We start from the raw sequence: 72,089 nt of genomic DNA, 5'->3' as shown, positions 1-72,089 counted from the left end.
TTTTTTCCTGGCATATAGTAAACGTTTTTTTTTAAATATCCCAAATAGCCTTAATAGTATTAAAGGAGAGTCTTTTTTTTTTATTATTATTATTTTTTTTATAACTTTGGTAGATTGCATGTCTAGGGATTATGTGGACCCACTCTCTGTAGAATATATGTCCTGACTAGAAAAGGGGAGAAGAGAAAGAGTGGGTGAGTAATAGTGAAAGTGACGTGACATGTAGCCAAGTATGGTATTCCATACATACTCAGAATTTGTGCTCTGCATTTCACCCATCCAAGTGTACACACAGCAGTAGACGGGTTTCCATTACAGATCTGTGCAAAACTTTTGCGATATTTTCTAAATGTTGATAAAAAAAACTATTGCGAATGTTAGTATATCGCAGCCACTGAAGTAGTCGTTATTTTTAATCAAAGGAGACGTAGACGTGTTATCCAAGCATTTATGGCAAGGAAAGCCCCTTATGCTTGTGAGCGACCACTTATGAGGTGTTTCTGGGTGTTTCTCTCTTCCATCTGCTTCGAGGTCTTGATAAATTGTGGCCTTTCTTTGTTGTTTAGAATCCAGTATTCTTTTGTCTTTTATGAGTTTAATAAAGAACTCTGTCTCGTCTTCTGTCCAAATATGCCGCGCCATCTTTAAAGAATGATCAACGTTTACATATGCCAGGTGACCTGTAAATGCGAAAAAAAATGTTTCCATTGCAGTGTTGAGAAATACTCTCTTTTCGAATTGCCTAAAAAAACACCTTGTTAAAACTTTTTTGCGATATTTGGGAGTTTTTGTGAAGTTGTAATGGAAACGCAGCTAGTGAGTACTGAACACACACAAACCGTGAACACACACCCAGAGCAGTGGGTAGCCACTTGTTGCTGAGGCGCCCAGGGAGCGACTGGGGGTTAGGTGCCTTGCTCAAATTGTTGTGGGTAATAAGAGTGGAAGAGAACCCTCCACCTACATTTCCTGCCGGTACTGAGATTCGAACCCGCAACCTTCAGGTAAGTTAGACTCTCTAACCATTAAGCCACAACTGCCCTGAGTCAGTAAAGAATAAAGACCACAAGAAATACATGCATTCTTGTGGGGAGGCTGAATTCACTAAACAGTTTTGCCACTTTGGTGAGGTAGTTTAGGGCAAAAACCTTATTTACTAAGCACCCACAATCCTGGATAAAGTCTGTGTAAAACTACCTAATAATTATAACATAAGCACACAAGGCAACTTTCACTCATTGGTAGGGTTGGGTATCAAGAACGGGTTCCATTTTAGAACTGGTTCCAAATTTCAAAGAACCGGGGATTCGATACGATGCGCGCATTTCGATTATGTTTATTGATTCCTGACTTTTTTCAGTCATTCTCACACGGTGAACGGCAGTGAGCACTTTACAGTTGTATCTATCTGCTAGGACCTGCGACAAGGACCTTACAATCGGCACTGACTTTTGCTTCAACACGGCATTAATCTGAAGGAATGCACAGTGTTTAAGGGGCCGTTCACATGTCGCATCTAAAAACGCGTGGAAAGCATGGCCGCGCCACTTTCCTTTCCAAAGCGCTTTCGCTCCCGTGGCGTCTGTTGTTGCTATGCAATCATGAACTGCACTCTGTACGATGACGAGGAAGTATCAGCAAAGGATTAATTGATTTCTAGCCCTTGCATTAGCTTTACTACTAGATATATTTATGGAGATGAGAAATAAAACCCGGCTGAGCTTTTGATGTTACGGAAAGGCCGAAGCTGATCGGTTGCTTTTTGTCACATGACCTGCGGTGCGCTTGAGGCATTCTGAAAAGCAGCAAGTACTACACCATAGTACTACACCAGGCATATTTAAGTACTATCATTTTCACTCGTCATTGCAAATGTGTACTTTCTGTGCTTGTAGGTTCATTATAGATGTGGCTTTCTCACAAAACTTGTCGCAAAAATGTACTTTCTTCATCTCTTCTTATTGACGTAAGCCCTCTGTAAATCTATCTGCACACAGTCCCATCTGCTGCTTATGACTGTATCTCCTTTTCCTGTGCACAGTTCTGCAGTCTCATGTTCACCTTCTTGTTACTGTTTGAATTCAGACAGTTTAAAACAGCCTGAAGACATAATTGATGACATGATTAACCCCATCTGAGCTGAGCAAATGATGTCGCTTCTGTGAGTCTGAATAATTTCTGATTGTTAATCTGAATTCATATAGGCCCTACTTCTGCAGAATCAGTGTCTACTGAAAGGTTGACCTTTTGCCTCTGACTCTAGGCAACTGACCAAAGATGCATGGTTATTGTTTTCATATGATTATGAGGTAACTGATTATATTGCAAGGAATTCAATAGGAATAAATTGCATTCTCTGATAGCATTGTGGAAGATGGAGCAGACCACCACAATCTGGCAGACTTCATGGGACTGTACAGCATCAGTCTACCACTGTGGTTTAGACACCTGATTTAGCTCTTTTATAGAGAAAGTGTGCATGACTGGAAATATACCCGATTATAATGCTCTTCCATCATTTAATGAATTATTTCTACTATGTTCAATAGAAAATGTAAAAAACTTAAAACTGTTTACCACCTGCTTTTAGTGTTTTTAATAGTAATTGCTTCAGTCAAGTTGTGATGAGTTTTTTTAATCTGAGTTTTTGCTCTCTATAGCAAGCCCATTTGCAAAGAAAGGCGGTGTGTTTAAACTGAAAATAATTTATTTTAGAGTTATTTTATTTATATGTTCAAAAGTTTGGATAGGATTTTTTCATATTATTGTGAAATATTATTGGGTCATTCCTTGTCAAATCAACCAAATTTCAGAAAATTCCCTGGCATAAATTTTTGATTTTGTTAATATATTTTTTTCTGTAGAAAGACAAACATAAATAGTGATGAAAGCCTAAATATTAAATGTCACAGATGTATATTTACTGAGTAATCCACTATTTTGTAGAGGGGGGTCAAAATGACAATTTTCACCTGAGATTTGGAGTCAAATTGAACATAAATTTGAGATCCCCATATCTATGGGACTGAACTATATAAGGCCTTGAAAATGTAGATTTCAAAAGGAAAGTTTATTAAGAATGAGAATCTAGAAGGATATTAAGATATCTTGGATACTTTTAGAGTTACAGGCATGCAAACTTTGGAAAAGGACTATTTAAGGCACTCAGGTATGTTCTATGCAATTGAGCTGAAAGAAAAACATGAGATACATTTCTATTTTAACAATATTTATTCTTCAGATATTCCTCTTTAAAAGAAAAAAAAGCTGTATGCAAAGTGACCCACTTTTTTTTTTTTTGACCACTGAAAATGTGTACAATTGACCAATTTACCCATGGAGCCACATTAAGATCTCCATATCTCTGGGATTAAATCATCGAAGGCCTTTAAAATGCAGATACCAAAAGGAAAGTTTGTTAAAAACCAGAGTATAAAAGGATATTAAGATATCTTTAATACTTCTTGAGTTACAACCATGCAAACTTGAGGCAAAAAAACACAAGAAGTGCTTTTTGTTAAATATTAACAAAATCAAACATTTGAGCCGGGGACCTCTGGTTGAGTTGACATGGAATGACCCTATTACAATGTAAAATAACTTTCTATTTGATTATTTTATTCCTGTGTTGGCAATGTCACATGATCCTTCAGAAATCATTCTAATACGCTGATCTGATGCTCAAGAAACATAATTGATGTTGAAAACAGTTGTGTTGCTTAATATTTTTGTGGAAACCATGATACATTTTTTCCCTCAGTATTCTTTGAATAGAAAGTTCAAAAGAACAGCATTTATTTGAAATAAAAATCTTTTGTAACATTATGAATGTGTTCACTGTCACTTTTGATCAAATTAATGTGGCCTTGCTTGAATAAAAGTATTTATTTCTTTTAAAAAAGAGCCCTTTACACGAAAGTGACGCAACTGTTTGGATACTTTGTTTTTTATGAAGTTCTCAAGTCCATGGACTCAATAATAATAGGTTCCCAAAACCCTGCCTTTGTTAGTTTCCATATCAGTCAACTAAATATTCAAACCGATAACAAACAGAATGCAACATCAGTCAACAGCAGTTAGGAAAAGGATACAGCAGCACAAAGAAAACTGACTTTGATTGAGCTGCATGCTACTGACAGGAATGTTGTTTGTGACAATCACACACCATCAGGTTTATGACAAGCATCTAAAGAGTTAAATTCAATCCCCCAGAACAGAAGTAGGAGGTTCATTTAAATGCCGATACCACTGATGGGAAGGATTGTGAATCCTTGCTAACATGGCTGTTGGAGCACAGGACCAGGGTAGCATCAACCTTTGTTTCCTGCCTGGCCCATTTTCTTCCCATCACAGTCAGTCATGCTATTGTGCTCCTGTTGTCAGCTCATTAATATACACTCCTGTTCTCCTGCCAGCCTTCCCCTTTCTCCTCCCATCCCTCCCTCCCTCCTCCACTTCCATAAGTCAAGGTCAGACAATTTTACCTTTGGTTTTTCAAATGCGAAAACAGATTCATATCACCCCTCCCCCCAATTCCATTTCCCTGGCCATTGGCATTGAAGAGAGGGAGTGTGTGTGCGTGTCCTCTTATGTGCCCAGTGGAGAAGTTTAATAAATGTGGTGTCACTCTGCAGTGTGGCATGTGAGATTGCTTGGCCTGCAGTCTGTGACACGCGGGTAATGCTTTTGAATGGCAGACCTCTGTAATAAGGCTGCAGAGGGTCTGAGAACAAAACAGCATGGCATATGGAAACTTCTAATGACATACCCTGAAAAGCTTGTTTTCATTCAGATAGTAAGATATTGTTTCCACTGTATTCATTCATGATCAATTTTTTTTGTCTTTTTGCATGCTTACAATACATACCAATGTGTTTATGTGCCTTTGAGTGTGTTCTTTTGCTTGCATGTTGCCTACACAGTAGTGGCCGATTGATTTGAGTTTTTTAATGGCCAATGCAGATATGGTAATTTGCAGTTGTTACCTTAATGAACTCATCTAACCCTTAAATTTAGTTTTGTTGGTGTAACATAAAATATTTAGGAAAACTCATGAATTAAACAAATTAAATGTGTGCTTATTTCATTAAGAAAATTTTTTTTATTATTATTTATTAAATTTAAATTGGCAAATAATATGGCTGATAGTTAATACAGTTTTCAGTACCAATTAGATTGTTAGCATAATTTGTTACAAGTGAAAAGTTGAACTTTTTAAAATGAATTTGACTAGTCTATCTTTTTTGCTTTAATGACCGCACCACTCGAGCTGCATGAACTCCACAAGTTCGTACAAAACCTAATGATTATGTTTTCCAGCATGATTTGAGAACAATGCATAGAGCATCTTGAGCTTCATTGGAAGAGCATCTGACCGTCTGTTCAAAGAGTCACATGATTATTGTTACTAACTTACATATTTGATTAAGACATACAAATAGGAAATATAGCTGCAAGCAGCGACGACGGGCCCAATCCCTGGCACCACCACCCCCAATATGCATTTACAGCAGGTAAATATAAAAGGACTACTTAATTTTGTTCATTTTACATTACAACATTTATCGGTATTAAAATGTCTAAACTCTTACAACTTTCTGTTCATTTCAAGGTTTATATGAAAACATCCCTGATATCTGTAATCTCAGACTTTTGGGCCTTCTGTACGTTTACTGTATATGTCCTTCAGTCTTCACAGTACACTCCAGTTTGAGCACATTGCATTAAAGCCAGTTTGATTACATTTGAGATTAAATGGAGGTGGGAGTGTGAGCCTGATATTTGTCGGTGAGAGTGAGTTATGCTGTTGTTACCTGAGTGGGCTGGGAGCATGTCGCATGGTGCAGTGGCTCTACTTCACTATACTCTGTTCGTGTGACCTTGGGGTCATTGACCGGAGGGATGCATTCATCACTGTGATGCTGGTGATGGGGGAAGGGGGAAAAGGGGAGCTGTAGGCATGCAACTGTGGCATGCTCATTACTACCCTACACCTAGCGCACTGTTTCTCTCTGAGCATCTATGTAAGTGTGTTTATATATTGGAGAAGTTGTTTGATATTAGCCTGTGTTTCTGGTTCTAGTGTTTTTAGAGATTTATTTATTTATTTGCCACAATAATTACACAAGCTTCCTACCGTCACAGCCTTAGCACAAGGCGAAAGCATTATTAATAAAGCAGTCTTTGATGATAACACAGGGAGAATACAAAACAATGTAATACAACAGACAAGAACCGACTAGGGAATGAATTTAACAGGGAACTTAAATACAAGGTGTACACAATGACTGACAGGTGTAAATAATATATAATCATCAGACACAAACAAATAGATAATCATTAACCAATGAAACCAGAACTAAATGGAGTAGGCCAAACAGGAACTAACAGAACAGAATAACAAAGTAGAAGTCTATAATCGTGATACAGTGCTGCCAATTTAGCGATTTTGTCACTAGATTTAGTGACTTCCCTGCCCCTTTTGAGACTTTTTTCAAAAGCCTAGCGACAAATCTAGTAACTTCTTGGACAAACCTTATCTAGATTCCCTGACTCACCCACTGATCTATATTTATATTAATATAGATCAGTGGACTCGCCAGTATGACGTCATCTAGCGACATTTAGTGACCAGTTTTAGCTACTTTCAGCTGAAAGCAATTGGCCACACTGTCGTGACACCTAAGGCCCCACAACCACTAAAAATCCATTTAAAATATTGATAGATCACATTAGATCAGATAAAGTAGGGTTCAAAGTCCACATGGGATTCAAAGTCTGGAAATAAATACGTTTTTAAATGTTTTCAAAATTTTGAAAAAAAAAAATTTTAAAGAAATTATGTAAAATGAAAAAAATTCTACACATCTTTTAAGTCACTAGAAACTTATTATGAAAATGTATCATATGCGTAATAAAGGTAACGTTAAAAAAGAGCAGAGGTCCTAAAATTAAACCTGTGGGACTCCAATAAAAATTGGTATTTATTTCTCAAATAACGGAAAACGGTCTGTTCTGTATTTTCTAAAATTAAATGTAACCTAACATTAAATATTATGAACATATACAGTAAACTTGGAATAACATAAATAATGCAAACCTGGAAACAAATAAATATATAATTTTAACCTGGAAATTAACAGTTAAACACTATCACTATCAAGTTACTCCAATATTTCGTCACAAATCAAAATGTGTGACATTGATTATGTGACTTTTTGTATAGACGATCAGATGTTTTTGCTTCCTTTGAAGCACAAGATCCTTTTTTATATCATACTGAAATCTTGATAGAGAACATGATCATCAGCTTTTAACTTATGAAATCATTAAAGTAAAAGAGGAACAAACCAAATACATTTTTTGCTCTAGTATGCTATGTTATGCTAAATATTGTATAATTCGTACTATGTTGCATTTAATTACAAAAATGCAAAAAGCATTTTCACTAGTGCACTCCTTTGGACCCCACTGTATATCCCAGCATGCCTCTCTCTGCATCACATTACACATATACACACTATCCTCCATCTATCTCCATCAATAAAATGTAATGAATAAGAAATGGCAAAGAGGATGCCCCACACCCCTTTTACTACATCAGACAGAGTATTGATCAGGAAGATCTAAGGTCATGCTCTTTTTCTGTTTATGGTCTGACTTTTGAGCTCAAAGATATCATTCTCTCTTGTACATAAAAACAACTAAATAACGACAGAGATAATGGTGAAGATAGGATGAGGAATTATGCGATCAAAGTAACCAATTATTTCTAATGCTGAGCAAAAGCTTCATCAACATTTCAAGTGTGACTGTGCAAAATGTATTCAAAGATTTCCTTTTCATTTTGGTTCATTTTATGTTTGAAGAGCTACTGTGGTTAATCTTTGCTCTCGCTGTAGACTGTTTCCTTCCTGAAAGCCTGAAAGCTTGTGCTGATTTTAGTCAACATGCTCTTATGGCAGACTCCAGTCTCATGGAAACACATTATCTGAGCTACATGTATCTGAATGAAGTTTCCCTTGACACATGTATGTATCATAAACCAAGCACGACAGCTGTCACTACAGCTCATGTCAGTTCTTGGCTGAGGTCTTTTCTCTACCATGTGCTTTTGGTCAGAGCTCTTCATCATTTTATTGACAAATGTGACCAGAGGGTTTGATTCCGTCATTTATGGTCTAGGACCAAATTTGAGGTAGTTAAGATGAACAGATTCGTTTTGATTTCTGATGCAAGTTCTACTTGTAGAGAAACTAAATGCATCTTAGAATTTGACTTTAGAGCATGTATTGGAGAGCATGGCGTTGTTGTTTTATATTTGAAAGTAGCGCAAATACAATGTACAATGACCCGTCTGATAAATACCATTGCAACATATGAAACTGCTGAATGCTATGGACTAATCAGAATTAAGTATTCCAAATAGTCATGGGTAAGTCTTTGCAGGCTTAAGAGGAAGCTCTGATTGCCTCTGTGGGCTTCCTCACAAAACTATTATGGGAAGCACATTCTCAGGTTTCCAATGAAAGTGCAACACAGGCGGCTTGTAGTTAATTGCTCATTTGAATCTATAAAGGCAGCCAATTATGGTTATGTGTGCTGTAAATCTGATTAACCTTTCTACACTGCTCCCCTAATGCCATGGAGACCACAAAGGTCTAATGCTTGTTCAACAAGCGTGCGTGATTATAAGTAAAGCTAACCAGTGGTGATGTATCTAAAATAAACATCAACATATGAGCTGAAGAACTGAGATGGATTTTTTTTTTTAGCTAGACAGTTATGGACAGGCCCAAATGGATTTTATGGATGTTTTTGGAGGAAAATCTTTAATATTTTATAATTATAATAATATGTATTTTATCTATGTAAACAGGGTAAAATATGCTAAACAGAGCTGCAAATACTAAATTTTAATTGGACATTTAAATTAAGAAGAAAACGGGTGCAAAGGATGTGAACTTTCTGAATGATGGACATGATTGTCTTTACAAACTAGTGTTATTTATTAAATAAAACTATTTAAAAATTGTTAATTCAAATAAAGCTGAAATAAAATAAAATATAAATGTTAGATGAAAAACTTAAACTTATTAAAAGTGCTAAAATTACTGAAATTAAAACTGAAATAAAGCTAAATAAAAATATTAAACAAAAACAAAAAATAATAAAAATGACACAAAATTACTAAAAAGATGAAAACTGAAAACATAAAAATAAAAGCTATATCAATAAATATCAATAAATACTATCAAATATAAATAATACTAACACTGTTATTCTATATTGACCTGATTATGTATTAATTATGTATCTGATTATAGCTATATCAGAGAGTGCTCTAATTTCAACATTTCACTTGGACATTGTAATTTTTGATGCAGCATGGGAAGCCTGGTCCTGCTCCATCTCCTTGCCTTGTCCAGTACATGATCTCAAGGGAAATTAATAAAACTCAGAAATGCCCTGGCCATAATTGTGGCGGCCTGCACACGTCATTGGTCTGTAAATCAACACACATTCCCGACGCATGCACACACTAAATGTAATTATATTATTGTCTTAAGTTGCTCCCACAAGACAAGACTTGATGCTTCTCAGTACCTGGGTGAAGTCTGGGTTGCCTCCTTTGCAGCTCTGAGATGTTGCTCCTGTGCTGAAGAGGTGACACGGTGAATAATGAACCTGAATTATCACGACAAGCAAGATTAATTGCCATGAGCTGTGATTAGCCCTCCCTGCCAAGCTGATCTTTTATGCCTCTATACATACTTCATCATTAAACGCACTCAGTAATCACGTTTCTCCTCTGCCACCGCATTACATATCTCAGCCGTAATCCATATGCAGATGACATTAGGGCGGATTGTTATTTAATTGGCCCCTTGAAGGTCTGTCAGCATGTCTTTATCGGCGAGCCCTTGTCTTTTAACTACCTAAAGCGACCCAGCCATCCTCTCATATTCATCTGGCCAACAGAAGCGCTCTGGCTGTCATTGGATGGATGAATGCTAATGAGAGCTAGAGAGATGAGTCCTTAGTGAGATCGGGTTTTGGCTCATTGCTCAGCGAAATGTTTGGCCAGCTCTCTGATCATATTTGCCTTCCACAGTCCATGCTGTGATAAAGCTGTAAGCTGAAATGGGACAGAGGGGGATCAGTGTTGCAATGTGAAAATGTCTCCATGGGTGGAGACCATACTTACATGCCCAAATTCTTTTAAACCTATATTTCAGTGTCCCTAATTGTGGAATTAGGGACACATAGCTTCTATGAGGAAACTCCATTAAAAACAAGCTCAGCAGACAAATAACATTTCAGAGATGTAAAAACAACTGGGTTTCAGACAAAATGTGTTAAAACAGTCCATGTTCTCACCTATTTAATTTATAATTACTAATTACTTGCCAGCAAGATAATTAACGCTTTCAGTGCCCAGAAAGGTACTAAAAACATATTTAGTACAGTTCATGTGACTACAGTGGTTCAGCCCTAATATTATAAAGCGACAAGAATACATTTTGTGCGCCAAAAAACAAAACAAAATAATGACTGTTCAACAATATCTAGTGATGGGCGATTTCAAAACACTACTTCAAAGCTTTACAAATCTTTTGTTTCGAATCAGTGATTCGGAGCGCCAAAGTCACGTGATTTCAGTAAACGAGGCTTCGTTACGTCGTAAGTGTTTTGAAATTTCAATAGTTCACGTGACTTTGGCAGTTTTTATACGTGATCCGAACCACTGATTCGAAACAAAAGATTTGTAAAGCTTCGAAGCTTCATGAAGCAGTGTTTTGAAATCGGCCATCACTAGATATTGTTAAAGTCGTTATTTTGGGGTTTTTTTGGTGCACAAAAAGTATTTTCGTCGCTTCATAACATTAAGATTGAACCACTGTAGTCACATGAACTGTTTTAAATATGTCTTTAGTAGCTTTCTGGGCACTCTTGCTGGCAATAGAGGCCTGAGCCATCGTATTTTATCAAAAATATCTTAATTTGTGTTCTGAAGATGAACGAAGGTCTTACGGGTGTGGAACGACATGAGGGTGAGTAATTTCATTTTTGGGTGAACTAACCCTTTAACAGCTGATGAGCCATAGGATAACTCGTGTCAAGATGTGTCTTAGTCCAGAGGGTATTTTAGCACCCCCAAAAAACAGGAATGACTGAACAAAACTTTAAGTATATACCACATTCTCTGTCAGTGAGGGAAAAATAAATTGGGAATACACTGAATGCTTGCCTTTTAATTTGTTTGTAGTTTTCAGTTAACAAGTATTCATCATTAAGAGATGATTTTTCAAGTGGTGGTTTGTTGAAATTGCGCCCTCTGCCAGTGGAACGATGTCTAAAAAACATATTTGATGCGGTACGTTAAACCTCGTAACTAAAATGGATGCAAGAGCTCTCTAGAACAACCATGGTTTTATATATATATTTTAAGTATTGCTGAGAAAGCCCGATTAATGATTAATCAAATGAGAGAGACTCGAGAGATGGCTGGCGGTCCGTCAGTCTGTGTTGTTGGGGGAGGGAGGTAGTTCCTCGACCCTCGTTGTCATAGCAACAATAAAGGTAGAGCGATATTTTAACATAGGGGTTGGATTGTTTGTTAGTTGAAGTCACGTGGCGTGCCGCTGGGGAATGGGGGCACTTCCTGTTTTACTCTACAGAGACTTGAGCCGCTGTTGTCAGTTTCAACAAAATGGCTGCTGGAGCGCCACAAACGAAAACCCAGTGAACGCTTCACGTCAGTGCAGTATCATTTTAAATGGATGCATTGGAATTTCCCTACCTTCTGAGCATCGGGACATTTACTCGTGTGGACTCGTTTACATACGTATTAGCGAAATGAAGGCATGCTGAAATATTTCCCTTTACGCACTTTATATACACCCAAAAGCATACAGAAGCTCAAACTGCCAGTGTGCGCGCGTCTGTGTGGGTGCGCGCGTGTGTAGCTGCTCCTAAAAATCGTCGTAATGTTGAAGATTATCAACCTTAAGCTTTCTTGCTTACGTGGAAAATTGTCGTTTAATGTAATTTTCACTGTTTGCACTGGCATTTTTTGAGTTTTTTTTCCCCCCCCGCATCTGGATAAATTCCACTGCATATTGAGAGGTGAATTCCTCAACTGGAAAGTCAGCCTCGCCATTGCAGCTCACTGCAAGAGCGAGTGTCCCGACTGCGACTGAATAATATCTGATCTGTGTCAGTACGGGTATCGACAACATCCTCCTTCACCATGCAGCTCATGCATCACATTTGAACGGCAGACCGCAGTTGCTCCGTGTGCAAAATAAAGGTAAGATGAGACATTTTTAAATCGGGTATAATATTTAGGTGGGCGGGGTGTGATAATTTTTGGTATACAGTGATAATGCGTCATTTTTTGGGATTTCTGAGCTATTTTGTTTCTGACTGACAGTGACATTGAGAGGGACGCAGAATTAGTGAAATCACTAAAACCCAACGCTCGCCGACAAGGTTATTTAATAACATGTGCGGTCTTCTGTTTTGATGGTTAGAAATAGCTTGCGTGTGCAAATGTTTACTCCCCCGAACATCAACATTGGCCCATTTTCTAAACAGATGCGAGATAAGCCTCCTTTCCTGTCGGATTCCAGTCGTATTTAAGATTCATACGTCTGGTAATGTGACCAATTTTGTGATTTGCCCGCTGCGTTTGCGTTTACTTAAAACCAGAGTTTGGCGCTCGAATGGTGTGTTGTGTAAATACATGTGTCCAGTATTTGCTGGGAGTCCCGTCACGTCGTTTTGATGATAAAATGCTGTCTAGGAAGGCAACTCACTAGTTTTTTTTAAGATTATATTGTTATGGAGAATCATGTTACAGTCTTTCTGCAATGACGTTAACCCTGGGCGATGAACGAAAGAGAAAGAAGCGCGGTGGTGTTTATGTTTTCATGGAGTTTGGATTAGAAATATCGCGCGAAGAGCTGCTATTATTTCTGGTTGAAGCTGTTTGATTCACTCTCTGGTCATGACTGAAAGATTCAGATTCCTCGTGAAACGAAACAGTTTCAGTTTTTAACGAAATACTGTTGAAGCTTCTAGGTTTCTGTTTTTTTTCTGGGGAGAATACTAGAGGTTTTATTGGCAAAATCATGTTTGCCTTAGTTGAGAGTAACTATTTGTTTCCGTCAAAATGTCAGTTATTGTTACTACTTTGAAATCAGTAAATTCATTATAAATGTCATTCAAACATCGTAAGCTGCCAGAATCTTTCTGTCCCTTTTTTTTAACGACAGTACTACCAAATTACCATCGTTTTGTTGTAGTAGCGTTAACTGATATTTAGACTGACACTATGGTTACCATGGTAAAATTTCGTAAGCGCATTGAATACTGCTTTTGGTTGTGCAGGATAACGCTAACGTGCTTACCGTCTGAGGACAGCACCAATGTCAAACGTCCCCATGACTGTTCCTGTGGTGGTGCAGTTGCTAATTTGGCAGGGAGAGTTTCAGCTCCCCTCACAGGGTCAGGGTCCCCCTGTCAGAGCCAGACCTTTTGAAAAGGGCTGTGTGTTCTCCAGGAGTGAAAAGGGTCAGACAAAAAGAGGCCACTTAATGCTCAGATTACCATAAAGCTTAGGTCACATTGCCCCTCTCAGCTTGTTCTTATAAAGCCTTACCAGCATTACTGTGGCTTGGGATTTACACCATGTGGCTTCATGTTTGGTCATTTGTAGCTTTTGGTTATTGAAGTGGAATCATTGTTGCTGAGTCTGGTGTCTGATTCCCTTATGAAACTTAGTTCCTGTATAGAAACTGTGGCATTTTGAACAAGACCATAGTAACCACAGATAAAACCATGGATTGCTTGTCATTTCCATGGTTAGATCAATGATGGGGTTAACCGGTTTCTGTAAAAGCCAAAAATCATGATATGTTACAAAAACAGAATGAAAGTATAACTAATGCTAATTGTAATAAAAATAAAATTTAAAACAGTAGAGAGTTTTGTTGAAGTAAAATCATTGCCATTTTATTTTTCAAACAAATTACTGTGAAGCTAGCGCTACATGCAGGTGTTTATCTCTTTGCCTGCGAACAACTGTAATTTTCTGTTTTGTGTGTGTGCGCGTGTTTAATTTTCTGGTATACACATTTTACACCTGAAACTATGTTGCTATTTTCTACACTTGGTGATGTGGCACTTTGCGCTGTTGGCACATGTATCAGTTTAGCATCTGTATTCTAATATAAAATAGAGGCTCCTCACTGGTGTCAGACTCGTAACGCTTATAGCTGAGCAAATATGTCATTAATTCCCACGTTCCTTTCTGAGCCACTTTGAAACATTTTGTAATGTTTTTCTAGATTTTTGGTATTTACTGTCTTTTGCTAATGTTTTGCACAGTGCAGATTTTGGTGTCTTGTCAAGCTTTGACATCAATGCCTTGAATCAACCTGGCTCATCAATAGCACAGTCATTTTATTTGTTTGGACAGAAGACACTAACCAACAGCTGTCATTCCCAAAGTGAGATTTATGCTGATCTCTGAAGATTGTGACTGTCCCACTGACTTGTTCATCATAATAGATGATATTAATGTACTAGAGATACTTTTATGTTTTGCATGCTTTATTCTATGCTGTTTTCTCCATTCATGCAGGTCTGATGAAAGGAAGTTGAGTTTTTGAACCTTCAGGATGTGTTTTTGGCATTTGCTTTACATTCTTTTTTTGATTGGTTGAAAACTGCAGGCCAAAGGGATGCTCCGATGAGTCTTTCAAGGGCAAGTTTGCCTCTCTGAGACACACTTGTAGCAGTTATCTGAATTCATTAACCTTTTGAAAGGCACGTTTTATTCGTAGAATGCAACATTTCACCTGCTCGCTTGCCTGCAAAATGGCAGCCCTCAGTTACAGTAAAGGAGTATAGTCCTTCCTGTTCATCAAACCTGTCAGGATGTCTTAATATCATAAATTTTAATAACACATATGGCTGGGAGTCTGTCTATAATGGAGTCTATAACTCGTACACTGTTCTAGAGCAATTGTGAGGTGCTGAAAGTAACAGTTATTTGATAGTTCATCTGAAATTCACGTTTTATGTTGTTTAGAATATTTGTGGCTTATTCTGCCCACTTAGACAGGAAGAGGCTCTCTGACCGACTTGTAAAGCGAGCCACAGTTTGTGGTGTTTAGGGGTGGGTAAATCTGCAATGGATGAATACCACAATAATAGAAAGGCACAGATAAATCTTATTCAGAATAAGCCATGATGACAGTCTCCCTGAACTGTTGAAATGTGTTTAGACTTCTCTGTCTATGTTTTTGTTTCCTCAAAAGTAGTTAATATTGATTATTTCACAGGCAGCAAACAAAGCTAGATACCTAGTTTGCTTACTATAAAGTGCCTTAAACAAAACTCTAAATATCTTGTGCTTTTATATATATTTTTAAATTTTTTGTAAGAAGTCTCTTAGGCTCACCGAGGCATGTATTTGATATGTTAATGTATTTTAAAATGTAATTCATTCCTTTGTTGTCAAAGCTGAATTAGATCAGTCTTCAGTGTCACGTGATCCTTCAGAAATCATTCTAATATGCTGATTTGCGGCTCAAGAAACATTTCTTATTATTATGAGTGTTGATAACTGTGCTGCTATTGATATTTTTGTTCAAACCATAATACATTTTTTCAGGATTTTTTTGATGAATAGTACATTATTCATCAATTGTACATTATTACAAAAACAATTATATAAGTCTTTACTGTCACCTTTAATCAATATAATGCATTCTTGATAAATAATTAATCATTTCTTTTTTGAAAGGTTGCGTAGCAGTCTTCAGTCTGATTAAAGCTTATTATTTTTACAAGTATTGTGTGCAGCATGCATTAGATGGTCAGTGAATGTATTGTGGACAATTTGTGGGCATGTCTGGTCTCTTTAAGCCTTAAAGGGATAGTTCACCCATTGATACTGTGAACAAATTCGAAGCAACATTGGACCCCACTGACTTTCATTGAATAGATAAAAACACTGATACAATCTTCACATTATCTTTTTTGTGTTCCACAGAAGAAAGTAAGTCATACGTGTTTGGAATGACAAGAGAAATGATGACAATTTAAATTTTTGGGTGAACTATCCCTTTAAGGTTTCATAGGTCCAGCGTAAAGCTCTCTGGAAATTGAAAGAATGAAGAATGAAAGGCCATGGCTAAGTACAGGGTTTGTACTAATCTCACTAAAATTCATTTGACAACTTTTTTTCCCCCTTGATGCATCACTAATAACCTCAGAACTGATCACTCTCAATTTAGTCCCCCGTTACAAGAGTTTCCCCTTATGCTAAGTCCATTAGTGTGCTGAACTGTTAGATGTTTTGCATTTTATTGAGACAAATGTGCAATCGCTGAAAGACCTACGTGATTTGAGTATAATGACAGGGGTCTTTATAGAAGGCATTTGTGTGATCTATTAGGGCAATAAATTGTCAGCAGAGCTTGTGTGAAAGTGCTTTCATTAGTGACTTTGGAGGAAGATGAAAGTCACTGGACTGCTATGACTGCGAGTCAATCCACCAAAAAGCTATTTTTAGCGGCTGTTTGCCCGCCAGGAACTGAATGTATGAAAAATCACCTTTCACTGTTTTTCATTGGCATTCAGGCTGGTAGGAACTTTTCTTCTGCTGAATTAAAAAAGGTGTCTACACATGGTCTGGAATTCATAAAACAGGATTTCACACCGCACTTTTCACCACCATATAGTCGCCTGCGGAAATAAAATCAGACTCTAAAGGTTCTTTCACCCTGTCTTTTGTCTGTTATTTGTTGAGTGTGGCTGGGTGACTAAAGGAGATTTTCGTGTTATCCAGGGGTTTACTGGCATGTCAGGTCTGGTCTTCTCAAATGGCTCGGAAGTTATGGGTTTCTAATGCCTGATTGTGTCTGATGGAGAGGCTGCAGATTTCTTCTTCTGTAGGCTGCTGTTGCTAGCCAGCAGGTTCCTGAGGGCTCTCGACTCTCTTGTTTGTCTTGCAGCGCTGACATTTTTTGGCTCTGTGCCCAGAGAGCGTCTAGTCCCCCACCCCCTACCACCGCATCTCCACCGTCTCTTCAACTTGCTCATTTCCCCTCCTTCCTCCACCTACCACTATTTCCTACAGTACTTCATACTGACTGTGACTTGGACCGCATCACTTATATACAGAAGAGACCAACAATGAAGGCAGTTATTGTTGTGGGATGTGTGTTTATCTCGTTAATTTTTCCCATGATCTCACACACAGGTAATGCTAAAGCAAAGGTCATTAGACATTTAAGATATTTAGACTGATAATTGTTTTCATGTTTTAGCAGATAACCAATAAATAGCCAGTATCAAATTCTATGCTATTATATTTAAATAAATAATTAAAAATAAATCTCAAAAATCGATGATTCCAAATGCTACAAGTGAATTTATGCATCACACAATTACAATGTGCAGTACGGAAAATTACGTTTTTATAAAGCAACTAAATAATCTATTTATTTTTTGCATTCACACAGCGACAAGAAAATATATTTGTCATTGACACTCAGGATCTGTTGCACTTTGATCTTTAACATTAGATCTTTACATCTTTCCCTTTCTTTGAACAAAATGAATGCTTGAATCCTCCGCAATCGTCTTGTCAGTCACCCTGCCTTCCCTACTCTCATCACAAGTGAAATCTGACTTCGATGTAAGACACTTGCGGTTTTATAATTATAGTGTCCTTTGTCCAATTGATCTAAATGATTTTTATTTAGATAAAATAGCAAAATGGCAGTGAGGGCGGTGCCACAGTGGGCAAGTAATGTGATCTTGTACGACTGAATGTTGTGTAAAGCCGGTAACACCGACCACCACAGCAAGCCTAATCATGTGACACTGAAATTGAAGTAATGGCTTCTGAAAATTCAGCTTTGCCATCACAGGTAGTGTTGGGAATTGAAAATCAATTCCAATTCTGAAATCGGATTCTTGAGGTCAGGTATTGTATACTTTATCAAATTAAAATTTCGATTCCTCTTATCGATTCCTTTGTGTGTATTTTAATGACTTTAAACCATTCAAGCACAAGAAGATCTGTGCGCTGTTTTCTGTGCTGCACACACAGACAAAACGCGCACAGAAAGCCACCTCTCATAGTGAAAAGTGCGAGTTCTCTTCCACGCCTTTTTGCACTTGAACAGACAAATACACACACAAATGTCAAAATGCAGTCAGAACACAGTCGTTATGTCTTAAGTGAACGTAAACAGTTGACAGAAAACGCATAACAGTATATTGGATCAGTGCAGTTCTTAAAGTGACAGCAGCCTAATATTCCTGCTGGTGTCTCTATAATAACGTCAAACAGCAAAAGACAGAGAAATTTCAGTCGCTGTTCTTGACTGAATAACTTTTGTAACTATATTTGTAATGTATATTTTATTTATAAAGTGCAGTTATTTTACATTTGATGCTAATTTGTTTATTTGTTCTTTTTTACTTTTGTGTTTACTTGTCTTTAATAATGCTTGAAATTTATATTAGTTAGGCTAGTTTTTGCTATGGTATATTTTTAAACCATAGGCAAAAGCTCTTTGTGTAAGTGTTCTTTAGCTTGTTGATTTTTGTTCATGGTATTCAGCTACAATAAAATGTTTTGCAATAAGACTTAGAATAAATGTGAATGATATCTAAGGTTTTTTTTTTTTTTTACCTGGAATTGAAATTAGGAATCGATAAGAATCAGAATCGTTAAAATTCAAATGATACCCAACCCTAATCACAGGAATAAATTACATCATTCAAATAAAAATCTGTTATTTTAAATTGTAATAATATTTCACAATATTACTCTTACTGTATTTTGATCAAATAAATCCAGCCTTGGTGAACATAAGAGACTTCTTTCAAAAATATTTTAAAAAATCACGACGCTTGAACAGTGGTGTATCAGTCAGTATCTGGCAACCACCGGTGTGGTGCCAATATATCGTGCATCTCTAGTTTAAAATATTTATTTAGTGATTATTAGAGAAGACAAGCATTCATACGCTTCCATCAATCTTGGTTTGGTGCATCTGGTTTATGTCACATTTGTTTATCTCTGATTCATTCACTCAGGCAGAGTTTACTGAAAACAGGCGGTATAAAATGAACAAAGTTCAAAGTCTGTCTTTATTCCTAAAAGAAATGTTCCTCTGAATCCCAAGTACATCCTTTTTCCCTGTGAATTTCTTGTTGACATTCCTTTCTGACTATTGTTATCATAAGCACAAAGATTCAGACCAGCTCTTATACCACTGAACTTGGTTCACAGATGTTTTTGTTTGTTTGTTTGTTTGTTTGTTTGTTTTTTTTAACTAGAACTTGTTCATTTACTTTTTTCAAGTCTAGTTTGAATCAGTGATTTTTGATTTGTTTGTCTTCTTCAGTCAGGTTGGTCTGTATTATCTAATGAATATGCTGGTCAGAGAACTTTTTCTATTTTGCGCTGTTGGTGTTTTTCTCAGTACTAAAGGAGAGCGTGTCTTTTGTTTAAGTGTTTTAGCTTTTGTGGCTCAGTCTATTATTGATGGTAAACCAGACTTTGTTTTACTGTGAAAAGCCACACCAAGTTGATTACATGTGTGGGTTCCCTTCTTTTCATCAACAAACATAGAATATATTGTTTGTTCTGTCTTTTTTTTTAATCAGCTGCTGTATAAAGTAAATAAATATGCATACTTAGGTTCTTTTAGATTTTAGGTCATATTCCAATTAGTACTGCCCTTGGTTTTATGGGTATATGATGTGATGTATGAATAAGCCATTAGAAAAAAAAATATATATTTAAACATCTTTTTTGTCTTAAAATGATCTATTAGAGTTTAAAATACAACATATTATTTGTTTTAAAGACTGGGACCAAAGTAACTCAAAACTGATCTTTTTCACAGCCTTGGGACAAAACACGTCACACAAGAGGAGAACCATTTGATGGAAGAAAAGAAAAAGAAAAAGCAAGAGGAAAAGAAAAAGAAGGAAGCTGCTCAGAAAAAGGTGAGGGCTTCTTTCCTATGACCTACAAGCTTTCACGTAGAATCTTTTGCTTGCGTCCTCCTTATAAAAGCTGCTTAACGGACACCTTAGTCTGTCATAAGCTTCTGAGACATCTTTACCAATGTGAAGCACAGGTACCAAACAGAAGACCTGGCAACCTGTTTGATGTCTGCCTGTGAAACTGTTCAAACACAGTTGTTATGGTGCTCACTTCTTAGACATCATCATGAAGTTACAAAGTCAGTGTTCCCGTCTTGTGTATACTAATGTAACATTCACTGATGTTACACAGGTCACATTCTGGTGCTCTTTTGACTGATTTAGCACATCCAGCTTGATCTCTATTTAGCTAAATACTGAACATCTTATGTGTTCCAAGATTTATGGTCCACTAGTCATTTTTACAGTTTTTTTTTTTTTTGTTCCAGAAGTGACACATTCTTTGTTATAAAGCTTTTGTACACTAGACCTGTGAAAGTGTGCATCTCTCAGTCTACCTTTGTTCTTCCTTTACAGGCTGCTGAACAGAAAACCAAAGGTCAGTTATGATTCTCTTTGCAGTGCTGCACTAAAGCATGAAGTTAAAATGTGTTTCTTTTTTAAGGATCTTCTCCATACAGATATGTTCATACCACATATATCTCCTCAAACACCTCTAGAGTGGCAACTTATGAAGCATATGAACGTTCGAAATTTGAATGTTATTGAGCGGCTCAGAAGTATGATCAGGATTATATTTCTTAATATGTAAATCTGGCAATATTGTAAACTGGCAGCATCATACGATTTTAAAAAGCGTTTCTTCAACTATGGTCACTTTTGGCACTGTGGACTTTGAGTTCACACTCTCACTAGTTTGATTGGTCTACTAATTGTCTTCAACAGTGAACATATACATCAGGAGAATGCTGTTCTTTTTGTCATTGCCATCATACCTCAAATAATGTATTCTGTTTGATTGAATTCTGTGGTGGAAATGACATTTAAAATATTTTAAATGAAAATCGCAATTTAGAATGGCCGACTTTTTTGTCTTGCTAAGACTAATTTCATAGCTAACATTTGATTGGTCCTAAATACACATAATTAAATTATATATTTTTTTTATATTTTTGTTTTAAAACTTTTTATTGATTTTAGTGTTGTTTTAATGTACATGACAACTGAAGAGCTGTTGTAGTTTGTGTAAAGATTTGCATAATTTTCACACAGTAAATATTAGAATGTGTATTTTGCTCTATTTGTAGATTATCATAGTTGTAAAAATGCAATAAAATTATGAATTTTCATATTTTTAAATCTGTGACTGGGACAAGTATAAAACAATAGAATCTGTACAGTACATAAATGGTGTTTGCAAAGTAGCCACTTAAATGGAGAACAATTTTACAAAAAGAAACAAGCTGAAAAAAATTCAACTAGTGCTTGTAGTTGAAGAAACACCCATTCATTTAAAAGTATCTGTTCTCTGTTAGTCTGATTGTTAGTAGGTCCTGTTTAAATCAGTGTTAGCAGCAGATCTTAGAGTGACAGGAGAAGTGAGAGTGACAGCACTGGAAGGGAGACAAGGGGAGCAGGAGAGGAAGGTATGTGCTGACGTGTTTGGTTCTGGTCTCCTCACCCCATAGGTTACGCCGCCTTCATTGAGAGGGGTGAGGTATGAGGCAGTAAATTTTAGACGACAGAAAAGGCTTTTTGAGGGTTGTCATGGGGCAGATGGGAGAGGGGCTTATGTCATGTGAGGGATAGACAGTCATAAATCTCATTAGAGCATCTGCTAATGCTGTAACTCTCAAACATCAGACTTAACGCAGGAGGGAGTGCTGGTTTAGTGCACACAGGGAACTTCAATTGCAAAATATTCTGGAGAATTGAGTTGCAAAGCTCTTTCTTTCGCGCTTTCATCCCCTGAATCTCTATCACTGTGTGAGTCAATGTTCAGGATCTCTTGTTTCTTTAATCTGAGTGCACTAGGGGCATTCGTGGAGCTTTGCTAATTAGATCTAATCTGGTTTTGCTTTGTTTCACATCTTTCTTTATCCCCTCTTGAGCCATGGTACCTAAGGACACACATTATCTGCTGCTGATAAGGATATGTCTGTTCCTTCCGCCTGTTAGATCTTCTTGAATTTGGCTGACCTGTTTCTGGGTGGCTCGACATGTGTGTTAGATTTCTTCTGTGTAAAGTAAAATGGACCAAAGTGCTTGTTTTTGGAAAAGGGTTTGTCGAAGGTAGCATAACCCTCCTGGATCGAAGTTGACCTTTTAGTGCCTAAGTCTTAAATACTTTACCCAAGATACTGTCTGTGTGACAGATCTTTTATAGTTCGATAAATCTGTTTGATGTTTCTTGTAATTCGGGTTTTGTTTATGAAGTTGTATGTTTATTGTAAGGATGTTGCAAAAATGCACAATTTAGTGGGTTGTTTGAACAACTAGTTGGTCTTAAAGGGATAGTTCACCCCAAAATGAAAATTCTGTCATTTAGTTACTTATGGAGTTGTTCCAAAACTGTTTGGTTACCATCTAGGGCTGCATGATATTGGAAAAAACTGACATTGTGATTATATTGTTTTTCTGCGATATATATTGAGATATGAAAAAAATTCACCAGATGACTTGAATAGCTCTATTCGGAAAGAGTTTATCATTCTAGGATGATTTGTGGCTATTTTGTAGGTGAGTGAATACGCATAGAAAATAATGAACAAATTACAAGGATAGATAAATATTATAGAACAAAGATACAAATAAAATAAATAGTGCTTTATATTTTTCAGGTAAGAGTATTCAGTACAGTATTCAGGTACAGAAATTGAATAATCAAATGTAAAATAACACTGCATAGTCTTCCCTATATAAATTAAACAATTATTCTGTGGTAAAACTATAAAAAATTATTTTTCTCTGTCTTGTGTTGTTTGATTAACATTCAGTGGGAATATTAGGCTACTGTCACTTTAAGACCGAATGCGCGGATCCAAAATACTGTTACTGTAATACTGTATTTCTTCCTCAATTGTTTAGTTCACCTAAGCCATAAGCAACTGTATTTGAGGACAATGTTTTATGTGCATTTTGACAATTTCTTTGCAAATATGTGTCAGTTCAGGCACAAATAGATGCGGAAGAGAACGGCATTCGGTGTTCATGTGCATCTGTGTGTGCGCACGCACATAAAACAGTCGCACGTTTAGAATTGAGTTCTCTTTTGCATCTTCAAATAGTTTAAGTAGCTTGAATGTTTAAACTGAAAGAACCTAAAACACGTTCAAATGATAAACTTTTATTGTATGATGGTCAAACTTTTCAATTAATCCGAGAATCACGTGCGTTTTGAACCGTGTCTGGTCCGTACGAATTAACGATCCGTATACTTTGCATCGCACATCCTGCAATGTGACTATCGCGGATATCAGTGCTAAAACGATATATTGTGCAGCCCTATTACCAACATTCTTCAAAATATTTTCTATTATGTTCCACATAAGAAAGAATTACAGGTTTGAAACTACATGAGAGTGAGTAAATGTTTACAGAGTTTTCTTATTTTGGTGGGGTGTACTGTCCCTTTTAAGGTAGCCATTTATAACTAGGATGGTTTAGGGCATGTCCATCAAATGCCAGATGTGTTTTTAACAATGTTTAGATGCTAATTGCAGTTCTTCAGTGGGGTAACTGACAGGTATTCATCAAACAAAATTATTAAATTATGTAACCTTTAGTGCACAAAATCGCCAGTCATTATAAAAACAGAGACCTACGCATAAATAACAGCAAGTAATTTAAAGACTGACAATTAATGTCTTGAAATCTGAAGTTTGATGGCTCGACAGGACTTCTGTTAGTCTTTCAGCATGCTAAAATGTTCTCTTATAAGTTGTCCCCTTTAAAACCCTGCCACTATAAATATTAAAGCTAAATAAAAAGAAAAAAAGGAGTTGACCTGACTTATCACCTACTATTTGACCACTCTGACCACAAAAATTCACTGGATATTCTGTGATTGCTGAAAGGACATTTTAAATTCAGCATGATGTCGCCTAAAGATCTTTTGTATCATTAGAGAAAGGTGAAGGTGAGCTCTGAGGCATGAATCTCTAAAGAGACTCCTGGAGGAAGCAGCGCTGTGCTCTGGTACTGAGTGAGCAGTGACGACCGCAAGGCCATCTTTCTCTTTTCAAGAGAGGCCCAGGAGGGGCATATACACACACATACACACACACACACACACACACACACACACACACACACACACACACACACACACACACACACACACACACACACACACACACACACACAAAACCTGGACAGATTCACAGGGAAGCGCTTTTGCCAAACCGACAGTGTTTTTGTGGAATGAAGAGAGAGAGAGAGAGAAAAAGAACAGAAAAAAAAGTTGGAAAACGCTGTGGGTGTCTGTGTCAGTGGAGGAAGGGAGCAGTAGAACTGTGTGAAAGAAAGAGTGAGAACCTGCTTAAGTTTCCTGTCAGCTCAAGTCTTTTGGTTTTGGCCGCAGAGAAGCTCAAAGGCCTCAGAAGATTTTCAGGCAACTGAAAAAACAACCATCCCCCCTTTCACCTCTCCTTTTTTCCTCCAAATCTCTTTCTTTCCCTTTCACTTTCTAACTCATTCTCTTAAAGTTCATTTCCATATGCACACACATAGACACAAACCTCACTGACTAATCAGATTTGCTGCTGATTGTTAATGTGCTAAACCAGATTACTCAGTTGTTTCTGCTCTTGTTTCGGTACAGGCACTTTTTTCCACTTCAGCCACAGGTACTTTCTGTCTTGCTCACTTATTGTATACTTTTGGTCCAGTTGCCTTTAACATAGTGTCAACCCCAGAAAGAACGTCTATGACCCATTTAACTGTGTATGCATATTGTGTGTAAAATTGTTAGCAGTAATTGCAATCAGTAGTTCCAGTTAGACTGTGCCAATACAATCATATACTTTTCCCCATGATATTGCATGGATTATTTTGATCCTGGTATCAATATTTTTTGTTTAATTATCTGTGCATAAACTCTGAGCCTGCTTCAAAGGTCAGTTTCAGTTCAAATTCAATAATGATATTGAGATGCATTGCAATCATTACATGTGTATCGTATTGTGAGGTAGTTGGCCACATCCAGCTCTAGTACCAAATCATATACTGTAAAAAAAGATGGTCTCCACTTCCTTCCACTGTAGAAAAATTAAGCCAGAATATCACAAAAAGGGTTGTTGGCAATTATGTCATTTGGAGCCATCTGCTCAGTAGTGATCCTTAGGTGGAGCCGCTGTATCAAGGTCCCGCCTATACTCTTGCGCCGCAGACTCAATCGCAAGCACAGCTGTCAATCATGACGTTACACCCCCTTTTTTATAGCAACTACCTAAAATGACAGAAACCATCTTTGGAGAAAAAATTATTTGACGTATAATTGGATATTTTTTTTTTTTTAGTTTGGCTTTTGAGTCGTGTCTTATTCGATTACATGGAGAGGGCAGGGTCTATGACTTATACTGCAGCCAGCCACCAGGGGGCGATCTAAATTCATTTGCTTCACTTTTTAGGACCTGTGCAGCACACCAGTGTGATTTGAGTGGGTCCTGTTCAGTTTCTAAAGGAAGGACTAGTTGCTGTATTTTGTACTGTTTGGGTCAACAAATCTTGAAAGATACTAAACAGCATATTCTCAATCACAAGTGTATATTATACTTTTTCTGTAGAGTAATATATCCATAAAAAATATTTACTTTTGGTTGGACCATTAGAATCAAATTTTCTACGAATTGTACCTCAACTAGTAGAAACACCTAGGTCATGGGTCCTATTCGCAGGGAACTCATAAACTGTTAAAATATATGCTGTAGTTATTGAGAGCCAAATAAATATAATTTTGTCAATTATTCTTTTCAGCATTTCACTGAGACCGCTGCTGTATTTTATTGTAGTGTCATTGATTTCAGATTGTTTTGCTTCTAAACATGAGGAAAGCTTGATCAGAAACTGTATTTCAGACAGCCCTGCTCAACTTAAAGGATTAGTCCATTTGCAAATTAAAATTTCCTGATAATTTACTCACCCCCATTTCATCCAAGTTGTTCATGTCCTTCTTTCTTCAGTCAAAAAGAAATGAAGGATTTTGATGAAAACATTCCAGGATTTTTTCTCCTTATAGTGGTCTTTAATTGGCCCCAAACGGTTGAAGGTCAAAATTACAGTTTCAGTGCAGCTTCAAAGGGCTTTAAACGATACCAGACGAGGAATAAGGGTCTTATCTAGCGAAACGATCGGTCATTTTCTAAAAAAAATTAAAAATATAGTATATGCTTTATAAACACAGACCGCACTTCCGTATACTTCAAAAAGCTTACATTGTATGTCTTACGCCTTCCCTATTCTACTTACGGAACGAATGCAGCGCCAGTTCCATTTTTTCCGTAAGTTGAATAGGGAAGGCGTAGGACATACAGTGTAAGCTTTTTGAAGAATACGGAAGGCAGTCTGGCGGAGGCACTTGCAAGGCGATCATTTGTGTTTATAAAGCATATACATTTTAATTTTTTTTTTTTTTTTTTTTTTTTTTTTTTAGAAAATGACAGATCGTTTCTCTAGATAAGACCCTTATTCCTCGTCTGGTATCGTTTAAAGCCCTTTTAAGCTGCACTGAAACTGTAATTTTGACCTTCAACCATTTGGAGCCAACTGAAGTCCACTATAAGGAGACTAATCCTAGAATGTTTTCATTAAAAACCTTAATTTCTTTTCAACTGAAGAAAGAAGGACATGGACATCTTGGATGACATGGGGGTGAGTAAATTATCAGGAAATTTTAAATTGAAAGTGGACTAATCCTTTAAGGCCCTTTCACAGTAACTGTAACTATAAAGTTTTAATAACAATAATGACACAGAGGAACAATATTGTTAGAATCACTTTCAGAATGATTTTTTTCCCCTGCTGTTGAATTATAAAACATTAACAGCCAATCAGAAACCACCTGACTTTAAAGAGCGTGAGCATTTAAAGGGACAGATGATGTAACTGCAGCACACACTAATGAACAGGACATTATCGTCTGTTGGTGTGGATGTTTAGATAGTTATTGTTATTCAACCCTCTATGCACACATTGGCAATAGAATCGCCTTTGGCTAGTCAATTTTTAGTCACTTTTGATACAAAAAGCATTTGTAAAAATTCAGTAAATTGTGCTATACATTCTCACACACAATACATGTAACAGTGCTTACAAGAAAGACTCAAAGGCAAGAAAGCAGGCCAGCATCAGCATATCGATTTGGATTTGCATCACCATTTGTGGGATGTTATTAAAAACAGTTACCAATGTAAAAGTGCACCAATTGAACCACTGTGTGTTTGGATCTCTATGCAAATCAAATGCGCTTCTTTTGAGAGCCTGCTGCTCCTCAGAGAAACACTGAGTTGGCAGAGTTTCTAAATGAAATTCATACTGTGTCTGCCATTACAAAGAAGAGACTTTGACAGTGACAAAAGTTGGCACGGCACACATTTTACAGGACTTCAATGTGCTCAGCACATTTTTCATGATCTGAATGCACAAGACAACAAACATATTCACAAACTCTTCCTATAGGAAGCCAAACGTGAAGGATTCAAAGCAAAACACAGAAAACTACATGTCATGAAGATGAGGTTCAAATATACAAATTTGACAGCATTTAAAGGAGAATTTAAAGGAGATTATTAGTTTCAGATTGGATACCAGCACCCTGTCGAGGGGAAGAGGGACACTTGATTTGGTGCCTGTGTTACTGCCAAGAGACGTTTTAGTAACAACAAAGTAAATGTTCAGAGTTTAAAAAAAAAAAAAAAAACATCCAAAAAACTATGCTCCACTAGGCCATGAGTCATCCTTCTGCTCGCTGCCCTGCATGCACACAGTGGGTAGCGGCTGCCCTCTCAGATAGGCTGTCTGGGTAAGGACTCATGGAGCAGCAGCTTGTACTCTCAGTGCTCATACAGCGGATGCCAAGGTCTCAGGGGATCAAAATCCTCCTTACAAACAGAAGAACTCAAGGACGAACAGCCAGACTGAGTCATTAGCAGTAATTAACAATGGCCTAAATTGGCAAATATGGCATTGGAAGGCGCTGTAATGAGCAGGTCTTTAAAGTAGAGCAGGTGTTAACTGACAAACAACCTGTGTGAGCTATTCAGCCTGACGTAGGTAACAGACCCCTGAAGAACTGCCCCTAACTACCATACCAAAAACTACAGGATATATTTTTAACACCTGCTCTACTCAAAAGAAGCGCATTTGATTTGCATAGAGAACCAAACACACTGTGGTTCAATTGGTGCACTTTTACATTGGTAACTATTTTTATAACATCCCACAAATGGTGATGCAAATCCACTTCGATATGCTGATGCTGGCCTGCTTTCTTGCCTTTGAGTCTTTCTTGTAAGCACTGTTACATGTATTTGTGTGTGAGAATGTATAGCACAATTTCCTGAATTTTTACAATTGCTCTTTTTGTATCAAAAGTGACTAAAAATGTACTAGCCAATGGCGATTCTATTGCCAAGGTGTGCATAGAGGGTTGAATAACAATAACTATCTTAACATTCACACCAGTGGATGTGATTAGCATCTAAACAGCTAAAAACACATCTGGCATTTGATGGACATGCTCTAAACCAGGCTAGTTATAAATGGCTACCTTAAAAGGACAGTACCAAAGGTCGCAGACTTAACACTTACTACAAGGAGGGTAACAAAGAGCCTCTAAACAAATGGCCAATCTGACAAATTTACGTTTTGTTTCATTTTTTTCATCAAAATATAATTCTTCATGTTCACATCTTTTCTTGCAAATGTCAGGATGGAAGTTGTGGCTGGGTAAATGAATCCGGCACTGTCCAAAAAGTACTGAAGGTTTTACTGGATTTTAGACCAATGAGATTTCACTATGGGTGGGGCTACCCAGTGCAACAACACAGAAATGGAAAGCAAGCATTCGACAAAATGCTGTGTGGCTTGTCGCATACATGTCAACACAGAAGAAATTTTTTTTTCGCATATTGCTGTTGTTTTATGGTGTTGTGCCTGGTTAGGACACTGTTTGAGACATGCTGCTGCTGTTGAATTTCTCGCATTGTTGAAAAGGCTTTGGTGGTCGGAGCAAGTGTGTGTTTGAACCGCTGAAGAAGGTGGTGGTGGTGGTGGTGGTGGTGTGTGTGTGTGTGTGTGTGTGTGTGTGTGGAGAGACAGAAATGTTCTCTGACTGGGTCAGTATTTATAGCCTCCCTCAGGCAGTGCAGCCTACCGCCATCTTGTCTTTTTGCCTGCCGTGTGTGTGTATATTCACACTAGCTCAATCTCCTTTTACAAACTGCCCCTTTTAAAATGTGCTGTGCTTGAGTGTGTGTTTTGAAGTGTGGTCCATCACTTTCTGAGTAAAAGGACCACCATAGTAATAATAGTTGAATAAAGGGATGGTGGAAGAAGCACATAATGGCTTATAATAGAGCTGTCTGTCTTCATAACGGTCCTGCCTGAATGTCAAACAGTTTGGTAGAACGCGGAGCGAAAGAACGCAGGCAGATGCGTACTGGTAGCGCAAGTCAGGTGAGCCAAGCTCTGGAATCTGCTCCGCAGGCTGTACCTGCTCATCTTCACGCACGTTCCTTTGATCATAAAGCTCTTGCTCATAAGACCCGGCCTGGACTAATTCCAGCCTAGGGTGTCAGACATGGCAGGTTACTGTGTGGTTCCTCTGTGTTTAGCAGTTAGCGGTGCTTCATCCCAGATTAGAGGCTTGTGCAAATTGCTTTAGTTTAAGAAGTGGCCTCAGTCCAGAGATAGCAGATTCCCCAGTGAAATTTGTAGCCTCATTGTTATGACGCAATGTTGGGAAAGTTACTTTGAGACTAAGCTAACCATAATTTAAAGTATTTAAACTATAGTCTACCTCTTTATGAAGTAGCTAGCTGCACTACAAGCTTTTAACAGCTTTTTGTTTTTAGCTAACTACATTTAAGCTGTTTAAGAGGGCAATATTGTTTTATAACTATTGGAAGAAATCAGAAGATCAGAAATTATCTGCCACAAAAGCAATGAGAACTTAAATACAGCTAATAAATAAAAGAAACGGCAAAGTAGCCTATATACAAATTAAATAAAGATGCACTACCATTCAAAAATTTGGGGTTGGTAAGTTTTTTTTTTTATTTATTTATTTATTTTTTTAATTGATCAAAAAATACAGTAAAAACAGTACCTTTCAAATGACACATAACACATGATTATCTGAGCTGTATGATGCTTTTGACACATTGGAGTACATAGTTAAAAAAAAAAAAAAAAAACCTAAATTATGATTTTTTTTTTTTTTTTTTTCTTCAACAGTACTTGGGAGTTAATCAAATTGGCTACATTCATTGTAAAGTTCAGACTCTAAGCTTTCAAATGACACCTATTTTGTGATTTATCTAGGCAGGAGTTTTGGAAAAATATGATTATTAATTTTTGATTATGATTATTAATGGTTGGATGCATTAAAAAGCTGTTTCTAAGCTTTAAAATGATACCTATTTTGTTATTCCTGTCATTGTTTGCTTAGTAATTTGATTCTGAATTTTTTCACGGGGGTGGTGTCCTTCCGGCGGGACACTTCGGGCTTAAGGGGTTGACTGTCACTTTTGATCAGTTTAATGCATGCTTGCAGAATAAAAGTATTTGTTAAATCTTTTCCCACACCTTTGAGCAGTAGGGTATATTTTTAAACAGCAGTATTTAACTAAATATTAATATTCTCCTTCCATAAGTTCCTGTCCAGTGTGATGACTCAAATGAGTTAGTCAATTTTTTTGTGAACCAATTCATTAAAATTAACCATTTCACTAAAATGATTTGGACTTTCCAGCGTTTCTTTAGAGAGATAAAGGCTACTGTCGGAAAGTCCCTTTGAGTATTGATTCAGTTTGCTGATGTGTAATACAAAGTGATATTTGACATTGTTATGTTATACTGCCACTTTTTACTGGAACAACTACAACATTTTGAACATCTGCTATCAATCATGCTGGAAAACAAAGTTGAAAAAAATTAACTAAAAACTAAAAAAATTTAACCTTTTTATTGAAATGCATCATTTTGGAAATTAATTGTTATATTGCGTAATTAATTAAGAAACAGACAATATTAATGCATTTTGTACAGTGTCAGTGTTATGACGATCCGATCATGTTGTTGCTCTTTGTTAGTGTATGTGCCAGAGTGGGTGTTCATATGAAGTGCGGTTAATTGAGGGTGACTATTCCTCTCTGCTCTGTGCTCATCCCATGAGGCACGTCCCCATACGCTCCAGTTTTCATGTAGAGCAGCTCCCAGTCTCCTTCTCCTCCTCATGCACGTCTTTTCTTCTCTCCATGAGAAACCGCAGGCCTTAAATACAGCTACATATTTAAACGCTGCTAATTAAGATCTCCAGACTCTTCTCGTTCGTGCAAGGTTAAACATGGAAAACTATGAGATTAGCATGATAGGCGAGCATTATCATTTCCCTGCAATGTCTTTCACTGGTTAATGATCTTATGTGTGAAGCCTTTGAAACGTGTCCATTGGCAGGGTGGGGTCACGCGTCACTCTGGGTTGTGTAGATCGTATTAGAGCTAATCTCACTGCTGCAGGGTATTGAACTCACTGACCACAAGCTGGCTATTTTGTTTGACATCTAGAGTTTGATACTGTAAAAACAAAAGATTATTCGCTTGTGCTGATGCAGCGCTAGTCGAAGTTGACAAAGCACACAGATCTCAAGCCATTTTTGTGATGCTTGATGCTAAGATTCTGTTACATTTATACTGTGGTATATCTGAGGCCCTGTTTACACCTGGTATTAAGATGCGTTTTGGTCAAGTTGATCACAAGTGGTCGACCCTAAATACAGGTATAAACAGGGTCTAAAACGTTTTGCGATTGTCCACTTTCAACCACTTCCAGACAGGGTCGAAAACGCATTCGACTGGATTGCGCTCATGTGGTCAAATGTGTTCGAACAGCCACAAAAGACCGCCAACTGACCTAATGTGTAAACATTATGGAAAGCATGCTAGCCAGACGGGATTTAAACTTTGTCGGCTGGAGACCCAAGTTTGGTTTGAAGATGAAAAACGCAGCAAGCACAATGTTATCTCACCATTCCTGATTTCTAACACGCACTCATCGCATTCGCCATGGTCTCGCGGCTTTTCCGTTGTCTCTGGGCGCATTTTGTCCATTAGATCAAAAGACAAACCCATACATTTACCCACCCATAGACCCTCCCCTCAAAGAAATCAGGACAGAAGTGGTTGAAAGTGGACAAAAGAGACTGATTAAAGCACCAGAGGCCTCATTTATAAAGATTTGATCTTAGAGTGTGCGTATGCTTAAATCCACGCCAGCGCTCATATTTATAAAAACAGTCTTTGACGTGGAAAACTTTTCTTTGTCCGATTACTGCAGGTTTTTGGAAATCTAAGCTATTCTTGCAGCTGGCCATTCTAAATGAAAGGATTTGGACGATGACTGGTGATCTTTTATATGTAAATGACATTAATTAGGTGTCGTTTACAACACGGAGAACTGAAACCATTCAGCTCGCGCAAATTCAAGATTATTTTTGATTTATAGATTTCACATCTGAAAGAGAGGCGTACACTTGTTTTCCGTGTGTACGTTCATTCTATGAATCACACGTGCGCACCTCTAAAAAATGATCATAAGATCAAATTTAGGACGGTTTCTGTGCAACATTTTATAAACGAGGCGCCAGGTGTAAACGTGGATGTGTCTCCCTCGTCTACTTGTGGTCCGATCGACCAAAACGCATCTTAATACCAGGTGTACTGTAAACAGGGCCTGGCTCCAAATCTGCATTAATACTACACGCATCTTTAATTTGTTATAAATATTTTTTTTGTTTGTGTCTGTCAATTTCCAATTAAAAAGTATAAAGTAAAAGTATCAGTAAAATATATATATATATATATATATATATATATTTTTTTTTTTGTTAATATATTTGAAAATGCAGTTTATTCCTGTGATGGTAAAGCTGAATTTTCATCATCATTACTCGAGTCTTCAGTGTCACATGATCCTTCAGAAATCACTCTAAATTGCTGATTTGGTGCGCAAGAAATAAAAGACATAGTACGTCTTTAGACATAAATAATGTCTTTAGTATAAATAATAAGTATTAATTTTTTTTCTTCTTTTTTTTTTTTTTAAGTCGTACTGACCCCAAACATTTAAATGGTTAAGTATTTATTTTGCTGAATTACCAAAAAAGGCTTTGCTGTGGGGTTAATAATGATTTAGAAATATAATATATAATTCAACTGAGTTCACATAGTTATCCAGTTGTTTTTTTTGTTTTTTAATTGTTGCTCTGTATAAACATGAAGAAGGATGTGTTTGGTTATTGCATCTGTTCTTGCTGACAAAGCACAAAATGCAGTGTCCCCATAGCCATTCAAATTACATAGTTCCTAACATAGCAATTATCATGAAAAGCATTACCCATCATTTCCTGTGCCAGCTGCTTGGTTAACTGCACATAAAGCTGCCTCACTTAAAACTATATTATCGGTTAACATCTGCTCACTCATTTTGACCTGTCAGTTTTTTTACATTTTGTGCGTCCTGTAGCCTATGTGAGGTTTGTTTGTGTTGTGAGGAAGTGACAGATGCTCTGCTGTGATGAGATCTGGGAGAGGCGGAGAGAAAAAAACAACTGCAAGGTGTGTATCTCCATAGCAACAAGCTTAGTCTGGGACCCGGGGATGCACAAGGTGTCTGTGTAAGTGCCACCCTAAGGAGAAATGCTCCATGTGTCTGGCTCCTGAGGACGTGCACAATTAGAGGATACCCGTCCCTCTGCACTCTGAGGCTGAAGATTCTCTCTAATTTACTGAATTTAAAAAGTGTTCACGGACAATCCAAATATTTTTCTGTCATTTTTACAGATTAATAAAAAGAAAAAAGATATCCGATGTTTCACTGCTTTAGAAATATTCTCTGAGTAAGGAATGTAAATAGGGGTTAGAAATTTATATAAAAAAAAATATATATATTATTCTAATGAAAGCTGATACGTACGTGAGAAGCTGGTTGACCAATGACAAGTTTCTGTTGTCTTTTACATTTTGAGAGCCAAAAAAAAAAAAAAAAAAAGGTAAGAGCTCTTGCCACAGAACAGGGTTTCTACAGTCATGGAAATCCTGGAGCTATCAGGCAATTTTACAAGTATTGATTAGTTTAATGTAAACATTAAACTAATCAATGTGTTTCTTTTTTTAATTCACCCCCTCAGTTTTTGTTTTTGTTGTTCTTTTAAGAACCCGGCTTCACACATACCCCTTTTCCACCTGAATAGTTTGCGTTCTGGAGTCAGACGCTGTTCTCGGCCAGGTGAACCTGCCGCGTGTTTCCACAGACTTGAGGAACGAACGCTGACGTAACGCTACTATGTGTTGTTTACCTGCCTATAACTAGTCTAAAAAAAACATTGTGCCTCCCTGTGTTTGTGCAGGCAGTGCGACACTTTGTTTTGTTGTTTACAGTACCGGGAGTAATTCTAGCGAACTGGCAGCTCGCATAAACTGCCGGTACTCTCGTTTGTCCTTTTCGGAGATAAAATGAAACCGTGGATTTACTTGCCTCACTCGCATGCTGGGTCTCTCTTGCGTGTATAGTTTTATATGTTTAGATGTAAAGAGCAATGTAGTGCAACGTTATTACATTGCTCAACGAGACCAGTATTTCTCCACCCTCCGCTCCCCGGCTCCATTCGAGACCAGCAAGCTTTTAGGGCTGGAGTTTAACCGATCTATCTGGGGTTCTGACAATTTGTGCTACCCTGTCAGATTTTGCTACCTCCCATTACCTCAATCCTAAACCTACCCTTACAATAATGCAAGTACAATGGTGGTAGCACAGTCTGATATAGCATTATTCATTAGAACAAGTACAAATCGACAGCGAAAAATGCTACCTATCAGATTATGCTTTGTTAATGTATACACCTACCCTTGCAACAATGCAAATACAATTATTTTGTGTTATTTATCATGACACAAATTAAGTAATATTGATGTGAGCCCGGGTAGGATAAAATGTCAGGAGGACACCGGCCCAGAACCCCCATATTCTGCTGTGGAAATGTACAGAACGGTTCGAGAACGGACACAGGCCAGGAAATCGCACTGGAACTGTGTCGGTTGAAAAGGGGTAACAGTATAGGAAAACTTGGATATATATAAGGAAGCCTAACAGTAGGTGTCCACTGGCGCGGGGCGGGCGGAGCAGAGCGAGCATTTTCAGTTCATTGCTGTGGAAGTCGAGGTGCATTGTGGGATTGTGAAGCTCGACTTCCATACGAGTGAATTGAAAACACTCGCTCTGCTCCGCCCGTCCCGCGCCAGTGGACACCTACCGTAACTGTAGATCTGGAGAAAATCATGTAAATTAAAGCTGTAGTCCGTAAGTTTTGCCTCTTTGTCGCCATCTGTGTTTGAAACCTACAATTGCAGTTATTTGCGGAATTATCATCTTTACGTGGGTTGTGCATCAGCATGGATGAATCTAATGTTTGTTTGCTGTCAGTCACCTCACCGGTGTGGATACTGTACTTCAGAATCACAGATTTTATGTCCTGGAAGTATGACCAAAATAAAAATTTTCACTGGAAAATGTCATCTGAACAAGTAACATGTCTGCCACTTTTGTTCTGACCAACTGAAGAAAAAAAAAAAAAAAAAAAAAGCAATAAATTGCACTGCCAATAGTGATTAAATCTAACAATCGCTTAGCTTGGATCTCGTCAAACCGTGCAAATTATTTGTGCAAAAAGATGAACAGTTGCATGCTCGAATTTCCTCCGGAAACTCACCAGTACCATCCAGATTAGGAAACATTATTACAAGCTTCCCATTGTGAATCGGGCTAAGTTAAGGAGATAGTTTTGAACACTGGCTGGTTATGTACTTGCTTAAAAATTGATTTTGGATAATTTTTAACCAAAAAAAGTTATGGACTGCAGCTTTAATAAAATATTATAATATATTTTATGAATATATATTTTTCTAGTTATGCCAAGCTCTTTGTTTTTATCAGGTAGAAATTGAGAAAAAAAAATCATTTAAGATCCTAATCCTTATTACAATGCAGGTCCTTTGAGGCAAAATGTTTTAAAACAAATTTCTATTTGTGAAGTTTTTTTTTTTTTTTTTTTTTTTTTTTTAATGACTGAATAAATAGAACTTTTTATTTTCTCTAAACTCTCTTGTCAGTTGTACATGATTTTAGTTCCATAACTATCATTGTAGCCTATGTTTTTCAAACTCTGTATAATTTTCGGGAAAACAAGGACGGTTTAAAATAGAGCATGGCAAAACATTTACAACAGAGTCTGTCAAAGTGACAGATAATGATTTGGTAGCACAATATCTGCCTGTACTCTCCTCCACAGACGGCCGCTAACATGCCATTGAGAGAGAGCGGCGTTCAATTATATTGACCTCAAAAACCTGTTCTCTCTGTGAGGTCTGATTCACATCTCCACATCACAATGCCTTTGTCTTGTCTCATAACTCACTCACAGTCTGAAATCGGTGCTGGAAAGTGCTTTTGATCAAAATAAACCCACTCAGCGCTTTTTGGCCTCCGTTTGAAGTCACAGCTCATATTGGAAAGCCTGTCATTACGTGTTAGCAGCATGTGCGGAGTGTGTGTCTGTAGTAGGAGGCGCAGTCAGTGTGCTGTAATTACATTTAAGGTGTCTCCTCTGTACTTAGACTGGGCTCAGGTCCTGTAATTTCAGCCTACCAAGACATGTTACACCATTCTTGTACCTTTAGTGCTTTCATCTGTCCTGTGAAGTCAAAGAATTGAACGTTTAATGCAGGATTTAATTTCTCATCAGTCAGTAAATGAAGCTGTATTCGTGAAAGCGAGAGAGATCTGTGGCGCACCGTGAGATGGAAAATACTCCCTCGGGCTGATATAATATGCTTTTTTTTTTTTCTTCTTTTTCTTCTATTTGAAATGAAATGCTTCTTAATTCGCTGAGAATTCAGAGTGCATTTGAGCTGTTTCGCAAACGGACGTCTTTAATATCTAATGCGGCATCCCCAAAAGAAGCTGATGTTTGTTGTTTTCCTTTGTCAGTTTTTTTCCCTCTCTCTAGAGCAGTGCCTAGGTTTTTGTTGAGACAGCATCCCATGAACATCCCAGGCACAAGCAGTGTTTGTTCAATGTTGTGGTTGCATACAGTAGAAGAATGGTGATTAAAAGAATCAATATGTTAATGTATATCAACAGTACATAATAGAATAATGTCCATTACCACAGACAATCATTTCGTTCTTTCTTTCTTTCTTTCTTTCTTTCTTTCTTTCTTTCTTTCTTTCTTTTTTAAGTAACAGTAAGGCACTTGGGGTCATGCACCTGCACAGTGTGGGTGTCAAAGCAGAAATGTGAAGCTCAAGTTTTTGTTAAAGCTTGTCTTGTCGTGGGACTTATGGAGCCCGTTTCCGCCACTAAATAAAAAAATAAAAACAGTAATTGTGACTTTTTATCCCAGAATTCTGACTTTTTGTCTCGTAATTGCGATTTATATCTCACAATTCTGACTTTTCTCACAATTGAGAGTTATAAAGTCACAATTCTGAGATATAAACTCCCAAAGCGAGGAAAAAAAAGTCAGAATTGCGAGAAAAAGGTTTCACACAATTGTGAGTTTATATCTCACAATTATGAGGGGGGAAAAAGTCAGAATTGACTTTATATCACACAATTGCGAGTTTATATATCAGAATTATGACTTTGTAACTCGCAATTGTGAGGGAAAAAAAGTCAGAATTGTGAGATAAAAAGTCGCAATTTTTTTTATTTTTTATTTTTTTATTTAGTGGCGGAAGTGGGCTTCCATAGGGACTACTATTCAGGACCGATGAACTAGTTATCCATCACCATCTTGCATCCACTGGCATATTATGTGAGTTTTTTTTTTTTGTTGTTTGTTTTGTTTATTGTGTCCATGCATACTTCCATTGCCAATCATGGTTTAAAAAAAAAACTTTAATAACATTTTTTAACATTTTATATTATCATATTTTTATTATTATTGTCATTATTATTATGATTTTTATTATTATTTATTATATTTTTATTGTTTTTATTATTAGTGTATCATTATTTATTATTATTATAATGCCATTTGATAGAGCTTAACTTGCATTGAACCAATAATATAACCGACCATAATAATATAATAATATAACAGTTCATAAAACAGATCCTTGCCAGATTTCTGTATCAGGGGTCTTGCAAGTTGTAATTCTTGTGTATCAGAGCAACAATGCTTTAAAATAAGTCTCAGTAAACTGGTTAGCAGTTAAAGCATTTCAGTTCACATGAATCTTCTAATGATGTAATTGTTTGAGGATTTGCGTTGTGTATCTGTATCCAGTGTTCAGAGAGCTGGATTTAGATACATAGACCCCCCCCGTCTCCCATTCGAGGACTCATTGCATCTCCCTCCCCCTTCCACTCTCAAACCTCCCCTCGCCAGTGCTGCGTTTTGATTGGACGAGCGCTGACAGTTTCCACAGAAGCTTCTAGAATACCCTTCATCAAAAGGCCCTGACTACAGCCATTTTTCACAGCCCCAGGGTGAAAGTGTGAATGTGCAGGTACTTCCATTATAATCAAGAGAAATTAGCCATGCGTTTAGCAGTCCATATGCTTCCTGTAACACGTTCATAATCGGCTATAACAATGGTCTGACTCAGACACGTATGTGAGAGGAGTGGAGGAATCTGTCGCGATTGGTCAGCCAGCTCGTGGCAGGCAGGCTGAGCTGGACTTAATCAGGGATTGGCGTCACCGATTCCAGCTTAGCACTGCGGCTGCGCCACTGGAGAGCGTCTGTGCTGCAAACATGCCATGAAAGAGAGCAAGGGGCCATGACTGGGGGAGGGACTTGCATGTAAGGGAGAGAGAAAGGGAGAAATTGAAAGGACATGTTCATGCTCAGTATTCATGTTTTCATGTAACGTTTAGGTTGCGTCACACTGGGCCTCTCCAGTGCATAATCTATAGTGTTATGTGAGCCTCTTTCTCAGCCTGTTGGAAAGAAGCAGTGGATCCTGGAGAATGTAGTTCACCTGATTACCACAAACCCTTTTTAGTGAGGAACTTTAGCCAGTGCTTTAAAGACCTGTGAGAAAACAGCAGATTTATACTGACACAAATGTGAAAGAGGTTGTGAGGGAGAGATGAGTTCTTATGTCAAGCCCAGTTTCACTCTTCATTGTACACTTTTAAAAAATAACTATTTTGTTATGTCTACTCAAATTCTTAAAGGAACTGAACTAAAGTGAATAAACCCAACTAAGCTGATTGTGTCAAAATAATGATTGTATCAAGTTATTTTTAAGTAAACTGTTAGCTAACAATTACACATATTAGCAAGCTAAATATACGTTTGATGTTAGGTGTTGGCAGCCAAAATATGGAACTGGTTACATCCATTGCATTTCCAAGTATTTGCTTTTTTATTAAAAGATTAGTTCACTTTCAAATGAAAATTAGCCCAAGCTTTACTCACCCTCAAGCCATCCTAGGTGTATATGACTTTGTTCTTTCTGATGAACACAATCAGAGAAACATTAATAAATATCCTGACGCATCCGAGCTTTATAATGGCAGTGAACGTTCTTCATTCTTTAGACGTTGATTACGGAAGGCGGTCTAGCGGAAGCTAGATATTTTACTTCATAACTTGTTAAATCTGGATTTTTAAAAAAAAAAAATTTTTTTTTTTTTTTTTTACACATGCATCGATTTGCTTCAGAAGGCCTTTATTAATGCATCAGGATATTTATTTATATTTCTCAGATTGTGTTCATCAGAAAGAAGAAAGTCACATCTAGGATGGCTTGAGGGTGAGTAAAGCTTAGGGTAATTTTCATTTGAAAGTGAACTAATCCTTTAAAGCACCTTGAATTCTTGTTAGCAGGCCTTCATCCCAAGCACATGCTCTGCACTTCACCGCAATGGTAACACCCTAAAACACCAAAATAACGGAACACTAAACATGAATGAGTCTTCCCCTTTTCTCAGCTTGGTACAAAATGCATAAAAGAACACTATGTAAACATTTACTCTCCCTATCCAGTTCCATGCAAAGCATAATGGGTTGTGGAAATCCTGTTCCCAGTTTATACAATGCTTCTTCAACACAATAAAATCACTCATGTAGTCCCACCTCTAATGGATTAAGTCCTTGAACATAATGAAAGTAAAATCGACAACATCTTGAAAGATTTTTTGTTTTAAGGGCCCGTCCACACGGAGACGAGTTTAGCTGTATACGCAAAAATTTTGTATCGTATAGGCGTTTCATCCAGTCGGATCCGGCGTTTTCAGAAGGTGAAACAGCTATTTTTTGAAACCGGGTCCCAGAGTGGAAACGATGATGTCATCACCCCACGTGTCGACCCTAGTCAGACACAGCTAACAGCACTAAACAGCAACAACAACAGCAATAGCGGACTACATGCTACTGAAGTTTGTATACAGCGCGCAAGGTTTATGCGCATGCTCCAAGTCTTATTCTCCATTTTTAGTGTATCCCTGTGGAAGAATTACAGCGCCACATACTGATCTGGCATGTATACTACATCCTTTTGAGTCGGTTTCAGTGGTTTCGTGTGTACGCAGATATTTCTTGAGACGAGGGGGGAAAAAAGATTGGATAGAGAAAGCTCTGGCTTCGTGTGGATGTAGCCTAAGTAAAGTGCAAAAAGCAGCATTTTTGCATGTATTTTTAATGTTTTGTTCAGTGAATGATGACAACAAAGTAGACAACATTGTAACCCATTAAATAGACCGTACTATTTAATCCAGAACCGGTAGTGTTTTTTGAAAAGTACCTGAACCGTGCAAAATTTCTAAGTTTCGGTTTCAGAAAATGGTTCTGGTGTGATGGGTGGGCGAAGTGCTCATGAATATTGTAGCAGTGAATGCACTGAAAAGCCCTCGCTGTACTCATATACGCTATTCTCATATTTCATCACCCACATGATCTAATTCCTAAATGACAACAATTTGCCCGTGTATATTAACCCTTTGATAAAAATAAAATCGCGACATTCAAATCTGTGGTCGTGCTGCCTTTGATTTAGAGAGTTGTCATGTTTAGATATAAACAGCTTTGTAAACAATCTTTTCTAACGCACAGTATTATTATTTCTGTTACAAATATTCTAATTATCACAGAAGTATACAAAAGTTCATTATTTAGATATAAATGCTGATGTATACGTTACTGATCAAAATAGAATAAATCACCTATTTAAAGTAACTGAGTGCTTCAAATAATGACTGTATCGATTGCATTGTTACGCCACTAGGTGGCAACAAATTACTGTTAAAAATGTGTCTATCACTGAATCATTCTTTCAGAAACAAGTGAAGTCTTTATGAATTCAACTTATCTCTGTCTTATCGTCTGTCTGGATCTTACATGTGTGTTCAAGCATCTTATTTGTGATGAATTTGTGTTAACACTTTACAATAAGGTTCATTTGTTAACATTAGTTAATGTATTAACTAACATGAACTAACCATGAACAATATCTTTGTTACTGTATTTATTAATCTTTGTTAATGTTAATAAAAATCCAGCTGTTCATAGTTTGTTCATGTTACTCACAGTGCATTAACTAATGTTAACAAATAAAACTCTTGATTTTAATAATGTATTAGTAAATGTTGAAATGAACATTAACAAAGATTAATAAATGCTGTAGAAATGCAGTTCATTATTAGTTCATGTTAATGTAGTTAACTAATGTTAACTAATGAACCTTGTTGTAAAGTGTTTGCGAATTTGTTGAGATTAGCAGTCTGTTAAATTCACTTTATGAGTATAATAAACCCAAAAAGGACTGTTTGAGTTGAGTATTTTGCTTTTTTTTTTTTTTCCCTTACTAATATTTTTTATTTGTTTAATAATTTTAATGGTACCGGAATCGTTAGGCAGAACTGGAACCGGAACCAAATTTTTTTTTTTACGATTCCCAACCCTAATCAGATGAGTACATAATTCCCTCATAAAGTATAAAATCTTGTACCTTTGCATTTTTCCTGGTTGTTATATAGGTACACTTTCAAACGCGTAAAATCAAAGTTTGTAATGTTTGTAATGTTTTTTTCCTACACAGAAAGTGAATAGGGAAAATACTAAAACGAAGATTGTTGAAAAAGTGTGTGGTCACTGTTGTGTTATTACAAATTAGCAATTTGCATTAACCAGTTGCGGAACTATTTTTGAAGTTTTGTTGTCTGTTCGGCAAGGTCTTTGTGTGAATGATTTCTGTGCATCAGTGTAGACCTATCTTTGAATGCGTTTTTGATATTTCTCTTTCACTGCCTAAAAATTCAGAAGCTCCTAAAGTCCCAAAGCCCCCCAAAAAAGCCCAAAAGCCCACGTAGTGGAGTTATCATAGTTTTTTTTTTCCTCCAAGCTTCTGCTCCACTACCAGACAGTGGTTTATCCCCCAGCAGATTATGCATCTCCCCCCCGTCTGCGAGATAGGAGTGCGTTACGTAAGTCCGGCACTCATTCACACAGATGTTTGTGCTCCCACTGCTTCATCTTTGCCTCTGCCTGAGGCGGAGATCTGCCTGGATCAGGCTCTCTGATGGCTAATTGTGTAACTGTTTCTACCTCCTCCACAACACTGAGGCATTAAGATAAACGGCACTTTCGTTTCTTTTCGTCTCCCTCCCCAAGAGCCCCTCTGCGTCTAGACCGGCTATGATTGGTAGAGACAGGCGAACCGACATCCTCAATGGTCTTGCACCTGCTCATCCCTCCCGAATCCTCTCATAGTCATCCCTCTAAAGACACTTCCTGTTTGCTTTCGTTACGGCATGTGCTAAAATTAACTTTATGCTTCCCTCTCCCCCTTCTCTCTCTCTCTCTCTCTCTCTCTCTCTCTCTCTCTCTCTCTCTCTCTCTGTCTGTCTTTCTCTTGCTCTTTCATCTCTGTGTCCACAGTGCCAGACTCTGCCAAGCCCAGCCCCACCCCTCCTCCCCCCACCAACCCCAGCACCGCCATCAACCCGTCCGTGCCCTCAGCCAGCAGCAGCACTGGTGGCAATGGCAAGCGCGCACCCTCCGGCAATCAACAGCAGCAGCAGCCAGCAGCCCCTCGCTACCCGCCCAGAGAGGTGCCCCCTCGCTTCCGTCAACACGAACACAAGCAGCTACTGAAGCGGGGCCAACCTCTGCCCGCCGGGAGCACGGCTCTTGCGCAGCCAGTATCTGCCAGCCTTACGCCTCAGCCCTTCTCCTGCCAGACCCACCCAGGTTAGCCTCTCCTCCATGATACACACGGGACAGCATGCTGAATCAGGGTGCAGCCCAGAAAACACTCACACCCTTTGTTTCAGCCAAAGTTCGTGACCATGTGGTCTGTTTTGTCATTTTGTTGTGTAACGTTGAAGGAAAGTGGAAGAGCTGGTTATGGTGGAGGTCGTTTGGATGCTGGTTTGTACGGGCTGTTGGTGATATTGGCCCTTGCTCATACAGGGTATGATACGATAACATAAAACTGCTTTTATAATAAACGATACATGGAGACTTAACAACAAAACGAACTACAAATAAGCAGAGAAAAGAAAAAGTAGAAGATGAGAAACAGCTGCCATGTTTCGTACTACATGCACTCATTGGAAACTAAAGGTTTCCAAAAGGACAATAAAATTTTTTTTTTTTTTTTATGGAACATTGCAGTATTTTTATTGAATATGGAGTATAATGAATGGGGATGGGTAAAAAAAGGATTTTATAATTAATTGCACTTTTAATGTACCCAACAATATACCCATAAATGAAATTGGAATTGAATTGAAATTGTTAATCGGAACTGAAACAAATCGGGAAATCTATATTCAGTTCTGATATTTAATTAAAAATACACTCTTAAAAAAATAACTCTTGTAAGTTATAACTGGCTAAAAAACGTGTCTCAAGACCTTGTCTTCCATTCCACCGTGTTGTCAAGCTATTTTTTAATCTAAGGGTGTCGGCCATTCACATAGAAGCAGAAGAATTGAGAGCCGCACTTTTACAACCCTGTGTTTTGTGAGTAAAACAGTAAAAATGACATCTAGTGCATGTTTACATTAAAAAAAAAAAAAAAAAACAATACAGAAGTAGCACAATTGAATGAAAAAGTGCATTCTGTGTGAACAGCCCCTAATGAGTGTGGCACAAAAGATGTGGTTCAATAGGCAGCAAAATGGACTTCTTTATTCATCACACAGACAGGGTCTTGTCGAAATCTCCTGTTGACATTTAATCATGCTCTTTTTGTTATATAGTGTTGTTTGAACTCATTCATGTGTGCATGTGCAGTAGGTAGTAGTGGATTTTTTTTTTTTTTTTTTTTGCTGTCTGTTTTGCAAGCAAAGGAAAGCTAGGTGGAGAGAGAGAAACAGTCATGCTGAGCTGTTCTTTGCTACTTCCTGTGTTTGGAGGCGTGTGGGTGTGCCAAGAGTGTTGTAGTTTGTACGTGGACTTGGCAGACTTCAGCTGTGTCTGTGGCTTCTCGATTGCTGTGGCGGAGTGAAAAAACGAGTTTGAGAGGAGAAGGGAGAGATGGCAGACGATCAGCTCTGTGGGCAGGGGTGATTCACAGCTTACAGTAAATGTGCGTGATTCTGAAGGAGTCTCCTTTGAATTGGGAGGAGGGAAGAACAGTCCATGTGCCAGCCCATATATGTGCCATGCCAGAGTATTGATTGGCTCTGGTCTGAAGCATGGGTCTTCAACATTTTTCAGGGCAAGGACCCCTTAGACGATACAGACATGGAGCAGGGACCCCTGATGCAAAATGTCAAACAGAGCTACATATTAAGCATATAGCCTTCAATAATAATATAAACCAACCATATTATGATATGCAAGTTATATTATGTTAAGACACTAGATTTGAACTATGCACAATATTGTTGTTGCACATGCATCGTCTGTATATCTGTATAATGGAGCGTTTGCCAGATCTGTTTCGCCAGTATGATATTATTACAGTATCAATTGATGGTGCTCTTACTTTTATTGTTTGAGGGTGCTTATATTTAAATTTGACTTTGATGTTTTTTTTACCCATGTTTTAATTTTTAAACAAATTATTTGTGATCAAACATTAATTGGGAGTACCGCTGCGGACCACCGGTTGAAGACCCTTGCTCTGAAGGAATCCTGTAGGAGTAATTGTAAATTTTATTTTATTTATTTAAGTAAATATGATGGTGCTTGACTGTGCCTATACTTTGTTGTGAATAAAAGCTAACATTGCAATCAGAAGAATTCAATTCCTGAATGAATGAATCTTTATAAGTCAGTTCTTTTTATTGAATCAAACACATACATCTTACAACATAATGTAGTTCTAGTAGTTCATATGACCCTGTGTAGTTAAAGACTTAGTTTTGTCAGTAGTATTTTGTGAAAACAAATTACCACATGTAAATTAAAGGATTAGTTCACTTTGAAATGAAAATTAGCCCAACCTTTACTCACCCTCAAGCCATCCTAGGTGTATATGACTTTCTTCTTTCTGGTGAACATAATTGCAGAAATATTAATAAATATCCTGACGCATTCGAGCTTTATAATGGCAGTGATAGAGTTCAATGAGTATGAGCTGAACAAAGTGCTTCGATCCACATCCATCCATCATAAACATACTCCACACGGCCCCGGAGTGTTAATAAAGGCCTTCTGAAGCGAAACGATGCGTTTGTGTGAAATAAATATTCAAATTTAACAAGTTCTGAAGTCAAATATCGAGCTTCTGTCAGACTGCCTTCCGTATACAAGTTATGAAGAAAGTGTAAACTGGCGTCGCCTCAATTACACTTTTTCCGTAAGTTTAAGGGAAGGCGTAGGACGTAGCATAAGCTTTGTGAACTGCAAGAGGTTTACACTCTCTGCGTACGTTGAATGCGGAAGGCGGTCTGGCGGAAGCTCAATATTCGACTTCATAACTTGTTTAAATAGGGATATTTTTTTACACAAATGCATCATTTCGCTTCAGAAGGCCTTTATTAACCCCCTGGAGCCATGTGGAGCGCACATTTATGATGGATGGATGTGGATGGAAGCACTTTGTTTAGCTCATACTTATTGAACCCTATCACTGCCATTATAAAGCTCGGATGCGTCAGGATATTTATTAATATTTCTTTGATTGTCTTCGTCAGAAATAAGAAAGTCATATACACCTAGGATGGCTTGAGGGTGAGTAAAGCTTGGGCTAATTTTCATTTCAAAGTGAACTAATCCTTTGACATGTTTTAATATTGTTATTTAATATATAACTTCCTAATAGAAAAAGGATAAAGGAAAGTAATTAAAAGTCTAAATAAACACAGTCTCCTATTTGTCAATGCAGTTGCATTTCATTTATTATTCAACAAATCTTCAAAACTACTAACTGATAATGGAGTTGTTAATTAACTTGAATTGTTAAGCGTAATGGTAACTGGAACAGGTATCTTTAAAGTCTTATTCTCACCCCTAAGGATTTGGAAGCATTAATAATAACATAGCTTACCAAACATTATTATTTATGCATTGCTGCATAAGAAAATACCATGTTTTGGCCCAGTTCTAAGATAGCATTGCATGTATGGCAGGCTCAGAATGCATTGTGATGTTTTTTTTTAAAAACCTACCTACACTTGCACTTATTTTCCTGCTTCCTTCTGTCTCTCTCCTTGTTGAATTTGCTTTTGGTTATGTTTTGAGCCGACACGTGCACTGAGCTGTGGTTCCGTTGAATGTTACTTAACGGGAGCCTAGCAAGTAATAAGAGCTCCCAGCTTTCTGTGTGTGTGTGTTTTTACAGGAAGCCGCTGGAATGCAGCCGAATGGCCCACAGCTCTGCTTTAAGCCAGCAGCAGCAGCAACACAGAGGCTGTATTCATTTAGCTTGTCTCTTTTTTCCTACAGTTGTCACATGGATATCTTAAGTAAAAACAGCTCAAGGGACAGAAACGCTTTGCCTCCTATCCTCAAATTCTAGAAGATGAATTTTTACTTTTGTGTGGCCTGATGCCCCATTTTCATGCGTCAGCTTATAATAGTGTGAATGGGTAACAGCTATTAAGAGAGCAACATGAATACATCAGAACTAGGGCTGCACGATTTATCTCGATTAAACCGCATGCGATTTGGCAAAGGCTGCGATTATTTTATGTGCAGCTTGTCAGAGCTGTACGACTCAGTTAGTAAATGCTTCTCCATCTGAAAGCCAGAGGGCGCTCAGCGCAGAAACTCCAGTATGCCCTGCCACAGAAGTAGATAACGCGTCATATCGCTGTTGCTAAATAAACTGAAGATTGAAACACTTTGATTGATTAAACATGACTAATAAACACACGATTGCCTTATTCTGTGTAAGAAGCCACATCATCTCACAGAAGGATGCTTAACTGTCGTTATGAAGTGAATTTGGAGTAAAAAACATGTTATTAAATGTTGTCTTTTGTTGGACAAGATTTTAATAAATGCTTCTCATATCTGGAAAGATGTTTGACGCGTGTTGCTTTTTCAAATGTACATTAAGCGACTTTCAGATTGATTAGCATTTAGATCCATACTTCATTGACAAGCTGCGCATAAAAAAATAATCGCAGCCTTTGCGATTTCATAATCGCACTAAAAATCGCGTTTAAGTTCAGTGTTATTTTTCGTATCGTGCAATATATCGTGCGGCCCTAATAAGAGCAGGGTCTTGAGTCGTTATTTTGCAGTAGTGTTTGTTGTTACTAGAGGCAGATAAATTACACACTTCACCTTTAAGACCTAGTGTATTTGTTTCTGAATGTAGGTTTGAGGTTTATGTTGCACAGTGTGGCCGGCTGCTCTGTGGAGTGCATTATACATACAAGCCTGCTGTTGCAGAGGAATTATCAGCTCATTATGGGCCTGTTTGCCTCAGTGAGTCTTGTGTTCTCTTTCCCCAACCACCAAACAGACCTGAGCGCTGGCACTGGTCCCAGCCACAAAAACTTTCTCTCTTTCCCTGTCACACCCATACAACTTTGCATGCATCCTACAAACGCCAACACTGTTGTGACCAGGAAGTGATGTGGAGTGACTGGGTTGAGAAGGCCCAGCTCAGGGAATTATAATGAGGACTTTCCCTTGTACAATGGTGTGCAGCCTCCCTAAAAAGATTCTGGCAGACTACTTTCCTTCAAGCCTGTACAGCTAGCTTTCCGTTTCTTTGGTTTACAGAGAACATATGCACATACAGGCATTGAGATCCAGAAAATAGGATTTGTCAGTAATCTATAACAATAACCTGCTCTGTTTATACTGTTTTATTGCCTGGTCTTGATTAGTTGGTTGAGTTCTTATTGTCATGCCTGTGTTATTCTGCTAACATCTCTTCTAGTCGCCCCCTGCTGCCTGATGCTGGTGGTCGCCTAGTGTCTGCCTGTTTCTGATGTCACATCCTGCCGAGGATGAGCGGGAGTGTGGTATAGTACATCAAGACGGATGGTTGTTGCATAAGACCCTCATGCATGCTGGCCCCTCCCTCCTCTCTCCCACCAAGCATCTTTGCAACTGACAAACGACAATGTTAGCAAAGCCCCCTGTTCTTCGCCCCACAGTATCGCTGCTATTGATTTGTACATGAATGCACATACAAACACAGAGCAAAAAATTGTAAGGATGCATATGGTGCTGTTCGGCATGACACAGTTTATGCTTCCTTTCACACTGGATACAATTTTTTAAATTTTTCAGTTAAAACAGTGAGGTGGATTGCAGTGGAAAGTAATAGAATGCAAAGGTTCAGAGACTTGAGATTGTGCTGCAATGCTCAAACCAGTAACTAAAATAAATAAACAAAATGAAATTCAGTTTAAAAAAAATGAAAGAAACGAATATAGAAATGATGCCTTAGCAACTTGCCGATACAAGTTGAAGTATTAATACTTGAAAAAACTAAAATTGAAATAAAAGTAAATTAAAACTATTTAGAATTTTTTTTTTTTTTTTTAAAGCTAAAAAAATAAAATAAATGGCAAGCGCGAAACAGTTACTACAAATTAAACTAAAATTTGATTTAAATCTGAAAGTATAAAAATAAAAGCAAACTCAAATTAATTAGAACTATAATATATAAAAGATACTAAAACAATGATTTACTCACATTTAGAGCATTTTATATAGACAATATAAATTGAATTGCAGATGCCATTTTTAGCATGGTATGAATATAGTAATTTATATTTAGGAAAATTACACATTTACACTCAAAGTGTTCAGATTAATTTAAGATTAACAATGCTAATACACAGGGATCTTTCAATTTGAGGAAACAGCAAAGTTTTGGCTTTTTATTGTATATTTTTCACAAAATGTAAAAATAACAATGGAAGACCTCTAATCATAGTAAAAAATCACATCCTTTTTTTTTTTTTTTTTTTTTTTTTATATAAATGTTCTTTTATGTTGTGTTGCCAAGCAATCTTTAGATAGAATTCTAAGTAGAGTTCAGAAAGTGTGCAAGTGTGCTGCTATGTGTTTGAAAGATGTTTGTAGTGCTCAGTATTCAATTGGCAGAAATTTGTCTAGTGTTTGTCTGGACTAGTTTGTCTCTAACAGGGTATGGTAAACTCCATCCTTTCCTCTTCCTCAGCTGCATCGTGCTGCCTGGATAGTACTCTGGCACTCTTACTGTAATAGTTACTACAGAAAGACACAACAAAACCAACCAATAACTATTTAGGTAGTAAAACCCAAAGCTAGCACTTAGATTTACTTGTTTGAGGGTTTTCATAAAAGGGTCATTTGCAGGCAAGAGAATAATCAATAATGAGGCTTTGATTACATCATTGCATATTTGGCTGGAAAAAGCTGGCACTGAGTTGGAGTATAATAAGAGTCTGTTCTCTTTGGACTTTGGTGTTTTGTGTATATGGGAGGCGCTGGGATCATTTGTAAACAATGCTCTCCTTGATGCCAAGAGAGCTAGTGTGCTTTTGTAAGTGTTCATCTCATTTTCTGTGTTTCTGTCTCTCCTGTACTGGAGCCATCCCTTCTTTCCTCCCAGCATGCATGCTTTCCGGTCGTCTTTCTGTCTCCTCTGCATCATTAAAGTGCGGGCACACTCTGCACAGACATTTAGCCCTTGGCCACCTGCCCGCCTACATGTGAGCCTCATTTGGTGTGTTTATCCTGTTTCCCATTCAGCCATTGAAGTGTTGTTTTCCTCTAAACTTGGGACCGCACCTCTGGTATGCAGAGCTATAAATTCACACACCCACTGTACTTTTAATATTACAAGAAGACGGTATACTAAAAATCAGCCAGTATGACAGGGAAATGTGTGTGTGTTTCTGTGTTTGCAGTCCTCGCAGTGCAGCCTATGCTCAGAGGCTGGCTTGCTTTTGTGCATCTATTCAGCTCGCTCTATTGTGAGCAGCGGTGCTAATTGCAGTCTGAATGGTCTCGGCTAAATGTTTTGTGACAGTTTGAAAGCATGAAAGAAGAGAGGGGTGCACAAGAAAAGGAATCTCTTTTTTTTTTGTTTTTTTTGTTTTTCCTCCCTCCTAATGGCACAACGGAATGCTCTTGGCTTTAACCTTCAACTCCCATGCAACCCCTTTCCCCTCCCTCACGAGAGAGTCTCCTCTCCGAATCAGGAATAGAGGTAGATATAAATAAAGCCCTGGTGAGGGAACAGAGATCGGATCCTGCTGAAGCCGTGTGGGACGAACGGGGCGGTCGCTCGCGTACTGAGCTGCAGCTCCTTGGCAGCATTTCAAATATGAGCCTCAGAAGCCTCGCGAGCAGCAGACATATTGTAACAGGGATGGCCAGTGCTCTGCACGCAGCCTAGCGCTTCTCTCAGGATGGTCGGGCGACATCTCTCTTCAGGTACTTTTCCACTTCTCTGCGACCCCACCCCCTCCAACCTCATAGTACGATCCTCCACGCTTTGATAACAGGCTTTTCCTTTGCTTTGCTCTCTGCTGTACTGCTGCTGTTTGATTTGGAAGTGTACCATTCAAATAACTGCAAATAAAACGCAAATCCCTAAAGCTATTGCATTGCTTGTTAGAGATTAATGCAGGGCAGAGGTTTGCTGCGCTCATCTGATAAGCTTTCTTCAGCGAGACACTGTAAGATGTTGACGGCAGCTCTAAGCTTTTTTGGCTTCAGTTCAGATTTGATAAAATGGCGTCCATTACTACGCAGTGACTCTTCAGAAGGACAGCATTTGTGCTGGAAACACTCTATCCTCTCTTTTGTACACTCCTGCGTTTTTATCTTTAGTTGAAAGTGTTTTTTGTGTGGTTTGTGACCGAAAGCTTGGTGTGCACGAACGCTGCTGCTTTGCTCAGATCTGACAGAGACTGAGCTGTGCCTGCGCATGCAAAGCCACACAAAAACAACAACAGAGTTGAGCGAGTGCCAGGAGGCTGGGCAGCATTTGCCAGCTAATTAACACAACAGGATCCTGGTATCCATATGTGGGCATTTGCACTGCTTTCAATGTTGTTATCAATGTGTCAGATCAGGTTTAGAATGAACATCTTTGAAAGCAAAGTCTGCGGTTGTAACCTGTCAGTCCAGCAGAGGGAGATGGTTGTGGTTGCTAGAACCAAGGCTTTGTGGTGACAGCAGTGAAAAATAATGACTCCAGGCTAGCACATACATGTGAAACAGAACATGCAGTTACTGGTGCATTTTTGTTATATTTTTATACATTATGACCATGGCTACCGTGCTGATGTAAAACCAATTTGTCTAAAAGGAAGCCAAGAAAAAAAATGTTTTGATCAGTTTAAGCAGATCTTCCGGTAAATGGTAATTTAGATGAAAGATTTGAAGTGTTTTTATTGTTTTAATGTAAATGTTTCATCATCTGAGAATGTTGTATTTGTATAGAAAGTGTTTTTATGTATATTTTTTTTAAATATCATTTTTTCACCCAAAATCTAATTATAATCCAATGATTAAAGTGTTGAGGTATTGCTAACTGCATTTATACATATAATGTATTTAATAACATGTAGCCTATAAAGAAAAGTATGCCTTGTTGTGATAATCTTATGAATAAATGAAATTAATGTATACTGCAGGCACAGTATTTTAATAGTTTCTCTTTCTTTCTCTTCTTTTTGTAGAGCTGCCCCCACAGAGTGCCCTGGCAGCCCAGTATGAGAATATATCCCTCAATCGCAGTGCCACTACAGCCTCTACCAACAGCTGCAGCGGCTGGGATCCACTGATTATTGACGAGCGCGATACGGAGGCGTGGCCTTCCATTTCATGCAAAGAAAGCCACGCCCCTGCAGGATGCCCCTTGGACACTGAAAGTATCAGTGACATCAGCAGCATGAGCATGGCCACAGGAGCTGGCCAGCAAGGCCATTTCTCAGCCAATCACCCCAGCAAAGCCAATGCCAGCCACTCAGGAGGTCTGCTCTCTAGTGGGGCCAGCAGAGGCTGGGGCTCTGGCCCTTCTCCTGCCAGTGGAGGAGAAGGGAAGAATGAAGTCTCCAGCACATCAGTGGGAACCAGGGGTTGGGGCTCATCCAACTTTAACTTGAACTTAAACCCCAACGCCAACCCCTCTGCCTGGCCAGTTTTGGGACATGAAGGGACCGGCATGGGTGGCGGCAGCTCTGGAGGAAACAACCCTCCTCCTCCTACTCTCTGTAGCCCACCGGGCACTTTGCCCAGCCAGGGCTCTAGCAGCAGTGGCAGTATGGGTGGTGCCAATGGAAATTCTGCAGGTAATGGTGGCAGTGGCAATGGCAGCACCACATGGGGTAGCATTGTGCCCAGTGACTCCTCAGAGCCACACTCCACCCCATCCACGAATGTGTCTTTCAGCTCCGAACCTCAGAACCTTAACACTGATGGACCAAATCACACTAAGCAGGAGCCCAGAAGCCCAGGCCACAGCCTGCCTAACTGGGGGGTTGGCCCTGCAGGCATGGGCTCGTTTGTTCAAACTCCAGGAGGAGCCTCGCAAGTCAATGGAGATGAGGAACCTGTTTGGGGTAATGGAGATACCAAGTCTGGTGGTGGCTCAAAAGACTCTGGTTGGGACTCAGGGAGCAGCTGGGGACAAGGTGGGGCCTCAGGCACTTCTGGCTGGGGACAAGCTGCCTCAACTGGGGACTGGGGTAAGCATTCCAACAGTGAGGCAAAAGGATGGGATTCTTCAAGCTCTCCCACTCAAGAGCAGCAGCACAATTCTTGGGTCCGTGGGGCCAATGCTACAGCTAGTGAGGGAAGCAGTGACAGCATGGAATGCCGTCCTCGAAGGAGGGACCGCTCATCAAGAGATGAGGCTCCCCCTATTCTGCCAGCCCAGGATATGGACCCTCGGGTTCTGTGCAACACAGGCTGGGGACAAACACCAGTGCGGCAGCACACAGCTTGGGAGACCGAAGAAGCTGCACGCTCCAACCGCAAGAATGACATTGGAACTGATGCCTGGGGCTCATCCTCAAATGCAGCCAATCTAGGACCAACACCAACTTCTGGCAGTGCCAACCCAAACTCAGGCACTACATCCAGACCTGACTCTGGAGGCAAGAATGAGGGCCCATGCCCTAGTACTGGAGCTACATCTGGATGGGGCACAGCTATGCCATCACCCCAGGTTAGCTCTGGTTGGACTGATTCAACCAGCAACAAGAAACCTTCCAATGGTCCTGGAAGTTGGAGCAGTACCCCAGCCGGAGGCCCAGGTGGCAGCCTGCAGAAAAGTGGTCAGACTTGGGGTTCAGAGGAGAAGTCTCCTACCTGGGAAGACAGTCACGCTAAAGTCAAACCACAGGGCTGGGGTGAGGGGCCCAAACCATCTCACGGATGGGGTAATGGACCTGGTGGAGAAAGTGGGTCTGGAGGAGAATGGGGTGAACATGGAGATGGAAAGAAAAATGGTCCCTCCAGCTCTACCTGGGAGGGAGAGGGTACCAGCTGGAACGAGGGCTCCAGGGGTTGGGCAAAGCCTACTTCAGGAGTAGGGGGAAACTGGGGAGATGCACAACGACCCAGTGTGTCACAACAAGGATGGAATAAGCCTCAGGAGGGCACCAATGGCAATAGTGGCAGTGGAAGCATGGGTTCTTGGGGAGGTCCTAGCTCTGTAAAGCAGAGTGGCTCTGGGTGGGGTGGAGGAAATGGTGGAGGTGTTAAACCTGACCATACTGGAGAGCCCACTGGATGGGAGGAGCCCTCTCCACCCTCCGTCCGTCGTAAGATGGAGATCGATGACGGTACCTCAGCTTGGGGTGACCCAAGCACTTGCAACAAGACAGTCAATCTCTGGGACAGGAATAACCCTGGGATGCAAGGCAAATCAGGACCTGGCAATGCCAACAATGTACCCAACAACCATCATCATCATCCCCACCATAACCAGCCTCCCGTGCAGGCTCACAGCCATGGAGGGCCAAACTCAAACAATAATAACATTTCCCCTGATAACGCTGGCCCACATCAAACGGGACCGCCTCACAATAGAACAACCCTCATGAATCCAGGTAAGAAACAACTTTTTACTTTGACATCTATTGACAATGACCTTTAACTAGTTAAAATGTATCACTACACTTTTAAACATATTTCCACACAAAAAACAACAAAACTGAGTAACAGTTCATGCTAACAGAGTAGTGTTTACTTTCAGTCTATGAGTGTAGTTCAACATAATGTTTGAGCCAGGAGGAAGTGTGTAATTAGAGTTGGGCCACCATCTGTGGGGAGTATCACTATTCCTCAGCAGGATACTTGGAACAGACCCGACGCCCTCTGCTGTTTATGTGTAGCTTTGCACTCCCTCTGCCAAAGCTGTATTTAACATGGCATCCTCAGTTCTCCCCTGTGCCAAGAACTAAACAGACATTTAATATTGTAATGTATTATTCCATTTTAAGACAGAGGAGCCTACAAAGTAACATTTGTTTTTGAAAGAAATAGAACAAAGTTTTAATTAAAATGTGTTTTAAAAATGAATAAATTCTTAAATTCATGTTTTTTTTTGTTTGTTTTTTGTTTTTAATTCAACTTTGTACTCAAATTGTGGGCTGGTAATATAGTTTGTAGAGGGGGAAAATTAAAATTTGAAGATATCTAACTTTTGGACCCACTGTATATACTACATGGTGTCAGCCTTAAAAGCATGGCTCATTATGCAGTGAAAACTTAGGGTGCACTTGTCCTGAAGTTTGAAATATTTCTCTGCAGGATGGAGTGAGATGACAAATGTCCATTCAAAACCTGAGCCCTCATGGGGGGAGCCAGCCACCCCTGCAGCAAGTGTGGACAATGGCACTTCAGCATGGGGCAAACCCCCAGGTGGTTGTGGCAGCTGGGGTGATAATGGCCCTGAGGTCTATGGTCGAGGCAACGGACCCCCTGGATCTGCCCCCTGCAAACCTGGTTAGTTTTATTAATTTACATTTATTTGAATAAAAATATTTTTATTTATTAAATATTTTAATGATTTTGTGTGGGGGAAAAAAAAAAAAAAAAAAATCACATGCTATTATCACATGCAGTTATCAGAGCTTTGAAATGTGTAACAACAGGGCCCCCTGTTGTTGTAAATAATGCATTGCAGGATTGTACATGTTTTGCTATTTCATTAGGGAAAAATTAGTTTGTTTCTTTTAATTGTTAACACAACCAATTGCATATATTAATCTGTATTATGTACACTTCCAATAATCTGTCTTTTTCTTCTTCTAGCCCCAAAATCTATGCAAGATGGCTGGGGAGGTGGTGAGGACATGGGCCTGTCTGCAGGGCAGTGGGAGCAGGATGAGAGTGACATGTGGAACAGCACTGCATCTCAGGAGAGCAACTCCTCCTGCAGTTCCTGGGGCAACCCACCCAAAAAGGGCCCACCAAAGGTAAAAAAAAAAAAAAAAAAAGCTACATGAGTTTAATGTAGGTGTTAGTCACATTACATGCTGCATATTGAGTTCATCGGTCTCTGTTTTTCTTTGAAGGGAAAAGTCCCAAATAAACAGGATGATACCTGGATAATGAATCGTCTCATCAAGCAGCTGACTGACATGGGCTTCCCTGTAAGTGCTGCTTATCTTTGTTAATATCCAAATATCCCTCTGTATGTTTGACTGTTGTGCCTGGGGTTTATTTTGTGATACTGACTGCCTAATTGTATGTTATCCCTTACATATGGCTATAAATGTCTAGTTACAAATGCATTGGCTTTTTAACATTAATATGTGTTATTAATGCAAATGGTTAATATATGGGTTTTTACTGTGTGTTTGTGTTTGCCTTCGCAGAGAGACCCTGCAGAAGAGGCTCTCAAGAGCAACAACATGAACTTGGATCAGGCCATGAGTAGGTGTTATACATGCAAAATCTTCAATTTCTTCACAGCTTCTTTGCTGGAATATGGTATTTAAATATTAGTTGTGTTGTAGGCGCCCTTTTGGAGAAGAAGACCGAACTAGATAAACGGGGGATGGGAATCTCTGACTACAACAACGGCTTAGTCAATAAACCAATGGGATGCAGGCCTTCAGTCATCTCCAAAGAATCCTCTTCAGATCGCCCCCCCTTCTTGGACAAGGTTTGTGCTTCTCACAATTAAAAATCAGCACATTCTGGTTATTCCATCTGGAAGACTTTACATTGTGGTGGATTTTATTTGACCTAAGTTTTTTTTGTTCTTTGTTCTTTCCTCCTTAGGATGCTGGGCTAGCAGATGATGCCCAAACCTCACCGTTTATGCCTTCTCCGAGCCTGAAGCTCCCATTGGGTAGTGCTGCACTCCCTGGCCAGAGTCTTGGAGTTGCAATGCAAAACTTGAATAATAGACAGGTGGGTCTATGTATATTTTTCATCAATGTTAAATCATATCTATTGTTTTTGTTTACTTTAATTGTTTTACGTCTATATTAGTTTGATGTAATACAGTGACATTCATACGTTAATATTTATTTTATAAGTGTGGCTTAGGTGCCAAGATACTTTTTGGGCTCATTGTTATTCAGCATTACATTAGTCATCATCCACCTTGCTGTATAGTTATTGGTATATTGCCCCTATTAAACCAGCAGTATGAGGGCATGACAGCTTTGAGCATATCCTCATGAAGTCTGTTTCCGAATGAATTTTTTGTGCGTGTTTGTGTAGATGCAGAGTGGAGTGTTTGGTAGTAGCGGAGCAGCACAAGCCCGGGCCCTGCAGCAGCAGCCTCCTCCCCAGCCGTCAGTGCCACCTCTCAACTCGTCCCAGCCTAGTCTACGCGCTCAAGTGCCTCAGTTTCTCAGCCCTCAGGTGTGCAGAGACATGGACACAAGTGGTTTAGCACCTTGCTTACATTTGGTGACATTTTTTTCACCATTTGAGTGTTGTGTGGGAGTGTTGAAATCATGCTGAACTCTGTTTTTTTCACTGACAGGTTCAAGCACAGCTTTTACAGTTTGCAGCAAAAAACATTGGTCTCAACCCTGCACTTTTAACCTCACCAATAAACCCTCAGCATATGACCCTGTTGAACCAACTTTATCAGCTGCAACTGGTAAGTGCCAGTTTTTCAGCATCTTGTTGACACTTTCACCTGTAATTTAAAGAATATATTTTTATTTGTCTGCATATAATCTTATATTTCACTCCTAAATTCTCATCGTAATGTAAATTTGTCTATGATTTTGCAGGCGTACCAGCGTTTACAAATTCAGCAGCAGATGTTGCAGGCACAGCGCAGTGTTTCTGGCCCCATCCGTCAGCAAGAGCAGCAAGTGAGCAGTTCCCTCCCAATTAGTGTCATCATGATACCAATTAAAAAAAAAAATATGATTCTCAATAATGATTTGTTTGTTTCTTTGTATTTTAATATCAATTTTTAGATCTCAGTTCTGTGTTCACAAGCATGTCCTCTTGCAGGTTGCACGTACAATCAATAACATGCAGCAACAGATCCAGCAGCACCAGCGGCAGCTGGCTCAGGCTCTGCTGATGAAACAACAGCAGCAGCAGCCACCCCCCTCACACCCGGGCCTGCATCCCAGCATAGGCAAATCAGCTCTGGACACATTTCCATCCCATCCCCAGGTCTCCAGCCTCTCTGTTTCCGACCTTCAGACCAAAGAGCCACAGTCTTCTCCAAACTCCTTCTCACCCTACCCTATTTGTGAGTTGCCAACACTGTCTATTATTGTATGCTTAGTGTTTAGACTAGTAAAGATCCAAATGTTCTTCTTAACACAATTCCCACAGTCTTAGAAAATCTGTAAAAGTCATGGGAATTTCTGTAAGGAATATATATTTCATGTTTATCTCTGCTTTGAAATGTTTCATTAGCTAGATATTGCTGTTCGGTAAATTTGTTTGCAAGCCATATTGATGTCAACTTGTTTTTTTGTTTTTTTCAATGAGTCAGTCAAACGGGTTCACAAATTGACCTGAATGATTAATTGGCAAATAGGTCTGAATCACAGTGATTTTTTTTCTTTTAAAACTCCTATTCAGTAACAAATGACTAGAAAGGTCATGAAAAAGTTATGGGAATTTATGGGAACTTATTTTAAAATTACCCTCGCTGATCCTTGCATATGTGCTTCTCTGTAGCTGGATTGAACCCCAACATGAATGTAAACTGCATGGAGGTGGGTGGCCTCTCCATTAAGGACTCTCCTCAGCCTCAGTCACGCCTATCACAGTGGACACACCCTAACTCCATGGAGAATCTATCTGGCAACTCCTCTCCTATGGAGCCCAATTTCAGCAAGCATGGTACACATTGCTATTACATTTATCAGTAAACGTACTGTGAATATGTGGTATAGTGGTTAATATCTGGCTTGATACGATGATATTCCATACCACCTATGTTATACAGGTGCCATCTCTGCAGGCCCCAATCTGGGTCCCCCTAGTAAGCCCCAGCTGGACGACTCCTACAGTCCCTACAATCTGATTTCAAGCTCCGAGTCTCCTGCCAGCCCTCTGGCACCTCATGATAGCTGGGGCCAGGGAAAGAACAACAATGACAAGATCTCCAATGGGACTAATGTCAACTGGCCTCCAGGTGACTAACTGGCATCTCTAAAATCTCTTTGGACTAGTTGTAGGATTATGAAAGCACTGAAAGGATTTAAAAGTATTTGGATACTTTTGAAAATTTAGGTCATATTTAAAGTAACTAAATGTCATTACACTGGATTAAAAAAAATACCAAACCAAGTAGCATCTGCAAAAAATAAATACATTAATAAATATCCATTTTCAGCTGACTTTTAAGTTTGCATAGGTGTACAACAGAATAACCACAGGTGTAGGTCTTCACATTAAGATAATACACTAATGTTTGACAACCATAAATTATTAAAATACTTTATTATTTGAACAATACATCTATTATTTTATCATTTGAATCCTAACTGGGGTTCACAAAACCCTGGGGCTTTGTGAGGGAACTGCAAGGGGTTTGTGAGTTGATGAAAAGCATAGAATGTAAAATTAAAATATATAATTAAAAAATAAAAAACAATCAATAAAACACTTAATAAAAAAAGATCATTAACCAACATCAGAGAACTGTGAACATGTGAATGTGTTAAATTATTGAAATATTAAAAAAATCAGGAGGATTTCAAGTAATTTTTTTTTTTTAGGTCAGAGGGGTTCGGCTGATGAGAATTCCCTGGATTGGATAATTTTTATATAATAAAAAGATAATCAGACATTTTTAAGTGTGTCCAAATACTACATGCATCAGTCAGTGTGTGTCATACATGATCTGATTTGTATGAAACTCCTTTAGAGTTTTGTCCAGGAGTGCCCTGGAAAGGACTGCAGAATATTGACCCTGAGACTGACCCCAATGTAACTCCAGGGAGTGTTCCCAGTGGGCCCACCATCAACACCAACATTCAGGATGTTAACCGCTACCTGCTGAGAGACAGGAGTGGAGGTAAGAAGACCAAACACATTTTCCCTTAAAAGAAATGATCTTTCAGTGAACGTCCTTTCAGGTGACACTGGAAGCAAAAAACCTAAACAAATCCCATCATACCATCTCTAGTTAAATACTTCTGTATATTCTGAATAAAAGGTATTGCATATTGCAGTATTGTTTTTTTTTTTTTTTTTTTTTTTTTTTTGAATGACTTTTTTTTTTTTCACATAAAGCAACCACTAAGTTTTTTCTTTTCTTCACATGCATTATTTTTCTTATTTCCACTTTGAATTCTTGCCTGCTTTGTTCGGGACACATTGTAGGTTCCACCCCAACTTCCTCACAGGGTGAGGCTGTGCCTCCCTCCAGCGATTGGCCAGTCACTAGCTCTTTCAGTCTGTCCTCCCCCGAGGCAGACAGCACAGGTACAACTCCCAGAATCCCGTTCCTGCCCTCAGTCCTCCCCATAACACTCTTTTCTTACAGCTTTCTATTCAACCTAGCATGGGGCCCCAAAGGGTGGTCGCATTCCTGTATATCTAGTGCATCTGACTCAAGTGTGGCCCTTTCCCCCTTAGAGAGCTCTGTCCCGCCTACATTCATCCATACTTCCCCTCAGTTGTGTTAGTCACACACTGCCCCTTTGTTCAGCATGGTCACCTGCTAACTGTGATTTTTGTGAGGTGGAAGTGGTGAGAAGGCACTTTTTTTTCTCTTTTTTTTTTTAAATAAATGAGGCATGTACTATTATGATGTCACACGTGGGCCTGGACCCTGTCTTTCCTGTTTGCGGTGGTGCATCAATGACTATGACTGCTGTGAGAACACCTTTCACCACAGTATGTCTAATTCTGGGTTTCACAGAATTAGAAAGAGGAAATAAGATGTCTGTTACCGTACTCTGTCTGTTTCCTTTTCTGACCTTTTCACACTTTCACTTCTCTGATCTACAGGCAAGCTATCTGACATGAAGTCCACTTGGTCCCCAGGGCCCATCTCACACACCCAGCCTTCTCTCTCTCATGAGCTTTGGAAAGTTCCACAAGGACCCCGGAACACAACAGCTCCCACACGGCCACCTCCGGGCCTGACCAACACCAAGCCCTCGTCCACGTGGGGCGGAAACACCCTGGGCCTCGTGGCTGGCTGGAGCAGCTCCTACTCCTCAGGTGTGTGTATGTGAAAGGTGCAAGTTTAATCCGAGGCAGCTATTCTTAGGCGAAGATGTGGGCGTATTGAAACAGCAGTTGAATTTTGTCAGTTGACTGTTTTATGTGGGTGTGAATGCTAGTCAAAACGTTGGGGGTCAGATGAGGTGAGGATTTTGAACGGTTGGAGCGTTTGCGAGCACGGGCTTTGGTGGTGTAGCAAAGGTTTTTTTTTTTTTTTTGTAGTCTCACATGTGTCATGTGTTAGTCATTCCCAAGCTGTTGCTTGATCACACTTTTAACTGAAACAGTTGTTTATCATACATTTTTGCTGTAGAAAAATGTGATGTAGATAAATTAAAAAGGGGCAGTTTAACCAAAAATATTTTTTTTATCACTGACTCACCCTCATGACATTCTAAACTCATATGACTTTCGTACTATGATTTTCGGCATAATGTTCACATCGCTCTCTTTCTGTACAACGAAAGTGAAAGGTTGACCAGGGGTTGTGCATCATGACAAATTTGGCTGAACCGATATTAAAGGGTCAGTTCACCCAAAAATGAAAATTCTGTCATTAATTACTCTCTCTCTCTCTCATGACGTTCCAAACCCATAAGACCTTCGTTCATCTTTGGAACACAAATTAAGATATTTTGATGAAATCCGAGAGGTATATGACTCCTCAATAGACAGCAATTTAATTACCACTGTCAAGGTCCAGAAAGGTACTAAAGACATTGTTAAAACAGTACACGTGACGACAGTGGTTCAACCTTAATTTTATGAACTGCACAAGGAGAATGACAGGGAAGAGAAGAGATTGTTGAATAAAGTCATTATTTTTGTTTTGTTTTTGCGCACAGAAAGTATTCTCATCGCTTCATAATATTAAGGTTGAACCACTGTAGTCATGTTGACTATTTTAACAATGTCTTTACTACCTTTCTGGACCTCAAAAGGTGCAGATGTTGTTGCTGCCTATATTTGGTTCAGAAACCCTCGGATTTCATCAAAAATATCTTAATTTGTGTTCCGAAGATGAATGAAGATCTTATGGGTTTGGGACGACATGAGAGTGAGTAATTAATGACAGAATATTCATTTTTGGGTGAACTAACCCTTTAAAGTTTTGTTCAATGCCAATAAGCTGTTAATTGTTTTCAGGTTATGGCCAGTATTAAACTCAATACTATTTTGTCTAAATAAAATTAAACTTAGAACCCTAAAAATGAAAATCAGTCAGTTTAAATGTGACAAGTGGATTTAGGCATCACATTATAATATACAGCATGAAAAATTTATATTCATTTCAACTAAATAAAAACAATGGAAAAATATAGAATAATATAGAAATGTCTATGTTATGATATATAAATAATTCAAGTTAAATTATAAGTTATAAAATTATAAGAATACATATTTAATAAAATGTTTACTGAGGTGCCCTTATCAAAATATATAAATAATATTTTATAAACCATATTTTTTTTTTAATAAAAGCAAATGATGATTATGTGACTATTACTAATTATATTACTAATATTTAAAATAACTGTTTTCTCAATATTGAAAACACCTGTTCTAATATTTTTGTGGAAACCGTGATACTTTTTTATAGAAAGTTCAAAGTAACTGGATTTATTTGAAATAGAAATATTTTCTAACATTATAAATGTCTTTACTGTCACTTTTCATCAATTTAATGCATCCTTGCTAAATAAATTCTTTAAAATCTTGCTTGCCCCAAAGTTTTGAACAGTAGTGTACATGGTACTTTAATTCTTAGATTGTGTTGTAATGGTATAATATAACAATAATTATAATGGTATAATAAAGTGTTATTTCTCTCTCTAAGTAGGTACCACATGGAGTACAGACAGCTCCAGCAGGAGCACTAGCTGGTTGGTTTTGAGAAACCTCACACCTCAGGTATTCTTGTGGCTATTGTTATGTTCGTTGACTTATAATTTCTTGGTTAATTGTTTGCAGTGTTATAAATCTGCTCTTTCTGTTGTGACATTTAGATTGATGGCTCAACACTGCGGACACTGTGCATGCAGCACGGCCCGCTAATCACATTCCACCTCAACCTGACACAGGGCAATGCCGTGGTGCGCTACAGTTCTAAAGAGGAGGCTGCCAAAGCCCAGAAGTCCCTACACATGTACATAAATCTTTCACCTTTGTCACTTTTTTATTTATTTATTTATTTATTTATTTATTTATTTTGCGGTACCAACCTCTACTATATGATCACAGTCATCTGTTCTCTTTCTCTAAATACTTGCGTTTCAGGTGTGTTCTGGGAAACACCACTATACTGGCAGAGTTTGCTGGAGAAGAGGAGGTGAACCGCTTCTTTGCACAGGGTCAGTCCCTTACGCCCACCACCAGCTGGCAGGCCAACCCCGGCACCAATCAAACTCGGCTGGGAGGCGGAGGGACGGCGGCCACACACCCCATCGGCCACTGGAACAGCAGCAGTCTGGGAGGAGGAGGAGCAGGCGGGACAGGGTCCGGCGGTAAGGCAAGCAACGAGCTGCTGTGGGGGGGCGTACCGCAGTACTCCAGCCTGTGGGGCCCGCCCAGCGCGGAGGACGGTCGAGTGGTCGGCAGCCCCACCCCAATCAATACGCTGCTTCCTGGAGACCTGCTGAGCGGAGAGTCCATGTGAGAGCGCCAAGCGCTCAACACCCTACCGCAGCGAAATATGAAACTTCACGAGCAAAAACCAAGCAAATCATTTGGCGATAATCAACGTCAGTAGAACTGTGAAAAACCAAGAGACAGGAGGCTCAGGCCACACTTGCTTAGAGGCTGCTGACCTTCTTCCTCTACTTTTTTTGTTTTGTTTTGTGACTTTTCATCTGTGTTCTTTTGATCATTAGGCTTGGATTACAGTATTCTATAGACTTCTTACGAAGATCCGTGACTAAAAGAGAAGTGAACCTTTACAGAAACGTTTCTCTATTAACTGATACCAGTGTAAAAGTGTATTTTACTACAAACCGATGAGACAAGCTGCCATTGTTTTAAATTCCTCTGGCACGAGTACATCTTGTCAGCCCTATCACAGCATATTGCCCTCTCCCCGAAGAAATATGCGTCATTCCAAACTAATTCACTCCCTGTGTTTTGGACTGGCTTTTTTTTTTTTTTTTCTTCATTTGTCCTTTGGATCGTTTGGATTAATTAACAGCACTAAACTTTAGCCTTAACTGCTGATCAGTCCCACTCCACTTGTACTCTGAAGAAACATCTTGAGAATTGCACATTTTCTCATCTCTGAGCCAGGACTGTCATGGGTTCGATCTCAGCTGCAGCATTTGTCCTCCTTGTTTCCCTCGATTGCCATCCTGTCCTCATTACTCTCAAAAGGACAGACATGTATATGACCCCTCTGCACATTTGAGGCATTTATTCTTAAGCTGAGAGGACATGTGGACAGCTGAGGAATATATTAACCACTTCTCACAAAAAAAAAAAACTGTACAGGAAACACTTTTTCAGATGGACTACTTTCATTTTCCTAAATGACCTCGGTCCTCATTGTCGTTCGTCTGACGTGCAATATATGCCACAGACTCTTCCGTCCATCTTTACGCAGTGCTTTTTTGCCGGCGGAAAGGTCGGAGCTCATCTGGGGACGGGAGGGATCAAAGACTCGTCTCCAGCCCACCAAGCATGGGACTGAACAGAAGAGGACTCTGTCAGTGTGTAAGCCCATGGTGATGAAACATTCACTAGCACTTCCTCTACACACTCAAGGACAAGTGTGACTACAGGGGCAACAGGGGCTTCAAACCAAATAAGAGGTGTTTCTTTGTAACCCAGTAGACAAAGTGCTTTTTTTTTTTTTTTTTCGTTGTTGTTGTATTTGGTACAAAAGTATGGAACAAAGAAGGTGTGGTTTCTTCATAGCACTTAGCAAGAGCGTCAAGCTCCGACTTTAATGCCAACAAATCACACGTGTACGTGTGAAACTGACAAAAAGCGACGATGAAAAGCAATCTACCGAACTTCTCCTCCATGCTTCTTTTTGAACTCTAAACGGATTTTGCCGTTTCATTTCTTCTTCGTCTTTCCACAGTCTTTCAACTTTGAAATCAGACATTTCAAAAATGGTAGCAAAACGAAGGGATGTCTGATGAGGAAAAAAAACACCACAACAAGACTGAAACGTTTACGTGTTTTTTCTTTCAGATGATATATATCAAAGTAAATATCACTGTTACAGTACTCCAAAATCATTAGCCTTTTTGTCTGGAGATGCTAGACGTGTTGTAATGTTTCTAATGGATTCTGTGGGGCCCCCTGCCCTGGTGGCCCTGCCTACCTGTATGATAAGTGTGGCCATTGAGTGCCTATCTGCTGTGGCGCCTCGGGTGCCCACGCTCTGACTTTTGACCCGCTGTGCCAGGCCGGTGCACCAGATGCCAGAACGGACCTGCCTGGGCCGGAGCAGTGGCTCCTTCAGACCTGGCTAATCAGTACGTACTACTACTGCGCCAGCACTCGACCTCGTCTCAACTTCACTCTCATAGACTCTCTCTCTCCTTCTCATGCAAAGATCACTTTAGCTGGAAGTGGACAGGTTCGTTTCAAGTACTTTTTACGATCAATTGGGTTTTTCCCTTCTGGAATTGCCAGTGTTGTTTTTTTGTTTCGTTTTTTTTTTTTTGGTCAACATTGCTGTTGTTATCGTCGTTGCTGTTGTTGATGTTATATCGTTCTTTTGCGCTTTTTTGTTTTTTGGTTTGTGTGTGTCAATGCAGTGGTCTCTATGGTAGCTGCTCTCACCAGCCCCTCTTGCTGCGCATATGCAGAAAACACTCTGATTAAGAGGCACACCTCAGCGTAAACCTTGGCGATTGAAAAATATGGAATCACTTGTAGTGACGGAAATGGATTGTTTTCAGTCGTGCGTTTAAGGCCGGAGCGCACTTTTAAGGCATGACGAAGAGTAGGTTGATGGTGCTCAGTTTGTCTTCTGCCTCTCCTCTAAACTTTCCTCCGCTCCGGCGTCAGAGGCCTGCCAGGCCACACGCTCACACTGGTGCTTACGACAAAGGGCAGACAGAGTACACTACTTTACCTGGTCGCCTCTTCTCACAGTAATAAAAGCAAACGATAACGGAGACTCTGCTCTCCACTTCTATGCAAAGACCGACCGAGAGGTGCAGTTCACGGCCTTCAGCTTCAATCTGTAGTTCTCTCCAAGCCCACTCTTCAGCTTACCAGGAAGATCATGAGAAGGCAGCTTCCTTACGGTGTGGCCTAAAGAAAGAAACCGGCCCGCTTCATTTGAACTGATTACCAGGCCCTCACTGTTTACTCTCTGAATGATCTCTTACATTATGTACATGCAGTCTCAGGGCAGCCTCAGAGAACCCCAAACTGTTTATCGTTACAAGCGGGGCGTAGTCGTGCATTATCGCATTATCCGATGTGGCTTTAAAGATGCTAAATGGGTGGGCGAGTGGACTCGGAGAAGGATTCGCAGAGGAAGTCCCTCTGTTTTTTCAGATCCTAATGTTCCTATTCTCAACCGTAGACTTAACCTAGACATGAATCTATCAGAGTGGGATTCCTTATTTCTTGAAATGTGTTTTGATGTTTGGTTTTGTAAAGAGCACATGGAGATGGAGAGGTAGAATGCAGGTTGGCACCAAGACAGACGGGTAGCACCTTGTCCCAGGTATCAAATATATACGCCTGGGAGGACTGCTGAGAATTAAACAGGGAATCCAGAATGTTTAGGTGCACTGTAGATGGTTCACATTTGGGTACATCTTTTTTTAAAACCAAAAAAGGTTTTTTGTCGCATTATTATTAATGTTATTGTTGAAAAAGGAAACTTTAAATCTGTAGTACACTCTTTGACTGAAGTGCTTCTCTCTGCAAGCCTTTGACGCCCTGATGTGGCGGACAGATGACTCTGGGGTTGCTGTATTGATGGTATTATATTCTGTCCCGACCCGATACTAGGGGAACGGTACAGATTATTTTTTATTTCGTTTTATTTTTTAAACAGGTCCAGGTCCACATGGACCTATTGTATCAGGAGGCCTGGGGCACATGCCAGTTGATACCAAGTCTTAAAAGGGGAAAATCCCTTTCTGGAAGAAATTTTCTTCTTCTTCTTCTTCTTCTTGTTTTTTTTTTTTTTTTTTTTTTTTTTTTTTTTTTTTTTTTTTACTTCACACTCGAGTGACACTAGCAACAATCACTATTGCCTGTTTTTGAAGATATATATATATATATATATATATATATATATATATATATATATATTTAACTGCCTTTCTCTAAGCTGTACTCGAGACCACAGATTGAAAAAGAAAAAAAAAAAAGAAAAAAAAAAACGACCATCCAAAACTTGTTTAAAATCCAGAGGAATGCCTGTCAGGCTAGCTAGCTAGCTAAAAAAGTGGCCAGTCCTCCACTGTGGGCATACTGAGTCTTATCTGTAGGACTAATGTACCCCAGCTCCACAAGATCGGCTCAGATGCAACTTTGTGTAGATAAGAAGTCCGCTTCAATCGTACAAAATAACAGGGCCTGGGTGGAGATGAGCTCTAAGAAAATCAAATCCTCTTTCTTAGGGCCCTGGCTAGAATATGCACATGCTGGTTGATATACATGTACATCTGAAATCCTGTGTATGTATATAACTGGTTGTAATTTTTATTTTTATTTTTTCCATTTACTTTTCATTTTTTTCAGGCCTGAGTAACCCCGTTTCCTTCTCTCCATGAATTTACCTAGATGATAAACGCATAAACATATCAAAATTATACAAATGAAAAAACACAAATACTTGAATCAAAAGAAGCGCCAATAATGTAATGTGAAAATTTTTGTAATAATTTTGTCATTCATACACTTCCAAGCTTTTTGATAACATCAGTTCAAACTGAACGAGAAAAAAAAACGTAGTTAAAAAAAAAAAAAAAAAAAAATTAAAAAACAAAGATAAGAAAAAAAAAAAGCAAAACGACATCGGTTGTATGTGAGTGTTTGCACAAGGTTGCGTGTACTGTATGACGGACGAATGCGTTTGTTTGCCTGTGTGTGAGTTCAAACCAATGTATGCTAGTGATTACAGTGGATTTGTTTTCGCCTTTGTTTCATCTTAGTGTTTTTTTTGTTTGTTTGTTTGTTTTTTTTTTTTGTCTGTCTTTTGTTCGCTAGTCAAAAATATATTCGGATGTGTATTGTTATTGTATTTGTTATTAGCTTTGTTATTAGAGTTGCACTGAGTGTCTGCTTCCCCTCATTCAGCTAATCGTACAACATGATATTAAAGTACTAAGGGGACAAGGTGACAATTCATGTGTTAATGTTTACTCAAGGACTTATTGAGAAATATAACAAGTGTGTTTTTTATCTGTAATACGATTATCTACCTTATAGTGGCTTTTATTGTGGAATAATCCATGATAAAGAAATGGATTATTTTGAGTATTGCACCATTTTTTTGTTTTCAGATTATAAACAGAAAAAATGCAAAATACTACAAAAAAAAAGTATATGAATATGAAATGTGGGGAAAAATCTTTTTGAAGAACTGTGGCCATAGATTGATTTAGAGGGACTTGTAACTCCCCATGTTACACCATGATGAGCTGGATAGACATCTGGAGAAGAGTTTCTTACAAGACTCATTTCAGAGGTGCCTACCTTTCTGGTTTGCTATTTTTTTTTTTTTTTTTTATTGTTAATGTTAATTTCTGTTCTAGTTTTTGTTCACTATCTTTGTGCAAGGCCACCAACAGTTTACAAACATTTCATGTTTTTCTGAAGTTAAAGGAAAAAATGTTGCGATGGGATTGTCATGAGAAGAGAAAAGAAAGAAAATCCTAAAGGACATATACTTCCATCAAATGAATAACAAAAACACTTTACAGAATGAAGATTATTGTGCTACTTGGAGAACTCTGGGATTGATCAGTGTTGTCATGTTTTTGTTTTTATTTATGTTGGCAATGTTACTTACATAGATTATCAAAGCCTGTATTTTTTTTTTTTTTTTTTTTTTTTTGGAAAGCAAAAAAAATCCTTTTTTTTTTTTTAAAAAGAGAGAAAAGAAGACATAGTTGTTCACTATCTTGCACACACAAAAAAGTGGATCATGTCTCAGGAAGGCAAGGGTTCCAGAGTACCAACTCCACGCCATTTAATGTTTGTTTTTAGAGAAAGAGGATAACGGAGAGAAAAAAAAAAAAAAAAAAAAAAAACATAAGCACTGAAGGTTATGGATTTCAGAAGAAGAAAATACCTTTGTTTCTAAATCCGTAGCAGTTACATATTTACCAAATAATGAACTCTTAATGAACTTTAAAAGGAGTGCTTTATATATAAATCTATATATTGAAATTGCTTTACATTTTAAACAAAATGATCAATGATTTTGATTGTTCAAAAGACGGTGAAAGAACATACAAATGCTGTATGTTTGAATCTTTATTGTATTTTCTTAACATGAGGTCCCTTCCTGTTGAAATCAGGACCATTGTGCATTACTATTTCTTTCCTCTTTGTCATTCTGTCTCTTGTGGCGGGTATTACATGATGAGAACTAAAAACGAGGGGTTGGGGGCAGGGTTTCTGTATCAATTTGATTGATTTAAAGAGAAAAAAAAAAGCTGGTTTTTACGGATCATGATCTATGCACAAGGGGGGTGGGGTTCTTAAAGCCTCTGTGACCCATCTCTCATTGGGATTAGAGGGATTCTTTTTTGTGTGTCCTTTTATTGTGCTCATATGCTCTGTTGTCTCCCTCCCCCACCGACCCCATCTTACTTCCCATTTTTCATGTTTCTTACATACAGTACATCGCCATGCTGTGTATTCCTAAACCAATGAACGTCTCATTCTGAAGCACTGTGGGGTTTTTTTTTGTAGCCCATGACTTTCAAGGTTGTCTGTGTTCTTTGTGTGAGTGAGTGTTACTGGGATGAGTGTGGATGGAGATACTGGGTTGCTTTTGCCTTTTGATTTTAAATGTTAAGGAATATGTCTGTACTGAGATTTTAAGAAGTCAGTGGCTTTTAATGTTTTTGTTTGTTTTCTCTCTTTTTCTCTTTCCTCATAGAATGTGATTGTTGACATGCACCGAAAAAAATGTTTTGAACTATGGAGCTTCTTTCAAACAATTAATAAATTGCATTTTTGTTCTTGGCTGTAATGAATTCGGTTTGGTCATTGAGTATTAGTGGACATCACTTGTTATGATGAATACAGGTAAAGTTGGATGCTTAAGCTTAATAATCTGTCACTGTACTCTTCCAATAGGATGAAAAATGCTTTAGTGAAGTAGTGTGGGATAACGTTTATTTAACAATTCGGATGGAATAAAAATAAAGATGCCCATGACAAATGATCAGGAAGTATCCAACCTGTATTCACCTTGCTTTATTTAAAATTATAAAGGGTTAGTTCCTGTCCTTGATTCTGATCAATAGCTGTGTTTTGTTGACCGCTTCACCCAACGGTTCTGTGTATCACTACACAACACCCTTAGAAACCACTCTTAGCAACGTAAACTGTTTGTTCTCAATTGATATTGCTCATTGAAGATTACTGTATTATGTAGAAGAATATTGTGAGAAAGAGATTGATTGAGCGAGTTTATTAGCTGCGTTCAGATTTAGCATTTTCCTTCAGGTCAGTCTTATGTTCATAATAAAACATCTGTTTAAATGTCCGATGTAATATCTTGTCCTTTTAACAGTTAAGGGGTTTTCCCGTGACTGACAGCGCTAGTCAAAGCATTTGTCAGTTGCGTCTTGTTCCATGTTTACAACAATTCAGTCATTTCAATATAGAAGTCTTTGTGACTGAGTGAATCACTCATAAAGACAGTCTTTGCCGCCATCTAATGGCGTGAAAATGTAACTTCTGTTGCTGTTCATGGTCAGAGACTTTTTTTTTCCCCGGTGGAAGGAAGGCTTTAGTGAAAGTTTACTTCATGAAAGTTGCATTGATTCATATTTTTGTCTTTAATATTTTTATTGTGTGGTAACCGTTTTTATAAAAGCAATAAGGTACTCGAGGCTAGTGCTGTATCATGAATAAGTCACTCCGCATCGCGTCGTGCCTAACAATGCCCTTCAGCCGTGACTTATTCACAATACAGCACAGCCTCGAGTACCTTATTGCTTACTTACATTAAAGAATATTTTCTAATTCTTCTTTTATCATTTAAAACAACTTGGTTAATGGAAGCACTTTTAACCCAATTTGATCATTTTATGCCAATAAATTAGGTTATACTATTATTATTACATAGCATAATTATTTTAGTAGTTGTAATTATTTTTTTATACTTTGTCTATATAGTCATTTGCATAATTGCTGTGGCAGTTGTTAATTATGCATACATTAATTGAGATAACAGAATATTTGTACTTTATTTGTCATCACAGGACAGTAAAATACAGAAAAACTACAAATTGATGGTATTTCTTGGGGGGGAAAGCCATATTGCTTTTAGACATTTTTTTAACACACTTAAACTGTGTAATTGTAAATGGATCAGAATATCAGGTTACAAGCTTTTTTTTTCTGATGTTGATGCCACATGATCTGTCCTTGGGGTTGTACAGTTTTTGCCAGGGGATCTATAGTTTCTCCAGCATTGGATTTGGTCCAGCCTGGAGCAGATGTTTCAGGCTCTGTTGGACAGATCTGATGATGGTTTTCACTGCGTCCTCGCACACTTGACATGTCTTCATAAATCGGAACTGTAGTTTGATGCTCTTGCTGAGCATCAGGCTTTTTCTGAGGACAAGTAAGAGGGATATTTTAACATTAAAGGGATAGTTGACCCAAAAAATGAAATCAGACA

The 72,089-nt window shown here is 38.6% G+C and overlaps 1 protein-coding gene across 8 annotated transcripts; it reads left to right on the top strand.

Moving 5' to 3' along the window:
• The first annotated feature begins 11,634 nt into the window (after nt 1-11,634).
• Nucleotides 11,635-70,427, top strand: tnrc6c1 (trinucleotide repeat containing adaptor 6C1). 8 transcript variants are annotated; one of them, XM_051885382.1, is made up of 23 exons: nt 11,635-12,313; nt 19,944-20,046; nt 20,563-20,584; nt 43,151-43,462; nt 52,312-54,687; nt 55,391-55,585; nt 55,895-56,058; nt 56,158-56,235; nt 56,461-56,518; nt 56,602-56,750; nt 56,870-57,001; nt 57,317-57,460; nt 57,585-57,704; nt 57,841-57,924; nt 58,070-58,316; nt 58,754-58,918; nt 59,025-59,213; nt 59,949-60,098; nt 60,407-60,508; nt 61,037-61,252; nt 63,096-63,166; nt 63,262-63,401; nt 63,533-70,427. In XM_051885382.1, exons 2-23 carry the CDS (start codon nt 19,984-19,986, stop codon nt 63,909-63,911), a joined length of 5,556 nt encoding a protein of 1,851 aa, XP_051741342.1. In that variant the 5' UTR covers nt 11,635-12,313; nt 19,944-19,983; the 3' UTR covers nt 63,912-70,427. The 8 variants fall into 8 exon arrangements, with proteins under 8 accessions (XP_051741342.1, XP_051741327.1, XP_051741347.1 ...); XM_051885367.1 differs by having other exon boundaries at nt 63,093-63,166; XM_051885376.1 differs by lacking the exon at nt 11,635-12,313 and adding an exon at nt 12,606-12,659 and having other exon boundaries at nt 63,093-63,166.
• Nucleotides 70,428-72,089: the final 1,662 nt, after the last annotated feature.

The sequence above is a fragment of the Ctenopharyngodon idella genome, chromosome 3 (assembly GCF_019924925.1).
Source record: "Ctenopharyngodon idella isolate HZGC_01 chromosome 3, HZGC01, whole genome shotgun sequence".
Classification (NCBI taxonomy): Eukaryota; Metazoa; Chordata; class Actinopteri; order Cypriniformes; family Xenocyprididae; genus Ctenopharyngodon; species Ctenopharyngodon idella.
This window is presented reverse-complemented; position numbering and strand designations above follow the sequence as displayed.

What these genes read in the sequence shown, in the direction of transcription:
- tnrc6c1 (XM_051885367.1), top strand. Translation starts at nt 19,984, where the DNA reads ATGGAAGAAAAGAAAAAGAAAAAGCAAGAGGAAAAGAAAAAGAAGGAA. An exon ending in CCCCGAGGCAGACAGCACAG is followed by an intron (nt 60,509 to 61,036) that starts GTACAACTCCCA and finishes TCTGATCTACAG; the next exon opens with GCAAGCTATCTGACATGAAG. An exon ending in GCCCAGAAGTCCCTACACAT is followed by an intron (nt 63,402 to 63,532) that starts GTACATAAATCT and finishes CTTGCGTTTCAG; the next exon opens with GTGTGTTCTGGGAAACACCA.